The sequence below is a fragment of the Phascolarctos cinereus genome, unplaced genomic scaffold (assembly GCF_003287225.1).
Source record: "Phascolarctos cinereus isolate Bilbo 61053 unplaced genomic scaffold, phaCin_HiC Scaffold_7;HRSCAF=346, whole genome shotgun sequence".
In the NCBI taxonomy this organism is placed as follows: Eukaryota; Metazoa; Chordata; class Mammalia; order Diprotodontia; family Phascolarctidae; genus Phascolarctos; species Phascolarctos cinereus.
The window spans coordinates 123,079,005-123,151,093 of NW_027556180.1; the positions used below are offsets into that span (position 1 = coordinate 123,079,005).

The following is a 72,089-nucleotide window of genomic DNA, read 5'->3' on the forward strand; positions in this document are numbered from 1 at the left end:
CTAGTGACAAATGATGACACGGCAGGAAACTGATTCCTGGAGCCCTTGTGGAAGTAATTACTCTCTGAGAGGATTTTGGGGTTGGACAGTACACAGCTTTGTTTATTGTTTCATTGAGGAGAACAGACATAGAGACAAGATGTTTATGGAGTCATCCTCTAAAGAGATTTATTTTTCCCCCAGAAGCTACCTTTCTTTCACCACATGTTGTCCTTCTGTGAAGAAGGAAGGCTCATTGGAGATGGGATCTACCCAGACCTGGCCAAGGGGTACAGGACAAAATGAAAACTTACTCCATTGGATATTTCCTGCATTTGGGGTGCCTTGTGAAGCCAGGTTTTCTACCTCCATCTGTGCTTTGGAAGGGCTTCAGGTGATTACATAAACCTGACATTCACCTGTGATTTGTAGTGTGAACTTTGCCTAAGTTTGTGCAGCAAGATTGTTGCTTTAGTCTGTGAGGAGATTTTGAGCTTTTCTAAAGAAGGTCAAATGAAAAAAAAAATAATGATCTTGCTCGGCGTGTATGTCTCACTTGTTTTTTAGCCTGAAATAAGGGTGGAGCATTAGGAGCATTTGCACAGAGACAGCATACAGTACTCGTACTAGAAAAGAGTATATGTAGGGAGGGATAAAATCTACCAGCTTTGAAAAGTCTCTTCCTCCTCTGCTGCTATTATTTATAGAGAAACATCTGACATTAACCATTTGGACTTACCTGAGGGAATGCCAGCAGTCCAGATGGATTCCTGAATGTACGGTTGTGATTTGCAATGGAAAATTACTAGGTTTTCAGGACCAAATATTATTCAACTTGCAGGTGCGCGTTTAATTCATTTCAATCAGAGTTCCAGAGAAGATTCCTCTGAAAGAAGCAAGGAGTATTAGGAAGAAATACTTCCTCAATTGCTTTTCTTTTCTTTAATAACAGGCTGTGGACAAAAGGAAATATTTTGAATTTCTAGAGTTGCAGCATTTTTTTTTCCATGCAGTAAACTAGAGGTATGAGGCTTTTTGGCTTTTTTTTCTTCAGTTTTTATTTGAAAGCCAAATATGGAAGGAGTATTAGCTCCAGAGTCAGAGAACCAGGGTTTGAATTCAGCCTCTGGCTATTAATATTTATGACCTTGGGCAAGTCACTTAAAACTCTGTCTCAATTTCCTCATCTATAAAAGGAGGCTGTTGGACTACATGGCTCCCAAGATTCTTTCCAGTTCTGTGACTATGATCTTATGACCATTTTTAGTTTTCAATTTAGCCCTAGCTCATCAGAAATATTAAAATTCGGTTTGTTGTATGTACATCTCTCCCAAAAGTTTGGAAAACCAATCTTCCCAAGCAGGTCACAGACAGAGAGTGACTCTCTGAGTTGTCTTGGCCTGGGGAAGCTTAATGCCCAGGTTCTGTGTATGCCAGGATAGGAAAGGCTAAGGTTTTAGAGGAATATGTCAAAAGAATCTATCCCAAGGGTCACTCTGGCCACTATTTTTCCAGGAAAAACCAATGACAAACAAAGCATAAAATATCTAAACCCAGAAGCTGACAGTTATGTTTATCTCGCTGAAGCTTTCTCAAGTGCTAAGAGGGAACAGCAGCCCCTATGCCTGGTGACTTTTGTACTGATCTCCTATCTTGACTGTTCCTCATCTTCAGCTCTATATATTTTTTCTAAAATAAGAAATAAATGAGACTCATTGCTTTTATGCCAGGTTCTGTTTTCAGAATTTAGTGAGGGGAAACAGTACCTTTTTCTCATGAGCATATGAAATGAGAAGGTTGATGGAAGGAGCTCCATTGCTCAGGTACCCAACAGTACAGGTTATATAATCTCTTTGTTCTGATTTGGCCTTCACAATACTTCTGAGGAAACTATTTGAGTTGCACTTTGTTTGCACTTTCCTATGTAGTCCTGTAACTGGCATTAGGGGAAAAAAGTGAGAGCATGGTTCTTGCCTGTCCTTTCCATGCTGAGGTTAAAAACCTTTTGTCTTCTGGTGCCTGGAATATTCTGCCTTGCTATGGAATAGCAAGCCCCAGATGGGACGGTTCTCTACCAGGCAGGAGGCAAAGTACAATTATGGAATACACCAAAAGCAACATGTTCATACACAGAATGGTGAGCTCCAGGGTCATAACAAAGATGGGGGACAAATGAAGCAGAACATTTCCTGGGTATGTGAATATGCTTTTCCCCTGCAGTCATGCAGAGATTGCCGTCCCTGAACCTTGAGGACTCTCACTGACTAATAATGTGTTTTATTCCTTCACCTGACACTTGGCCAACATGCCCGAGGTCCAGTCTCTCTTGGTACCTGTTTCTGGACATCCTTGTTCCTTACAACCCACCATCTGGGGATGGGGCATTCTATCTCCCTTCAGGACTACATCCATGGTTGGACTGTTCTCTGGGACACAAACTCCCCTTCCCTCAACTGTTTTCCTCAGGGAAACAGTTCCTAATTTTGCCCTCCATGAGCATAGCCAAAGCAACTCCTTTACTTTATATGTGCCAGCCATTGGGAGGCAATTAAGTTAAAAGAACTATCAGATATAGTTTTAATGGTTAAAAAAAACTGCAAACAATAGAATGCCCTGATTAAATTAACTTTTAAAAACTATAGTAGTATGAAGGATGTAATACTGTAAGGTTGGTGGAGACAAGGTTGTGCTGTGCACGGTGGAAAGGGTACCCCACCTGAAGTCAGAAAGATTCATCCTCCTGAGTTCAAATCTGGCTTCAGGCACTTACTAGCTGTGTGACCCTGGGCAAGTCACTTAACCCTATCTGCCTCAGTTTCTTCATCTGTAAAATGAGCTGAAGAAGGAAATGACAAACCACTCCAGTATCTTTGTCAAGAAAACCCCAAATAAGGTCACAAAGAAATAGACAAAACTGAACAGCAACAATAAATCAGGATGTGATTTATTGTTTTGCTGATTGTCTATATTAAAGATATCAAACTCATAGCCAGAATTAGATTCAAATGTAATTGGGAAGTGTTTTACAAAATAAATAAAAATACAATACAACATAGATAATTTTAACCAAGTCAAGTCAATATCTGGTGGAACAGATTCAAACGTAATTGGGAAATGTTTTACAAAATAAATAAAAATATAACACAACATAGATAATTTTAGCCAAGTCAATATGTGGCTGACAGGAATCCATTTCTCTTTGAGTTTGATCTAATTGGTCTAGAGTTAAGACAGTGTTGGAAAAAAATGTTAAAGATATAGATCAAATCTAAAAGTTTGTTGTGGGCACTTTTTTTAAAGATCTAATTGTTAAACACCAGCACCCCATCTGCATGGAGGTATAGGGTAAATAAGACAGGGTTTCTGCTCTCAAGGAGTTTGCAAGTTAATATGAGAGCTGAGACACAAAGATAAATGGTAAGTATGTAAAACAGACACAAAAGTTTTCACAGGACGGCATGATGGAGAGGAGGTTTCATGAATAAGCTGGCTGTTAAACTGCACCTTGAAAGATAAGCAGGCCTTCAATAGGTAGAGGTAAGGCTGAAGGAATTACAGGCATAGGGATAACTGAAGCAAAGACCCAAAGACAGGAAAGCATTGGGTGATGTTTGGAGGATGGCATATATATAAAACAAACTTTCTCAATCTGCTTGTTACCTCTTTAGACCTTTATCAAATAGGTCTAAAGGATGAATGAGAATTCATCCCTAGAAAATTTAGACACTCATTCCTAGGAGGATCATTTAGTCCCACCCTCTTATTTTATAGATGAAGAAATTGGGATCCAGACAGGTAAAGTGATCTGCTCAAGGCCACCCAGGTATGTAAATGACTGAGCTGGAATTAGAACCCAGGACCTCTCTCTTGTTTTCTAGTGTGTTTCTCATCTGTACCACACTGCCCCTCACTACAATGCAGCTTGAAGTATATGTTTCCATCGCCCTGTGATTGCTTCTTGTTTCTTTTGTATGTGTTTCATCTTTCCAGTTGAACTATAAACTTCTGGAGGGAAGGAGTTGCATCAGGCTTCTTTTCTTCTCTACAACGTAGCACATCCAGCCAATACTTATTGATCCAGGGAGTGAGTAATGACACCAATTTCAGTCTTAGCTCTAAGTCCCTTTAGAGGTTGGCTCAAGAGATTCATTGACCTTTTTTAAGTCTGGAATTTGGAAGTAGGTAGCAATTCATAAAAATCATGAGATATTGCCATATCCCTTTCAAAGAATAAGCAACCTTTATCTCTTTGGGGTGGTAATACATTTCTTTCTCCATCAACTTTCTTCCTTCATGTTTCCTTCTTTCTGCTATATTTCTTGTCACACATCAGAACTAAATGGTGCATGTTTTCACCATTGCTGGCAAAATCTACCTTGGGTAATCTGTCTTTGTTCTCCATTGCTCACTTAAATAAGGTGAGGAGACCTTACCCTTCAATAGTCATTTGAAATGCTTTTCATCTTGGAAAGTCTGGAATACCAAATAAGAAAGTAGAGAGCTTGAAAGAAATGAAAAATAATAGTCAGGGCACAGGAGAGGTAAAATCCACAGGCCCTCCAAATTGCCTTGTTACTGTGGAATTTTGTTATAATAAATCTATTTCTAGAAATCACATTCTTAGTCTACAGGAGCCAGAGATGAAACAGTGTAGGTGCCTAGCCTTTCTGCAGAGAATCAAAAAGTGAAAAGAAGTCCTTTAAAAAGAAAAGAAAAGCGATGCTTTGAACACAGGAGGAGAAGGGAAGTGTCACGCATACATCTTTACCCTTGTCCTTTTCTTCTTACAAGTTGCTTGATATTTTTATGTGCTGTGCTATATTTTGGTAGGTTCTTTGGGAGTTTGTGTGTTTTCTGGATCAAGTTTTTTTTTCCTTGAAACATTTGAAGCATATGTAATGAAGTGCTTGAATCTTTAAGGAAAATTAGAGATCCTCTCATTTGAAAACTGAGGACCAGAGAGGGGAGACTGACCTGACCAAAGTTAAATAGGTGGTATATAGGAGGGTTAGGTGAAGCAAAATAACTGCCAACAGCTTTTCATGAACTGCTTGATTTATAAAAGGATCTTTTATTATTGTATGCAGTTACAAAAAATTGCCCTGTGTCTTTTCCAAAGACCAACCTAGCTAACAATGGAAAGACATATCCCCAGCAGTCTGACCATCTGATAATTATTATACTTACTGTTTTGCCACTATAATCCATGAAGTAAAGGAAAAAATGTTAAAAATGATCTTCAATCCCTGTGTGTCTCCTTTCCATTTCTGCAGTAGTAGTGGCAGAGTGAGGGTAGAGGGGCCAGAAGGTGCTTACAATCGGTTTTTCAACCATCAATGATCTTTAACATAGTAACAGAACTTCTGCAGCATCTGGGCACAGGATGCCAAGTGTACCCTCTTTCTCCCTCTAAGCTCTGGACATCAATATGTATGGACTGGAGTCAGTCCTGGAGGAGCTTGGCCTATGAGAAAAGGAATTTGGCTCCTTTTCTTATACTCACTGGTTCATTAAATTCTAACCCTACATTTGTTATATATTTGAAAAGAATAGTAAATTGTGTACAGTAGATTTGCAGTTTCATGTGCAATCATCTTTTTTATTGTACTGTTATAGAAAAAAAAGCTGTAAAGGACATATGAAGAAAAATGCTATCTACATCCAGAGAAAGAACTGATAAATAGAAGCATGTATAGAATAATTTTACATATATATACATATATACACATATATATGTATATATATATATACATATGTATGTGTATATAACCACACATATATGTGTATATATATATGCACATATACCTATTTGTATCTAATGGTAGCTGTCTTGGGGGGAGGGAAGAAAAAAAGGAAATTTACATGATAATTTTGTTTAATATTTGAATGGAATAGCAAGTGGTATATGGTAGATTTACAGTCTCATGTACAATCATCTTTTTTTCAATTGTACTATGTTACGGAAATGCTTGTTTTATTCCATAAATTAAACATAAAAGTTTTAAAAATGTAAAAGGAAAATTGTAACCCTAGAGCCATGGGGAAAAATGACAAACCTCCAGTTTGTTTCACGTCTAGGGTCTCCCCTAAGTGTTGCAGAGAGGGTAACAGGGTAACTGGAAAATATAAATAATGTTTAGATGATAACTATTCTCTCCATACGAAAGATATTAAGCAGAGAGACTCAGATATACTCATTGAAAAAATTGAAAAAAAGATATGGTAATTTACAGGTATTGTCCTATTCCCCTGGCAGGTGGATACTTAAAACATTGAGCTATGATGCAGTTTTCGATACTGCTGACACAAATTTTACAATTCACCCTGCTATATATTATCCAAATAATTCCCTCCTACTCTGTGTCTTCTGGCAAGTCTAGCCTGGGTTGAGCTCTTCCTTCTGTGGCTGGTCATCTTCTCGAATACAGAAACGCCACCTCTCCTGCTACCAGTTAGTTCCAACCACGGCACCTACTCATACTTACAAGGTTGCCTCCAAGGCTGCAAATGTTTATCTTGAGATTAACATTTTAATGCCTCTACTCAGTAAAGAAATAAGATAGAAATAGCAGCCAGGAGCCCAATGTTTACTTAAGCCTACCTATGTGCTTTAGCTTTCATGTGCTGGCATTTCACCATTTCTGCTCCAAAGAGAGTCTCTAAAACTCCTGCTCTGCTTGAAATATGGGAAGAGAAGTCCACTGAGTCAGCATTCTTTGTATTCAGAGACCAACACTCTAGCATTATTCCCCAAACATTCAAGTCCTTCAGCTCAAGCTGTTTCCTTAGAAACATGCTCAGGTTACAGGCTCAGGACTTCATGGGGGTGTACTCCAATCCAACTCCAGCTACATTTGCTTGACTATTGGTAGTCTAAATTTGAGATGCTTGTTCAATCAACAGTAAACAGTTATATTGCTGGTGGAACTGAATCATATAAATCTTTATATTCTTGCAATAAACAAAATGAAAAGAGAAAAATTTCATCTCAGTGGACAAATCGCTCACAGATACTCCTTGGAGAGGCAAATAATGGAGGTGGCAGCATGAGTTTTATAATATGTTTAGAGGTAACAGAAAAAAAATTATTTAATGAAATATTTTGTTGTCAAATGTTAAGTATTTGCGAAAAAAGGTCATCATGGAAACCATTGTAGTTTATATAACATAAGCTATTGGGGATGAAGTGGTAGAAAAATTCTAAGAAGACTCTCCAAATCAAATCAACATATATTTAAAAGTCACTTCAATACAAAGCTGAGAAAGAGTGAGGGAGAGCTATATGGGAAAGCAGGGTTCAAGAAGAATAAATAATTGATGCTAAAGACGTACAAGTTACACAAAGGCTTCATGCCTCTATTTCATAGATATTTTAAAAAAATAAGTTTTTATTGATATCTTCTATTTACTACTTCATTATGGTTACACAATTATCTCTTCCTCTCTCCCTTCCAGAGAGTGATCTCATACAATAAATAGCATTTTTTAAGGAGGGGAAAAATCAGCAAATTGATCAATATATTGAGAGAGTCCAAAAATATGTGCAATATATTAACACTTGTAGATCTCCTACCAACACAAAGGTGGGAGGAGTATTGGAATATCATCTCGTATAATTTCATTTGAGTTCTGTTTGATCTTTATAATTTTGTGATGTTTGCTTTTGATTTTTTTGATGTCTAGTTCTTTCCATTTACATTTTTGCAGTTACTGTGTATATTGTTTTCTTGGCTCTGCTTAACTTTACTCTGCATAAGTCCATATAGATCTCTCCAGGCCTCTGTATTTATCACACACATCATTTCTTATAGCGTAGTTACGTTCTATTAACTTCATGTGCCACAATTTGTTTAGTCATTCCCCAACTGAAGGATATCTACTTTATTTCCAACACTTAGCTATCACAGAAAGTGCTTCTGTAAATATTTTAGAGGATTTGGGGACTGTCTTCTTATCAATGGCTTCCTTGGGGGTGTAAGTCCAGTGAAGAAGCCTCTGGTTCAAAAGGAATGGGTATTTTATTCACCTTATTTGCATCATTCCAAAATGCTTTCCCAAATGGTTATACTATTTCACACCTCCACTAACAATGTATTAGTGTGCCTATTATTCTTAACCTCCCCACCATTGACTTTTGCCATTTTTTTAAATTCATTTTTGCTAATTATAGGGTATAAGGTAAAACTTCAGGGTTGCTTTGATTTGCATTTCTTTTATTACTAGTGATTTGGAGCATTCTTTCATGTAGTTGTTAATACTTTGCAATTTTTCTTTTGAGAAAAGTTTGTTTATATCCTCTGACCATTTATCTATTGAGGAATGGCTATCTATCTATCTATCTATCTATCTATCTATCTATCTATGGGTAGGTAGACAAATAGTTTATGTATCTTAGATAACAAATGTTTGTCAGAGACTTTTGATAGAAAGATTTTTCCCCCTTTTGACCACTTCTTTTCTTATACTGAGTTTATTAATTTTGTCTGTGAAGAATATTTTTGGTTTCAATTAATCAATGTTGACTCACAATTCCATTATCTCTTGTTTGGTTAAGGATACATGCCTTACCTGTAACTGTGAGAGGCATATGAACTGTTTCTCTTCTATTTGTTTTATATATGATCTGTAATATTAAGGCCACATATCCATTTCAAATTTATTGTGGAATATGGTGTAAGATGTTGGTCTAAACTTAAGTTCTGTCAGACTGCTTTCTAGTTTTCCCATTAGTTTTTTTCCTAGATAATTTATATTTTCTATTTTTTCAAACTCTATATTATTGAGTTCTATTATTTCTGCTTCTCTCTTGTTTAGCCTGTTCTATGGATTTATCTCTTTATTTTTTAACCAATATCATATGGTTTTGATGACTTTGGCTTTATAATGTAGTTTGAGGTCTATAAATGCTATTCTTTATCTGTCCCTTCTTTTCATCATTTTCCTTGATATTCCAGATCTTCTGTCTTTCCAAATGGATTTTGTTATAATTTTAAAGGTTCTATAAAGTATCACCTTGGTAATTTGATTGGTGTAGCCTTAAAAGTATAATTTAATTTTGGAAGTATTGTCATTTTATTATGTTGGCAAGACCTGGCCATGAGCACTGAATATTCTTCCTGTTATTTAAGTTGTTCTTTATTTCTTTAAGAAACCCTTTGTAACTGAATTTCTTCAAGTCTTTTGTGCACTTTAGTAGGTTCATCCCCAAACATTTTATAATTTTTGTATTAATTTAAAATGGGATTTCCTTTTCTTTTATTGGCATGAATGTTTTCTTTGAAAAAGAGGATTGATAGATAATAGACATAATGAACTCCCCCCAACACCATAAAGAATGAAATATTTTGTATTTTTATAGTCAAGAGAAGACTTATTATTGATAGACAACTTATTTTAGATTCAAGTGAAAGTCTAAGAAGCTGTAGCATATGCAGTGAGTTAGGAGGATGTCTACCCCATGCATGAGAAGATTTCTCCTGGCAGAATGGATAGATGAGAACAATTTGAAAGCAGCCAAAGCAGGTGTCATGGAGCACTTAGAGCTTGATCAGACATTGAAGATGCCAAAGTCATCTACTGCATCCCAGGCCACCACCAGTCATCTTAACTTTAGTGTGCCACTGGACTTTGATGACTCAGGAAGAAAGAGTGAGGCTGAAAAGTTTGAGCAACTTTGCCTCCCAGAAATCTAATTCACATGCAAATCAAGACATCTTCCATCAACCACTATTTCGCCCCAACATTGTGATGTCATTGGTGTTATAAAACAAAGGACAAACAATGAACAATTCTAGAGTCATATCTCTGTGTGAGGTTAGACCATCAAGATAACAGAGTGAAGATAAAAATAAAACAAGAAAAACAGAACATGTAGCACCAAGTAAACAATATGGTGTACAATGGAAACCACCTAACTGAAAAATTTAAGCAAGTAATAGGAAATTTTTAAAAGGAGGAAATGGACAATGTAAATGACTTTGATACCAATTATAATAATTTTATCCAGAAAGTAAGAGATGGGTAGGCCTCTAAACCCTCTGGAATTTTTAGGTTATTCTTAGTTTGGGAAGAAAGGAAACTAATTTGAAATCAGTCTGGGAGGAGAGAAGGTAGGTTTTTGTTCAAGGCAATGGCAGATTGTAGGGGACCTAAGGAGGGAGGGGAAGAGAAGAGCAGATTATAGTAGCACTGGAACTTTGGAAGCCAGGGACTAGAACACCTAGTTCCTTTCCTCCTTCCCTCCCCCTAGAGCCTTCAGAGGTGACCTCTTCATGAACAAGCAGAGAGATTTATGCCTGGGAACAAGGGGTGCTTTGGATGAGTGCTTATTCCAATAGTTGGTGTGCCAAAAAAAAAACCTGGCAGGAGGAAATGGTGGTCCCTACCTGGCCCCTGCCTTACTTCTACTTGACTGTGTGTGTTTTTTTAAGTCAAAATATTACATTTGCTGGACTTTTAATATTAATTTTATAAAAACTTGTGACTGATCTTGTCTTAAAGTTGCCTGATGTCTTTTGTTTGCAACAGGAGGGTGTGTGAAACAATGGGAGCTGTTCAATTAATTGACACAATAAGGAAACCAAAATAACCCAGAACATTTGAACAACCAAGAACTCAATCACATGTTGAATAGTGAGATATGGCAGCCAAAGGCAATACCAGAATATAATTTTATTTATAAAAAAAGTTGGATCATTATGAGTAGTATCATTTCATAAAGCAGAAAGAAACAATACATGGTATTTTTTTTTACAATAAAGTAAAACACAATGCTATATACTTTAATCACTTAAAATAGGATTATAGACTTTTGCACAGAGAATTATAGTAATCTACAAGAGCACTTCAATAGAAATCTGAATATCAATGTTCAAAATAAGGTTTTTTTTTAATAACCAAGAAGTATGAATATTAAGGCATTTAGGTCTCAGCAGAGGGCCACTGGATGCATCAGAAAATGGTCTCTCACTCTTCTGGCTGAGCACAGTCATAGCAGTAGATGACCTGGAAGCTCCTCTAAGTGGACTAATTTGACTAAGAGTAGACCTCATACACTTGGAGACAGAAGATGCATTTAGGTAGCCCATGTATCGATGATAGTCCATCAGTTGTTCTCTGCATTTCATACCAACTATTGAGTTTAGACTTTAAATCTTTTCAATAAAGCCAAGTTCTCTCTCTCAGTCCTTTGCCGTTCCTTCTGTCTGTTAAGAGCATTGTAGTACAATTTTGGTAGTGGAACGACAGTTTTCCTAGGAATAGTACTCTTAGCTCATGGTTTTTCAGCCTCTTTGGATAGTTCTTTTAACAATCTTTGATTTTCCTGGTCAATCTGACTTACATCCTCCTTTGTAAAAAAGTAGTTTTTCTTAGATGCTGGAGAAGGTCTATAAACACTGGTACCCTTACAATATCAGAAATAAAGGAAGGCCTCTGGCATGTTGGGTGGATGCCCTATGATAAACAACTTAGTCAGGGATATGGACAAGAATTGTATAAGATGGGTAGACAAAAACTGGTGATCTGCATTACTTGAGGGAACTCCTGAATTGATAGGATCACAGATTGCTGATACTTGAGTAGAAAATATTCTTACCTCATATTTATAAATTCAATAATGTAGACAATCCTATGTTTTCTATGTATAGTGCTTTATAAATTACAAAGCATTTACAAATACATTATCTCCTTTTACCCTCATAACAATCTTGTGGGAAAGATATATCAAGTTTTAAAGTCTCCATTTTATAGAATAAGAAACAGTGGTTCAGTTTTGGATAGGACCTCAGAAGTCACTTAGCCTGACTTGAGTCTGATCCAGAATCTTCATTACAACATACATTGCAAATGCAGTTATCCATTTCACATTGTAACTTTTCCCATCGAAGCTTTAATATGTTGTGGGTCAGCAAAAGAATCAAATGGGAACTTTTGGGGAATTTTGTGGAAGCTGCAGAAGATACACAAAGACTAACAGATGACAGAGAAAAAGTTTAGGAACTCAGAAATGCATTATGCATATGCATATGTATATGTATATGTATGTGTATGTATGTGTATGTGTATGTGTATGTGTATGTGTATGTGTATGTGTATGTGTATGTGTATGTGTATGTATATGTGTATGTATATGTATATGTATATGTATATGTATATGTATATGTATATGTATATGTATATGTATATGTATATGTATATGTATATGTATGGCATTGCATAGTACCAACATATTTTATCTTTTAATACCACAGTAATTCAGAATTCTTCTTTGGTAGGGAGGACCAGAAAATTTTATGTGGATTTTCCACATCACAGGGGTGCCATTGTCCCTAATCTGAGTGATGTGGAAGGGATAACTATAGTCATTCAGACTTTTAAGACCTCTAATGAAGAAGAATCTACTACCTCCTGAGGGAGCCCACTCTGCTTTTGAGAAGCTCTAATTGTCAAATTTTTTCCTTATGTCATATTTTAATTTATCTCTTTGCTATTATCATAATTTGATATTAGTTCTATCCTCTGGGGACAGCCACCATAAGCATAATCTCAATTCTGGTTCATTTCTCTTTAAGTAGTTGAAGATGGCTATTGTATTCATTGCCTTCTCTTCTTTAGGCTCAACAGCCCTAGTTCCATCAAATGAAACTCATATAACATAGACTCAAGGCTTTCAACTTGCCATTCTCTGGACACTTTCCAGGAAATGAATGTCCTTCCTTAAAAGTGATGCCCCAAATTGAATACAATACTCCAGATATGATCTGACCAAATCAGAATAAGCAGGGCTAGAATTCTGTAAGTCCCAAACAACTACCTTTCTTAATACCATCTCATTTTGCATTAGCTTTCTTTATTCCTATGTCACACTATTGACTCATATTGAGTTTGCAGTCCACTAAAACACTCAATTTTTTTTTAAAGGGCAAACTGCCATCTAGTCATGTTTCCCCTATCTCGAAGGTATGAAGTTAATTTTTGATACCAAGCACATTTAGCCCTATCAAATTCATTTATTTTAGATTTAGCACTGTACTTTTGCTTGTCAAGATTGTTTTGAATCCTCTGCCAATGAGTGTGTTTGCAATTCCATCCAGTTTGTAGAATTTGCAAACTTGACAAGCATGTCAAGCTACACCTTTATCCAAATTGCTGATAAAAATGTTAACAACCTAGGGCCAAGATAGAGCCCAGAGGCATCCTAGTATAAGTTTCCTTCCAAGCTAATCTTAAGCCATTATTGATTTTGCTTTGAGTCCAGTTGTTCATCCAGTTCCAAAAACATATCTTCGACTTTAACTTTTGATTCCTAGGACACAGCCAAGGGACCAACTAAAGAAGGGAGTAGGAACTTTTTCCTCTGTTAAGGACTATTGAACCATAGGGGTGGGGGTTGGGAAAGGAAATCAAACAAGGGTTACACAAGCAAAAAACAATTTACATTTTCAAAACAAAGATACATCATTTTGATTACTTTTTAAAAAAATACAGTATGCAAAACACTATCCAGTAAATACAATGGTCAATAAATTGAACAAATAATACAAATATTTTTCAGTTCTGTGTTATACCCAGTTAAGGAAAAAGCAGAAAGAAAGAAAAAAAAATGAAGGTTAGGGAAAAGCAAAAGAAAGCCTGTGAGACTGAGGAGGAAAAAGACCACAGGAGAAAAAGATATGAATTAATGAGAAAAAGAGAATCATTTATATGAGGGGTAGGGAACCTGTCGCCTCAAGGCCACAGGTGGCCTTCTAGGTCCTTGGGTGAGGCCTTTTGACTGAACAAAAGTTTTACAGAACAAATCCTTTCATTAAGGGGATTTCTTCTGTGAAGTTTGGATTAGTCAAAGGGCCACACTTGAGGACCTAGAGGCCACAGGTTCCCCACTCCTGATTTATACACTGTGAATGAGAGAGAGAGACTAAAAATAGACACACCTCTACAGCCTTACTCAGAGTAACATTTCCTGTCTTATTGCTGTTTAAGTTATTTTTTTATCCTAGAGATTTTTATAGTGGTTACATTTTTGCAACTATAGGCATGTGGGGGAATATTACCTCTTGGTATTTGTCTTATCTGAATGTAATTAAGCAGAGGGCTGGATCCTGAAGCCCAGAGGTTCTCTATAACTTAAACAAAGAAATATTCGTATTGCATAATAGATTGACTTAGAGAATTTTTTTAAAAGCAGATTTATAGCTCTGTTTAGAATCTTTCATTCTAATGGTATTTCTTGTAATGAAAATGAAACCTTAAAAAAAAAAAGAAAATGAAACCTTGAATAAGAATATGAAAGATATCTATCTCCAAAAATGTGAAACTTCCATCTATAGGTACTTAATTTTGTGACAGGTTTCTAGGTAGCTCATTAGATTTTGTTAGATCATGAGAAGTAAAATGGTGTAAGGAAAGGATCAATGGTCTAGAAATTGGGAAATCTGAGTTCCAATCTTGGCTCTGTGACTGTGTGATCTAGGGCAAATAATTTTGCTTTTCTAAGTCCCCATGCTGTTTTGTTTTAATCTGAAATGTAATATAATTTAATATAAATTTAAAATAAAATGAAGGAATTGGCCTTTCCATTTGAATCTGTGTATGTAAGAATGATAGATTATTATATCCATTTTACTGATGAAGAAAGTGAGTTAGAGGTTAAAAAACTTGCTAGCCAACATGCTTTATGAGATTATCTAAATTTTATGCCACCCCTTGAGCATTGCTATGCAAATATTAGGGACTTAGTAAGTCTTTGATTTCCTTGGCTACACAAGTATTATTATGTATATTTTATAGATAGGACACTAAGACCATAGAGGTTAGGTGAGTAGTTCCAGTTACACAGCTAGTAAATGTCCTAGTTAGGTTTAGAACCAGATTACCTGATTCAAGGGTTCTTGTGATGATCAAATAAAGGCTATTAATCTAACACAAATTGATAAAATATTGAAAAGAGATTATTTTATTTTATTTTTGAGCAGATCTATTTTGCCTTCTCATCACCCTGAGGACAAGAGAAGAATGGTTAGTTAGCTCTTAACACTCCACTTCTGAAAGTCAGTCTAACTTCTATCCTAGGCTGTGGAAGAAGAAAAGGTTCATCTCAGACCTGGGCTGACTCTCCCTTCTGCCTTCTTTCTAGGATCTTTTTCATTGATGTGCTTTAATAAACCTCAATACTTAATAGTCAGTAAACACTTATTAAGTGCCAACTATGTTCCAGGCTATGTACTAAGTACTGGGGGTGTGAATACGAAAAAGAAAAGATAGTCTCTGCTCTCAAGAACCTTACAATGTAAAGGCGGAAAGACAAAACACAAAGGAAAGGTGAAAAGTGAGGTGTGAGAGAAAGAGGAAAAGAAGATACTTGATGTGAGAACATGGTGAATTCAGTCAGAGAAATCCCAAAGTATTACAGCTGGGTTTGAAATGAGATGTTAAAGGGAGCACTCTCCTTAAATGGAGTTTGGAATTCAGGGCACCATCCTGCAGTTGCAGAGGCAGAGGGTAACGAGGTGGAGTTCCAGGTCTGATGAGATTTTACAGGATGATGAGATTATCCCAATAATGAGCTTGGTGGAGAAGTCATTTAGAGAAGGCTCAGTGTAGTGCAATCAGGTTAAGAAATGAGCCACTCAAACCCTTTTTAGGCCACTGAATGTATTAATAATCTACTAAAACTTTCTCCAGAGAAGCAACATCCATTTAAAATAGGATGAATTACATAAGAAGGGATAATCTTTGGTGTGTATTTTGGGGGTACAATTGCGCAGGAAATGGCAATGAAACACTAGTTAATTTAAGAACCAAACATCAGCCTCAAGGCTACTGAACTGTTCAGACTGGGCTTCCTCAGTGTGGGGAATGTGGTCTATTTAAACTAGGAATAGAGTGGATTTCATCAGATAAACTGTCAAATGGTTCATAGAACATGCCTTGCAGTATTAAGCTTCCACTGTTCATACTATTTTATCAGACACTAGGAGAGTAGATTTTCCAGTAAAACAGGAAATTGCCCTAAGGGCATGCTTTTGAACACTTATCCAAGATGTACTTTAAATGCTGTTTCAGCTGTCAGTTTTAGCTATCAGCAGGAATGGCTGGGCCTTTTTTGCAGATGAACCGTTCTCTCTAATCATGAAAATTAACAATTTCTGTAGTGTCACAATGGCCGCAAGAATGAGGGAATTTTTACCATAGAAGAACATATGAACTCATTTGGAATTACCATCCAATCCTGCATTAACTATATATTTATACACATACATACATGTAGATAGATAGCAGTATAAAGTTTTAAATGAAATATATATATACACACACACATACATATACATATACATAAAATCACTGAACTGATAAGATTTCCGATGCCTCTCAATGTTATTTTTCTTTATGTAACTATCATTTTCTGTGCAAATTATGTTTACTGTGTAAATAATGCTCTTGATTTTATTTCATGCCTCATAAGTACCCCAAAGTCTTCCCAAATCTTCTCTGAATTCTTTCTATTTGTTGTTCCTCGAAACACAATGATGTTCCTGGAAAATTGACAGTTGTAGGAAATAGTTTGTGATGTTTCACCACATTCATTATTTCAAAAAGTGGCCTTTCAAAACATGGCATCAACATAGAACAACTTTTACTTCTTAAAAAAATGGAGTAGTTGAATTACAGAGTCAGAAACTCAGAATATTGGAACTTGACAAGGCCTAGATCTCATTTTGCTTAAACTCCCTCATTTTATAAATAAGAACTTTGGAGTGATTGCATAACTGACACTCTACAATCTTTAATAAATAAAAGTAGTAAAATTCTGTATTACCACATTTCAGTAGAAAATAGCTTAAATGTAGATGCTAATTACAGATAGAAAGCATCAGTGTGTGGATATCCTTGCTGCAAACCATAAATGAAAAAGTACAGATTCTCCCCATTTTGTTTATGAAGCTAAACCAGTCTCAGGAAATGGCTGAGTAGATATCATGCGGCTAAATATTTTCTTCTCATTTGAGAATAGAAAAGCCATTAAAGGTTTTTTTTTTTTGCCTCAGGTCATCTTTGGGGAACATCTGTTCATTTCCTTAGTACAGTAGATGAAAATGAGGCTGCTTCTCAACTCTTGTCTGAAGAGACAACTTTTGAATTATATTAGGGTCTGAATGTCCAAACTTATTACTGTCAAGGAAGTGAAACTTGGGACTAGAGTCTATAGATAAGATCCCAGAATGTTGGGGTTGGAAGGGAACTTAGAAATCACCTGGTATAATCTTCTCATTTTACAGATGAGGAAACTGAGGCCTAGAGAGTACCCAAGGCATACATAGAGAAATAATTGTACAAATCATACTGAAAATACAAATTTAAAAAATACTATACAAGGTATTGTCTTGAGTGTTGCAGGTTCAAAGATGAAATCAAACACAAACCTGACTCTCAGTTTACAAACTCCTACGCAGAGGCAAGACATAAACACAAATTGTTCTAATGTCAATCAGAGTATTGCAAGTAAATGGGAAAGATTTAAAAAATATATTATGAAAGATTCAAGAAAAGAGAGATCCTTTCTTGCTGTTGGGGGTTGGGAAGAGGATCACTGACAGGAAAGATCAATGACACTTAAACTGGGGATGGAAGGAAAAGAAGGATTTCAACAGAGTTGACCATGGGGACTTGATTCTAGGTTATATGGGTGTAGCCCTAGAGAAGTAAAGAGGTAGGAGAATATACAAGGAGGGAATAAAAGTAATGATGGGGAGCATCTTCTTCCTTGTATTTGAGTTAGAGGCCTAGGACCTGGTCATATGAAAGTTACTGGGGGAGCAAAGAATCTAATTTGTTTGACTCATCTTTTTATAAATATCTAGGTTAAAACATTGTTGAAAACTTGTTCTCTTCACATGCCATCATGATGAATAGATTGAAAAGTACCCTCATTGATCTAAACAGTATCTGGAGGCAAGAGAATTACAATATGAAGTAACTAAAATTTTTATTGGACATATCAAAAAAGAATTTTGTCTTAGCTGAGATGACAGACTGGTAAATCAATTTATTTTATTTTATTTTATTTTACAGAGAACATGCTCTCTACTAAATCTAAACATCTAAAGGCAGGAAAATTAATCCAGTAACAACGATTAATAGTTATTGTAATTGCATTTCTATTTCTAAAGCTAACTGTTGAAGAGGAATTTTCTACTGTGGTTTCAGCCATTATCTAATTAAAATTTGAATTGGTTTAAATAATCTTAGTTTATCAGTAAGCTAGGATTGGTATTTTCATGTTAACACCTTCACTGAAGGGAGAGTGCATTACTTAAACAGATGAATAATATATCTTTAGTATAGAAGTATAAAAAGAAGCTCATTCTGCAATTCACCAGTTGTTCTTCCCAACTATGGATTAGGGCTTTCTAGCATTGGGGCTTTTGAGTACTTTAAGAGAAAAGAACAAGCGTGTTGTTTTTTGTGTCTATTTTTCTATCAGACTACTGTATCTTCTAGCTATCTTTCTTAAACTTTATTAAAAGCTATAGAAACTTGAGATAAAATGGAAATGTATTTAGACTTATCACCAGTAATATTATAATGCTGTTTTCTCCACAGTTTGGCCTATTTTAGTGTTGGAGAATTTTTTTTTTCTTTCCAGGAACAGCTGGGTATTGCTGTGCATAAACAAGTTAATTAGAATTGATTTGGCTTTAACCAGGCCTCTCTGGACTTTAACATTTCAAGTGGAAGAGCAGACTTTTGCACAACTACTAAACTTCCAGATACTATTTTGTCACTGATTCCTGGCCTTTGAAACCTAATGATTATGCTGCAAGAGTTTGTAAGAAATAAAAATGCCCTATATTTCATTGGAACAATTTCCATCTTCAGAATACTCTAGAATCATTATCTCATTTTTGAAAAAAAAAATTTATTTTTCCCAATTATATGTAAAAACAATTTTTAACAATCATTTTTTAAAAAATGAGCTCCAAATTTCCCCCCTCCCTCTCTCCTGTCCTCCCTCCCTGAGATGGCAACCATTTTGATATAAGTTATACATGTGCAATATACAAAACATATTTCCATATTGGTCATGCTATGAAAGAAAATACAGGACTTTGCCTCCCTCCCAAAAAAAGCCTCACAAATAATAGAGAAAGTGAAAAATCATTGCTTCAATATGTATTCAGATTCCATCAGTTCTTTCTCTGGATGTGGACAGCAGTTTTCATCCTGAGTACTTTGGATTGTCTTGGATTATTGTGTTGCTGAGAATAGCTAAGTCAAGCACAGTTGATCTCCATACAATAGTGCTGTTACTGTGTACAATGTTCTCCTGGCTCTGTTCACTTTAATTAGCATTAGTTCCTATAAGTCTTTCCAGGTTTTTCTGAGAGCATCCTGTTCACCATTTCTTATAGCATAATAGTATTCCATTACAATCATTTAACACAACTTGTTCGCCCATTCCCTAATTGATGGGCATCACCTCAATTTTCAATTCTTTGCCACAACAAAAAGAGCTGCTAAAAATATTCTTATACAAATAGGTGCTTTTCCTTAAAAAAAAAATCTCTTTGGGATGCAGTGGTATCACTAGGTCAAAGGATATGCATGGTTTTATAGCCTGTTGGGCATAATTCCAAATTAGTCTACAAAGTGGCTAAATCACCAATTTCACCAACAGTGTATGAGTGTCTCAATTTTCTCACATCCTCTCAAATATTAGTCATTTTCCTTTTCTGTCACATTAGCCAATCTGATAAATATGAGGTGGTACCTCAGAGTGTTTTAATGTGTATTTCTCTAATCAACAGTGTTTTAGAGCATTTTATATGCTCTATATGACATTAGAGCATTTTATATGACTATAGATAGCTATGATTACTTTATCTGAAAACTCCCTGTTCATATCATTTGACCATTTATAAATTGGGGAGTGACTCTTATTTTTATAAATTTTGACTCAATTCTCTATATATTTGAGAAATGAGGCCTTTATTAGGCTGAAAATTTTTTCACAGTTAGGTTTACTGTGTATTTCCCTTCTTTCTATTCACCCCGATTTATCCTACTCTCTCTCCTTTTACCCTGTCCACCCTTAAAAGCGTTTTTCTTTCTTTCTTTTTTTTTTGTTCAAACATCTTAATGTGACTGAGCAAAGACCCTACAAATGGACTGGAAGGTTAAAAAAGTAGAAAGCAAAACAGCACAGGTTTGGGGAAGGGTACAGAAATACTCCGTCATCCCATTTCCCTCTGGTAGAGTCCCTCTGTTCTCTCTCTTTTGGGAGTTTAAAGCAATAGGGAGGCCAGTAAAAGGTTATGTCCTCACTTGCTCAGTCCTGAAGAATGGAGATACATGAGAGGACTCCCATGCCTCTGGGATTGGCCCATCAGCAGGTAGAAGGCAGTGAGCCCATGTCTGACACCTTCATGCCTTTGCTCAGGAGGATGGCATCTTGCTTTGGCTCCTGGCTGAAGAACTGCAGCATGCTGATAGCACTGACAGAGCCATGAGGCTTCAGGATGCAGGTCTTGTAGTCCATGCCAACCTTACAGTTGAGGATCCCTTCCATTTTGAAGCATGAATGGAACATATCCATGGAGTACACTTCACTCCTTGAGGTAGCCATAGTACCGGGCATCATAGCCTCCTGTCAGGTGACCAAAAGTGTCTGGCATGTTAGTACCTAGAGTGTCTGGAATACCTAAGATCTCCTGGCACAGCCAGGTGTACTACTTAGCTGGGTCTGCTTTTGTCTGTGTATACAGGGCTGGGTCCACCATGGTGAGGACAATTTGACACAGGTTGAATTGACCTGTATTTGCCTAACGGGACTTGTTGAGTTTCTCCAGCTATCTTGTCTTATAGTGTTGGGACATGTACTTCAGACCCTCCTCTCCCACACCCAATTTTCCAGCATCTATGATGGTACTTCTATAAAGTCTCTTTCCTCATGGGTCCCACTAAACATGGCAAACTCTGCCTGAGAACAAAGTTGGTGCTTCATGTGCCCAAACTTATGGATGTATGTCTCCACCTCATCGTGTTGCAGCAGGGAGGGGGCATCCAGTGGAGGTTTGGTGAAGTTGGCCACCATGTCTCAGATGGAGATCTGCTGGCTGCCATCCTTGAGGAGGCAGCCAGGTTGTAAGCCAAAGAAGATTGCATGATGGTACTTCTCTTCCTGGGGGTACAAGTCCAGGGAGAATTTCCCTATCACTTTGCCTGAATCACATTCCTCATGGAATACAATTTCATATCCTCATGCCATATCTTGGCATTCTCTTCCAGTTCAAAGGTCAGCCCCAGGAGTTCTTGGTATATGCCCAGAAGGCCCTAGGTCTGCATCCCCAGAAGAAGAAGTGACCACCTGCATAGGGAAGTACTCCTTTAGCAGGTTTTGGTCCACATTATAGCAGGTCTCCTCCACCTAGTTCACAGAGTAGCACATGTCCCAGGCATTGATCTGGTTGTTGAAATCCAGGGTCCACTTACCACATTCTTTTTTTTTTCAACTCCAAAATGATGGCTTGCTCTTTTTCCCCAAGAGGCTTCAGTTTCTGGGCCAGTTCATCTAGGAATGTGGTAAAGTCTTGATTTGTTTTGGCCATATTTATCTCTAGGACATAGTCAACATGAGTGCTAAATCCTAGCAAGCTGGACTTCTGAGCTGGGAGATCCACTAGCTCCTGGAGAATAGCACAGTCCTCTTCCTTGCATCTACAGTTGAAAGCCTCTTCAACCTTACTCCTGGTCTCAGGAACATAATACTTCTTTAGGAGAGGAAAGTAATGAGGGTACTTGAGATTTGCATTCAACTTAATGTCCTTGGTCTTTTCCAATCAGTTCAGAAAGTCCTTGGGAGGGTCTGCCAGCTCCTCTCCAGTGAACTACAGGAAGGTAGTGTCCTCGTTCAGGTTCTTATTGAAGTTGATACAGAGGAGACTTAGCTTCTTTTTAATGTTTTTTTTTCCTTGAGTTTCTTCTGGGAGGTACAATCCATTCCATTTTCCCAGCTTAACTAACTGATCTAGGTATCTCTTGGCTTCCAGCCTCAGTGAGGCTGCTGAAACTTTCTCCTGCAGTCAGAAAATCATCTGGTACACATCCTGTCTCATGCTCATCTTGACATCAAACTCAGAGAGCTTTTTGTCAGCCTCAATACTGGCCATTGGGATATCTTTGGAGGGGGAAGGTGTGCTGTGGAAAACCCAGAAATGTTTCTCTGAACTGTGTATTCCACTTCCACATCAACCAACCCCTTGAGAGTACTCTCATAGGATACTTCTTCAAACTCCTGCAATCCCACTTGATCATACACATGCTTGGTTTTTTTCAATGAGTTTATGAGTAAGATTTTCAATCTGCCTTGCTGTCAAGTCCCACCATAAGTAGTTTGTCACAGAGCATGGAGACACATTATCCAGGTCATCTCCTGTGGGGTGGGGGCAGGGACTAGGCTGCAGTAGCACTCTACATGCAGGTGGCACATCCTCTGATGGCTGCTGCTGCAAGGGCTCCTCCTTTGCAGACTCTCAAAAGTGTTTTTCTTTTGACTACTGTCCACCCTCCCTTCTGTCAGCAACCCCCCCTTTCTCTTATCCACTTCTGCTCCTAGTTTCATATATGATAAAAATAGATTTCTATACTCCCCTTCACCTCCCCATCTTCCCCTCTGCTGTAAAAGCCCTTTCATGCCCCTTTTATGTGAGCTCTAATTTACTCTATTCTCCTTCTTTCTTTACCTTTCTCCCAGTGCATTCCTCTTTATCACACTTACATTTTTTTTTAGATTATCACTCCATCATATTTAAGTCACAACTATGACCTCTGTCACTGTATATTCCTTCTAACTACCTTAATAATGAGAAAGTTCTCAGGTGCTACAAATATCATATTTCCATGTAGGAACACAAACAGTTCAATGTTATTGAATTCTTTATGATTTCTCTTTCTTGTTTACCTTTTTATGCTTCTCTTGAGCCTTATATTTGAAAGTCAAATTTTCTATTAAGCTCTCATCTTTTCATCAGGAATGCTTGAAAGTCCTTTATTTCATTGAATATCCATTTTTCCCCCCGAAGGGGTGAAATTTTGTTGTGTAGATGATTATTGGTTGTAATCCTAGCTCCTTTGCCCTCTGGAATATCATATTCCAAGCCCTCTGATCCTTTAATGTAGAAGCTGCTAAATCTTGTGTTATCTTTATATATATATATATATATATATATATATATATGTATATCTGTGTGTGTGTGTGTGTGTATCTGTGAACCAATAAAAATTGCTCCCAAATATTTGAATTCTTTCTTTCTGGCTGCTTGCAATATCTTCTTGATCTGGGAGCTCTGAAATTTGGCTGTAATAGTTTTGGGAGTTTTCATTTTGGTATTTCTTTCAGGAGGTGATTAATAGAGTCTTTCAATTTTTATTTTACCCTCTGGTTCTAGAATATCAGGGTAGTTTTCCTTGAAAAATTCTTGAAAGATGGTGTTTAGGCTCTTTTGTTAAAATCATGACTTTCAGATAGTACAATAATTTTTTAAGCTATCTCTCCTTGATCTATTTTCTAGATCAGTTGTTTTTTCCAATGAAATAGTTCATATTTTTTCTTTTCTTCATTTTTTTTCATTTGGTTTTATTGTTTCTTGATGTCTTATAAAGTCATTAGCTTTTACTTGCCCAATTCTACTTTTTAAGGAATTATTTTCTTCAGTCAGTTTTTGTACCTCCTTTTCCATTTAGCGAATTCTACTTTTCAAGTAGTTCTTTTCTTCAATGAATTTTTGTGCATCTTTTCCCACATGACCAATTTTGCTTTTTAAGGAATTCTTCTCTTCACTGAATTTTTGTCTTTTTCAATTTAGTCAATTCTGCTTTTTAAGGCATTTTTCTCTTCATTGGATTTTTGTGTCTCTTTTACCATTTGGCCTATTCTGTTTTGTAAGGTGTTATTTTCTTCAGTATTTTTTTTTTGTTTGTGTTTCCTTTACTAAGTGGTTGACCCTTTCCCCCCACCCCATGATTTTCTTGTATTATTCTCATTTCTTTTCCCTCAATTTCCCCCCTCTCTCTTATTTGATTTTTAAAATCTCTTTTGACCTCTTCCATTAATTCCTTTTGGGCCTATGATCAATTCACATTTTTTCTTTGAGGCTTTGGATATAGCAGTTTTGACTTAGTTGTCTTCCTATGAGTTTATGCTTTGATTTTCCTTGTCACCATAGTAACATTCCATGGTCAGGATCTTTTTTTTTTCTTTTTTCTCATTTTCCAGTCTATTTTTGGACTAACTTTATGTAAAAGTTGTGCTCTGCTCCTGGGGTGGAGGAGGCACTATACCAAGCTTTATTTAAAAAAAAATTTTTTTTTGGTGCAACTGTCTTTAGAGCTAGTTCTGGAGGGTCTGTAAGTTTTCAGTTCTTCCAAGATCTAAGGAGAGGTGTGCTTACTACTCTTCTGGCCTGTGATTTGTTCTGTAAGAGACCACAAACACTATTTGCCACCCTGGAACTACGACCAGGGTCCCCTCTCCCCTGTGGTTAGAAGCTCTGGTATGCTAGTGCTCTCCCTTGCCCTGGGACTGCTACCTAGGAATGTGACCAGGATCTAAGTATGAACAATGCAACAGAGTCCCAACCCCAGTGCCAGCAAAGGGACTCCTGCAATCTCCTTCTGACCAATTGTCCTACACTCTTACCACCTGTGGGCTGAGAGCTCTAGAAGCTGCTGTCGCTGGCACTCCTGATTCAGTTGCCCCCAAGTCCTGCTGCTGGTTTGCTGGGGTGTGGCCTATGGTAGTGAGGCCTGTAGTGGTGTATCCTGTAGTGGACTGTACTCCACTCTCACCCTGGTGTGAAAGACCTTTTCTGCTGACCTTCTAAATGATCTTGGGCTGGAAAATTGTTTTGCCTTATTCTTTTATGGGTTCTGCCACTCCAGAATTTGTGTTGAGGTATTATTTGAAGTTGTTTGGAGAGGAATTTGGGAAAGCTCAGGGGAGCCACTGTCTTTTCTCTGCCATCTTGGTTCTTTCTCTTCTCATTATTTCATTTTCACATGATCTCTATGATTCCCATTTTATAGATTGATAAATAAAAGCAAAGAATAAAGACTGGTCTTAATTATGTTAAGAAAAGAGATCACAAACTATATTTCTGGCTCTTAACTGTTCCATTTCAGTATGTGTCTTCTCTGGAAATGGCACAGAGCTTGTCTAGATACAAACTCATGTCTAAATCATTGAAATCTCTCTCTCTGCAAATTACACTACTCTTTGATTTAGCTTGGAATTCTAACCTAAAATTTACAAGACTTTTCTATACCTTGTCTTTAAGTTCCTTCCTATGGATGGTATACCAGAAGCAGCAACTCTAGATATTGAACAAGTAGCCCCATCCCAATTAGAGGTGATCTCAAAGGCAGACCCAGAGAATGAGCAGGGAGTCACAGAAAATAAATGGAGTCACACTATGAGTCATTTTCTGTCTACTTATGCACTTACTAAGCTTGGAGATTAGAATTATATGGATTTGGATCAATTGAGATGATACTTGAAAACCTTAAAAACTATGTAATGTAAGTTATTAATTTTTTTTATTAATATTTGGCTATTATTAAATGGCTAGGAGGCTCAGTGGAAATGAGGATAGCAATGACAAGTGCCTTATAGGATTGTTGAGAAGATTAAAGGAGATAAGAGATATAAAATACTTTGCAAATGTTAAGGCACTATACAAATGCTAATATCATTACTATTGTTCTTTCCTTTGCTCTTTTCTAAGCTCCATGAGTGCAGAGACAGAGGTCTTAAACTTTACATCTCCCCAGCACTCAGAACAAGACATACACTTTATCCATGGAATGTTGAATAAATTAATAAAGACATTGATATATCAGTACAAATGAGTTTTGTTGTCTATTTATAAAGCAATAAATAAAATATGGGGTTTCAGCCATCTCAAAGCGTATATCTTAAGAAAAAAAGAAATTGGAGAATCAAGCCAATTGTTTGAATATTATAAAGAAAAACCAAAACAAACAAAAATGAGAGTAATGTATTATAGTAGAGGAATGCACACTTGGTTGTGAACTATAAGCCTTATACTCTGTTCCCGACTCTTGTGTAATCTTGCTAACTCCTTGAACCTCTCTGGCAATCAGTTTACTTACTGGTAGAATGAGAAGGTTGGATTAAGTGAATGATCTTGAATACCCCTTCTAGATCTTGAGCCTAGATTGACTATCCAGAAAATTATTCAACTATATAATTGCCCTGAGCACTGAGTTGCACTTGGGTAATTGAGCAATTGAGCCTGAGCACTCAACCACTTCTTTAGTTCAGGTTTCTTATTTATAAAATGTCTTACTTACTTGACAATGCTCTTGTAGGGATCAATTGAAATTATGCAAATAAAGAGCTGACCATAAAGTGCTATATAAGTGAGAACTATTATTCTGACTAAAAATAGGCTTATAACAGTGCAGAGAGCATAATTATAATGAAAAATGATTGAAGTATATTTTCTATAGTATTTGAATAGAATAAATTAGTCTGTAAGCATGAGGAAACAGTTTACCATGCAAAAAAACCCCTTTTCTAGACTGAGAACAGGCAAGGACAACCTTAGTCCAAACAGTCAAGTAGCTAGTAAATTCCTGAGGCAGGACTCAAATCCAGTTCTCCTCCAGCCCTCTATCTATTGTCTCATGTTTCCTCTCACTACCTTTCTGAGCCTCATTTTCCTTAATTGTAAAATGAAGGATTTGGCCTTGATGACCTCTGTTCAATCAAATCCAGTGGCTTCTTATTGCCCTTCTAAGGTTAAATATAAAATCCTCTGGTTTCTAAAGCCCTTTGTAGCCTGGCCCTTTCCCTACTTTTGCAGTCTTTTTACACCTTACACTCCATCCTGATTCTGGGTATTTCCACTACCTGTCCTTCATGCCTAGAACTCTCTCTTTCCTCATCTCTACATGCTGGCTTCCTTGGCTTCCTTCAAGTCTCAGCTAATTTGTAAAGCAGCCATCTCCAGTCCTCCTGATCTATCTCTTGCCACTGGACCCAGCTGTCTCCAGAAGAGAGAGCGAAGTTGATGATTTTGCACAGCTTTCCTAACTTAAATCCAATTAACTTGCAACTCATCATATCACCTTTCCGATGTCATGGTCCTCGTCAAAAAGAAAGGACAAATAACAACAATTTATAAAGCGCTTAGCAAGGTGCTTAATAAATGTCTCTCTTTTAAGGGAGGGAGCATGCTGTCCTGGAAAATATCCCAGATTTGTTGTCAAAGAGCCAGGATTTGAATCTGGTCCTGGCCACATTTGGGAGTCCTGGGCCTTGAATTTGACTCTTCTGACCTTAGCCCATGACCTCACTGATGAGTTTGAAGCCTTCCAACATGAACCTCCTCATATTCCCTAATATATTCTTCAAAACCTCTCAAAAGCGTTACCCTTTCCTCCTGTCTTCTCTTCAGTCAGAAATGAGATAACTTTACTACTTGCTAAGTTTAACATGAACCAATAACTCATTTCCTCCCAACTTATTTAGGACCTCTTTTTATTAAACGTTTATTCCCCCCCCATGCATCTTAAATTTCACCTTTACCATTGGCTCTATATGCTTGAAAACATTCTTAGGTCTTCCCAGTCCTTAAAAAAAAAAAAACACTTTTCCTTGGCCATATTACCCAGTCAATTGCTTTTTGAGCCCTCTTTCCTCTTCTGCTCATGCAGTCTGGGCATAATGATGTGGCACCTGTACCTCCCTTTTCTCTCTCTGAACTTGCTTATTCACCTGCATGCATTCTGGAGGATCTGGGAAAGGGAAGCTGATTTTAAGAGTAGCTGGGCAACCATCCACAGGTATGACCACATTGCTGCTACTCAACTCTGAGTGTCCTTGGGTATATTGGGGAGCAATATACTCTTAATACTCACCACTTTAACTCATGAGTCCCCTTTGGTGTGTTTTTCATTTATATAAAATCAGTCACAGTAACACCATTTACATAAGACATGAAACATTAGAGAAAATATGATGAAATGAGAATTATAACATTCAACAGAAGGCAAAAGTACGAATAATTAAAATGTAATAGTTCACTTGTAAATAGGTGTTACACTCTCCCACAAATGCACATCGTGTTTGTGGGGTAGAGAAGGAACACACAAACCTAGCATGAAGTTTATGAATAGGGAAACCCAGTTGCCTAGGGCACTTTATCATTCCCGTCTATACGCTTGGATGACAGTGGTCTCTGTAGAGAAGGCTATCTCTCATGCTTCACCTGTTTCTTTTATATGCCTTATATGCCTTTCTAGACTTTTGCTGGACAAAACCACTTCTGTGCCACTTTTGGGCAGTCAAAATAGTGTGAACCTCTAGGATCATATGCGAAATGTTCTGTTCAGCTTCAAAGACCTTCCTAAGCTTGCCACCTCCTACTTTTTCGGTCTTCTTATGCCTTACTATGCTGTCACTTACTTTTTGGTCCAGTGACATGGGCCTCCTGGCTTTTCCATGAACAAGCTCCATCTCTCAGCTCTAGGAGTTTTCTCTAGCTGTTTTTCTCTAGCTGTCCTCCATGCCTGAAACACTCTCCCTCCTCAGCTCTACCTACTGGCTTCCTTGAAGCCCCAACTAAAATCCTATCTTTTTCAGGAATCCAATCTTTTTCTAGTGCCTTCCACCTGTTAATTATTTTTTATTTATCTTGTGGAATATATGGGGTGTTCAAGAGGACTGGCATCTCTGGTCCTAGGGCTTGCTGAGCCCTTTTCAGGGCTGCTCATCCATCTTTGGTGACCCTGATTCACCTCTCACCTATGGCTTTATAAATGGTAGCATATGCAAAGGCCGCAACCACAGTAAACCACCTCAGCAGACAAGGCTAAACCAGACTGAGGGTGACCACAAGCCTCAAACCTGTCAGTGAGTTAGGGAGTGCATGTGAATGGGCAGATGAAAACAATTTGTTCCAACAGCCATGAAGCATGAGCTGTGGAACACTTAGAGCTTGGTCAGACATCAAAGATACCAAGGTCATCCTGGGCCATCACCAGTCATCCTGACTTTTGTCTGGCACTGGACTTAAGTGACTCAGGAAGAGAGAGTGAGGCTGATGACTTGGGACAACTCTGCCTCACTTAAATCCAATTCATGGGCAAGTTAAGACATCACCCTGCGATGTCATTGGACTTCTTTGAAAACCAAGGACAAACTACAACATTTATCTTGTAGATAGCTTTTTGTATATATTTATTTACATGTTTAGAGTATAAGCTTCTTGAGGGCAGGGACTATCTTTTGCCTCTTTTTGTATTCCTTGTGCTTAGTGCAGAACCTGGTATTTAATAAATTGTTATTTAATAAATAAATGTTTATTGTTCAATTGGTTATGCTTTTTTGTTGTTGTTACTGTTGTTGTTGTAAAGTAGCAACATTAAACTCTTTCAGTAAAAGAGCAGCCCTGTGCTTGGGGTCTGTCAGTTTCCAGGGCTGCTCACTTGATGGAGAGCTGAAGTTCTGTTAAGCTATTTCTGTGACAAGTAGTTTACCCCAAAACTATGCACTCTGAGGCTTAAGTCTGAGAACAGCAAAGCTCCTCATATTTATACTGTGGGGCTCTGAAAAATTTCTTCATCTCAAGTCAGAGAGGCCTATAGAAGGTAATCAAATGCCAAAGGGTTTTCTTCTCTCCCTGACTGTAAATGGTGCTGAAGGACATTAAGTCCAGCTAGCCCTTCTCCAACGAGCTCCCTCCTGCCACAGAGCCTACCTGGCTTCATTTAGCTCTCTCAGCTGACTCAGCTCAAGGTATCTGTTCTTTTCCGATTTTTTTCGACTCTGCTTAGTTCAAGCAACAGGGGGCAATCTTCATGATGAGCTTCTCTCTTCAGGTGACCAGCTGCTATACTTTCTCATTTTTCTGATCTCTAGATTCTTGGCATCTCATCTCTTCATCTGGCCTATGGGCTCCAGTGACTCAAATCAGGGCCTTTCATGAACAGAGACAAAAAAAAAATCCTAAAACAAAAAAACAAAACAAAACAAAACAATTAGAAATCAATCAGGAATAACAAATAATATATATGCAGCATTTCCATAATCTTTGATTTGTAATTTCTGTTAAATGCTTCAAAACCCAGAAAACAGTTGTATGAATGCCCTGCAGTCTTCTCCAAATTAGTACTTGTGCCTTTGAGCTACTTTCAAACAGGTCCTCTCCAAACATTTATCTGAGGTAGTTTTCTGTCAGGTCCTCAGAACTCTCTGAATCTGCTTTGTTACACAAATGTCTTTTTTTTTTGCCTCTTCCAACAAATGAAATGCCCATATATGAAAGGTGCAGTTCTATAACTCACAAACTTTTGGAAAATGTTATTGACAGCTGAGGTCTCTCAGTAACTCAGTAACTATTCTGACCAGCTGCCATCAGTGGGACAAGCAAGCAGGTCTACCTGAAACAGTAATGCACTCTGAAGAAGGTATAGGGAGTGGTGTGTGTCAGGTGAACAAAACCACTTTCTCCACATAAGTTACCACCTCAACTCAAATCCTAGTGGAGATAGCCCAGGACCAACTACTGTACTGCAATAACCTTTCCTCCCTCTCCCTATAACCTATCTTCCCCAGGCCACCTGCTTCTTCCTGCCACCATTGTTGGGGGATCAGCCTCTACTGAGACCCAACCTGACAAATGCCTCTTTAGGTGCCATAGCCTCCATCTCCTCAGCAGTCACAGCAACTGGAGACCAGAAAAAAGAAGGTTCTGGCTGCCAATGTCTGATCACTTGACATCAGAAATCAATATGGTTTTATCAGTAGAAATGACATTAGAGAATATGCATTATCACGTACCATTCCATAACATTCTTTTAAAAAATTATTTTTAGTTTTCAACATTGACTTTTATAAGAATTTGAGTTCCAAATTTTCCCTCCTCCCTCCTTTCCTCCTCCCCAAGATAGAATGCAATCTGATATAGGCTATACATGTACCATCATATTCAATGTATTTCTACCTTAGTCATATTGTGAAAGAAGAATCAGAACAAAAGTGAAAAACCACAAGAAAGAAAAAACAAAACAACAACAAAGAGAGAAAATAGCATACTTTTTTTTCTGGATTCAGATTCTATAATTCTGTCTCTGGTTGATAGCATTTTCCATCAGAATGATGAGGTCTAGAGGTTTAGGGGTGTTGGGACTCTGAGATCACAACATACAGATCCTGCCCAAAAGAATTCCACCCAAGCCTTCTTTCAGCCAAAGACAAGGTTCATTTAAGATCTTCAATATTAGCCAGACCCTTAAGGAATCTGAGCATCTGTGAGCTATTGGCTAGATTATAAAAGTCAGAGCAGTGGCTAGATTATAAGAATATGAGCAGCTTAATGGAGACAAGATGGACCTTATATGCAGAAAAATTGTTGGACGGATCTAGGAAGGATCTTGATGAGAGTGACTGGAATGGGGTCTAGATAGGGTCAAGGGTGGGAAGTAGCCAGGGACCATAGGGAGGTAAGACAATGGAGGGCTAAGCTAGGTTAAGGGTAACTGAGTCAGGAGATTGGGTATAGGCCATAACAAAAGGTCAGTTGATGAGCCTATAGCCTCAGGCTAACGCCAGAGATTTGGCCATGTGGGAAAGACTAGGGTTTTTCCTTTTGGGGTCCAGATCCCATCCTCATCAAGAAGTTTTTGGGAATTATCTTATATCATTGTATTGTTGAGGAGAGCTAAGTCTATCAAACTTCTTCCATAATATTCTAAGGACTACTGGATCTTTCCATCTATTCATTCTCTCTTCAATTCTTTACCATCAGTCTTCTTTCTACTTAATTCCATTGAAACTGTGCTCTCTAATATTACCAACAAATGAATTACTAAATCCAGTGACCTTTGCAAGTTTTAACACTGTTGATCACCTTCTCTTATTGCTCTCTGACCTTCAAAGTCACCAAACTGTGTTGGTTCTCTTCCTGTGCCTGTAATCTCTTCATTGTTGTCTTTGCATCTGGCTTCACATTTTCTTTTTGATCTCTTAAAGTGGATATTCCCCAAAAGCAAGTCTGTTCTTGCAATCTCATTTACTTTCAGGCCTCAACCATCCTCTTTATGCATATTACTTCCATACCTACATCTCCAAGCCTAACTTCTCTCTAAGCTCCAGTCCCACATTTCCAATTATTTTCAGGGCATCTCCGTCTAGCTATCTCCCCAACACTTCAAATGCAGCACATTCCTAACCAATCTTATCTTCCTATCTAAATCTGGCCATCCTTTTTTCTTCATTATTTCGGTGGTTTTTGGCTGCTCTACATTCATATTATTGGAGTTATCTTTGACTCTTCCCTCACCTTCTATTTGCCTATCTAGTTATCAGACAGAATCAATCTCATGACTATAGCATCCATTAATCCAACTCATTCCTCTGTATTTTCACTCCCATCACTCTAGGATATGATCCCATTGTCACTCACCTAGACTGTCACAATAGCCCTCAACAGAAGCTACCAAGATGCAGAGATAAGGATTAATTGACAAAGGTAAAAGTTTCCTGGGCAGAAAGGCTGGAGATAAGGGCCATGTCATAAGCATGAGCCAGCAACTGTAAGTCACACAATTTGAAGGATAGGCAAAGAGGTAAGATCTGGGTCAATCAAAAGACTCAGATGCCAGGGAATGAAGACATCTTTAAAAGAGCCCAAAGACAATCTGCCACGATTAGTGCTTCAAAAAAGGAGGCTAAGAAGAAGCAGTAAGGCAGGAAGGAGAACAATGTCATGGAATTTGAGGGTTGAGATAATTTCTAGGAGAACAATATGGTCAGCAGAATCAGAAGCTACAGAGAGGTCAGAGAAGATGAGGACTTATTTAGTAGCTAAGAGGTCACTGAGCACCTTAAAGAAGTTCTAGTAGTTTAATTCTGATAAAATGTGCAAACTCAGTCCTAGAGAACTTATAAAGAAATACTCCACTCCTCTTCTTAGAGAGGTGGGGAAAGTAAATGGGGAATGCAGTATATACACTGTCAGATGCTGTGGCTACATCCATTGGCTTTACTTAAATGTTTTTTCTTTGTTAATAGGAAAAATTTAATGGGAAAGTAAGGAGTGGCAGCCATGAGGCAGAAACTGTTTTGTCATGATGAGAAAATTCGGTGGTAAAACTATAAAAACATAGTGAAGAAAGTAATTCTTTCTGGAAGCTTGTCAAGGAAAAGGATAAGAGGCTTAATGGATAACTTGGCAACTAGGTGGCTCAATAGATAGAGTGCTGGGCCTGGAATCATCAGACACTTACTAGTTGTATGAACTGGGCAAGATGCTTAACCTCTGTTTGCCTTAATCTGCTGAAGAAAGAAATTGCAAATCACTCTAGTATCTTTGTAAAGAAAACCCCATGGACAGTACTTGCATGATATGGTCCATGGGGTCATGAAGAGTTGGACATGACTGAACAACAAATGATAATGCAAGAAGATGACCAGGAAAGGAGGAGATTAATTCATTTTAGTATGGGAGAGATTTGAGCATATTTGAAAGCATCAGGGAAAGAATATGACTCACGAATGGAGACATTTTGGGTCACAAGAGTATGTAAGGGTACAGTGCCTCAGAATATTATGTCCTACATAAACCTTCCATAAGTTTTCTTTTGTCAAAATATTATGACAATCCCCACCCTTCAAGACCTCCCCAAGCAGAGATTAGATCATCTGATTAGATCATTGGCATCAGAAGATCAATCAGATTGATATCACTTGAGTCTAAATGGGCTAGATAGAAGGGGTGGGAGGAGTGATGATCATCTCTGATGGTTATGATGATTAGTCAGATTCACCTGGATCCCTAGAAAGGCACTCATTCTAGCTTGATCCATGCCTGTGTTGCTGAGCCCCCATCTATATAGGGGAGACCATTTGGTTCAATGGAAAGAGTAGTGGATTTGGAATTAGAAGACCACAGTTCAAATCTATCCCTTACCAGCTCTGGGCCTTTGTTTCTCCCAGGTGAGAGTGATTTGTCCAAGGTCACACAGGTGGTCAGTAGCAGGCATAGAATTTGAGCCCATATCTCCTGAATCTAAATTCAGCACTCCATACTGAAGAATGGATGATCGCTAAAGTCCTTTAAACCTCTAAATCTAAGATCCTTTGCTCTCATGTCCTTGAAAGGCCCTAATCTACTGGCAGTTGTATTTGGTTCAGGGAGTTACAGCTGAGCCTCAGGATAGGTTGTTCATAGACCTTTGCTATAGATTCTTACTAGAGGCTCTACTTTGGAGATGTCTTTGTTGACAGTCTCCAAAATCAAACCCTGCTGGAAAAAAAAAGAAATAAAAAAGAAGGTGAAGGAAGACCCTGTCCAAATGAAAACTGGAGTGAAATTCAAGGTCAATGCCTCAGAAAAATCTATGGATAATTTCTGCCATATCAGAGAGTTATTGCAATGACAACAAAAGTTAGTCTCTCTCTCTTCTCTCTCTCTCACTCACTCACTCATCAGCCCACAAATCCTGTGATCTTGCTTTTGTGGGTTTCATAGGGTTTTTGAGCTAGAAAGGACATTAGAGAGCATGTGATCCAACCTTTGATTTTATATATGAGGAAACTGAAAAAGTACTTGGCTCAACAAGTTACAGAGCTGGGATTTGAACACAGGTCTTTTGATTCCAAACCTTACGGTATTTTTCTTATTTATTATCTAAAAATAGAACTCTGGCCTACTCTGCAGCCACTGGTTGGTAAGTATGAAAAGAAGAAGGTAGATCTGGTGGTTTCTAAACCTTTTCAAAAGGGAAAAAAATTAGTTTGAAGATGACTACCTGACACACAGAGAGGTATTAGATTGTCTAGATTGTCTTCAAAGTTCTTCTTCTTCTTCTCTAATAGGGCTTAAGCTATTTTCCCACCTTTCTCCCCTTTGTTTACTTCAAGTTTGGAAATGCAACATATTTCATCTGTTGAAGTGTTTTGATGTAGTGACATTTTAGTGAGACAAAATTTGAATTCAATTTTAATCTTCTTCAAATACTCTTTCATCCACTTCTTTGGATGTGATTACTTAAATAATGTAAAATCTACCTTCAGTCTTTTCAGTCTTCTTGCATCTCTGTCAGTCAGCTCTGCCTTCATGTTTCAAATCTGCATCACGTCATGTCATGTTAGTATGTATTAACAAGAAAAATAAAGCCATCTTTTGAGCCACCGAAAAGCTCATCCCAGCTGTCCCCTTGTCCTCCCATGTTAACATGAAATGGGCTAATGTTAATGGGTGTGTGTGGGGGAAACCACTAACTGTCAATTTTCTTAACTCTTTTTTGAAAGCACAGTCAGATTGAGAAAAAAAGAAAGTCATGATGAAGGAAAATGAATTATCTTAATAATCACAGTTTCAAGAGAAAGTGGCTTGTTCATGGAAGAACTCAACAAATGTTTTTGAGTTATATGAGTTGAGAAAAGGAGAATCTGTCTTCTCAAATTTAGAAGTTGTATGGCTCAGTGGATCAAACAATTTTAATTCAGGTCAAAAGCATATGATTAAAAAAGCATCGGATTCAGAGGCGGAAGTCTGAGTTCTGACTTTATTAGCTATGTGACAATGGGCAAATCATTTAACTTCTCTGAATCTTAGTTTCTACATATATAAAATGGCTCTTTTTGCATTATCAAAGACAAAAGGTTGTCTTGAGGTTGAAAGATGATAGTGAGTGTAAAATATTTTACAATGATAAAGTGCTATAGAAATTTAAGTTATTATAGTTGTTATTGTGATTTTTATTTTATTTAAAAAATTTTTACATTAGACTCGTGGATTCTTTGGTATAGGGAACTCCTGGTGAGATTTTATTTGACCTACATGGAACGGTCTGGGAATGTTGTACCCTGGAGGTCTGAATCCAATTATTGATCCTGGTCTTGGGAATCTTGAGCAATTCAGTCATGTATGACTGGACCAAATGGTGGTATCTTTCTGTTGGGCACAAGAGGCAAAAAAGTGAAATCTATTTATGCTTACCATATTCACTTATTTGTTACCAATCTGCCTATCTTACAGTAATAACCAGGCTATGAAGTATAGGAGTAGACTGGCTGAAAGCCTTATTAGAGATGAACAAGGCTCTCTCTTTCTTGCTCATTTACATTGCTGAGAGAGTTAATGTTTTGAGTCTGAAGGACACTATGACTGTTATCAGTTTTATTGGACAAGTGAAAATAAAGGTAATTAAATAGACCATACCTAATAACCCAACTCTTACAATTTAAATGTAAGAAAGAGGCCTGATAGGGTACTAGGGATATACTCATCATCCTAATTAAGTGCTAACAAGACAGTTGTCCTCACTTTGGTAACTTCAGTGTATTCCCTATGTTAACCATTTTCATCCGGTGGTCTCATCTACAATACTTAATTCTTCTCCATTCATTACAAAGTCTTCCCCCTCACTACACAACCACCATTTCTACAGCCTTTGGTCTTTAGGCAATTGTCTCCCTGAAGTACTTCCCACAATTGCCTATCTAGTTTATTCATCCATCCACCTTTTCGCACCTTCCCTACACAGTACAGATTTGGTCAAATTGCTACACAGCTTGAACTTGTCAGGTCTCCTAGTGTTTCCACTTTATAAAGCAAGCACAGCCCATCAGTGAAAGCAAGAGGAGGTGTGCTGCAAGCCCATTCTCTTTTTACTTAAAAATTGAAATCAATGGGGCCAATATTCATTGGCTTCAGTAAAGTCTGTTAGAAAAAAATTGGACATTTAAAAGTATCAGTAGGGGTTTGACAGGTGAACACACAGAACCTAGTGATAATTTTTTAAGGCTTTGAGGAGCCTGTGGCTTAAGCCACATTCTGACTTCATTGTGTTGCATGGGAGTGGCCCTGAAGGGAAGGGAAACTGTTTTTGGAGATCCAGGCCCAAAGTTCTGAAAGAAACTTCCCTTAGTAGAGTTCCTTGCATCTATAAGTCTCAGAATAAGTGTTGATTTGAATTTACTTTGGAATTTGTTTAGCTTCTTTATTCTTTAAGGAATTTGAATTTCATTCATGTGAGTGAGAATCTGAATAGACTTCTCCTCTCCCATCTGTATTGTAAATTTAGAAGAAGAAAACATCAGTATCTTTTTCCTAGTCATCATTTACTGACTCATCTTTATGAGAAAAGGACTGGACCAGGGCCCAGTTGCTCCAGTTGTTTGTGTATATAAAATCATGGTCACAAATTTAGGAATTCTAAGGAGGAAAAGAGATAGAGACAGAAGGAAAGAACCTTCAAGATCATCTTGTCCATTCCTTTAATTTCAATAGTTGAAGAAACTGAGTCTCAGAGAAGTTAAATGAATTGCTCAGGATCACACACACAGTAAATGGCAGAGCCAGGATTTGTACCTTGGACTTCTAATTAAAAAAAAACCAAACAGCACTCATTCCACTGTAGCTGACTGCCAGCATTCATAAAAATGGATGAAAAAGTAAAGCTATCATGCTTCAGCAATACTGCTAGGTTCTGGTAGACAGTGTTCTTCGGGCTTAATTTTACACTGCAAAAAAATCATTTCATCTCAGTGCTCTAGGTAATTTACTAAGACTCATCTGGGTATTCTCTATATCAGCAGTTTTCAAAATGTGGTTTGAGACCCCTCAAGGTTCCTGTGACCCTTTTAGGGTTTCCACTGGGTCAAAACTATTTCCAAAATATTACTTGGACATCTAAATTCCTAATGCCATAAGTATCAATAGAAATGACCCACATAAGTTCTTTGGCATCCTTAATCATTTTTAAGAATGTAAAGGGGTCTTAAGAACAAAAAGTTTGAGGGGCAGCAAGGTGGCAAAGTGGATAGAGCACTGACCCTGGAGTCAGGAGGCCCTGAGTTCATATCTGGCCTCAGACACATAACACTAACTACCTGGGTGACTCTGGGCAAGTCACTTAACCCCAATTGCCTCCTCCCCACCAAAAAAAAGAAAGAAAGAAAAGAAAAAAAAGAACAAAAAGTTTGAGAATAGCTTCTTGATACTAATGAAATCATAGTTGTAAACTCTATGAGTGTAAATGATACTGTAACCAATAGGAGTGAACTGAAATTCCCAATGGAGAGTATGTAGAGAAAAGACTCCTAGACATTGCCTTCAGGGACAGCCACATCAAAGAGATGGGCAATGATGTTCTAACAAAGGAGACTGAAAAGGAGGGGGCAGACAAGCAGAGGAAGGAGCAAAGTACAGTGTCTCAGAAACCTAGTAAGGAAAGCATATCCAGAAGGAAATGTTGGTGGCTGTATCAGAAGCTATGGAAAGAACAAGGATGATGAGGATTGGGGGGGGGAAAAAACCACCTTTGGAGTTAGCAGTTAGGTAATTTGTGACTGTGGAAAAAACCTGTTTGGAGTTATGGGGCCAGAAGCTGGAATGTAAGAGCTTGAGAAATAAGTGGGTGGTGAAGAAATAAAGGCAATATAGACAATTATTCAATTATTTCTAGGATTTTGGCAATTAAACATACTTTTTTTTGGTCATGTGGGATAGATAGCTTGAGAAAAGGTCTGAAGAAAGAGGGTACAACAGAGAAATGATGGATATTGAGTAGTCCCCTTTGACTGGACCACAAGGTTGATAGAGAGGAGTAGTACGAGATAAGTTTGAGGAAAAAGGAGCCAAATTGTGGAGACACTTGAATACCAGAGAAGAAATTTATGTTGTATCCCTTAGGCATCAGGAAACCACCGAAGGTTGAGTAACCAGGCACATATTTCACAGAATAATAATTTCTAATTATTAGAAGATATTCTTTGGGGAATACCTGTGAAAATGAGAATAAGGAAACAGCCATTTTAAAAGGAGAAAATTAGAGGGTGAATTATAATAAGATGTGCTACAGACCAATTTTACCTACACAAGCAAAAGACATTAGTTAATTAATATTTATTAAATGCCTAATAAATACTAGGCACTGGGGATCCTAAGAGAAAAACAAAATAGTCCTGTCCTCAAGAAGCTTGCTTTCTATTGGGAGAAACATATACCCAAATAAGTAATATTTAATCACAAATTAGTTACAAATATTTAACATTTCAATATTTAAATTTGCTTAATTGCAAATAAGCAACATTTACTTAATAAAATATTTACACAGTAAACACAAAAGTAGCTTCCCAGGGAAGGAGGACATAAGCACCTAAGGTGGACAGGAAGGGCCTTATGTAAAAGGTGATACTTGAACTGAATTTGGGAGGGAGAAAGGGATTCTAAGAAGTAGAGGCGAGGAAGGAATGCTTTCTGGGATCAGTCTGGGGTCAGCCTGTTTACAAAGGCAAGTCAGTCAATAAGCATTTATTAAGCTCTCAATATGGGCCAAACACTAAAGTGTTTGGAGTATACAACAAAGTAAAAACCAGGTCTCCAAGCTAAATAAGTTCTCATTCTAATGGAAGAGAGAACATGTGATAGTTTTATATATATATACACATACATACATACATACATACATACATACATACATATATGTGTGTGTATATATATACACACATATACACACACACACACACACACACACACACACAACATATATACAGAATGGATAGATGGAGTGCACGAGCAACGGAAAAACTACAAAAAAGCTTCCTGCAGAAGGTAATATTTGAACTGAGTCTTGAAGGAAGCCAGGGAACATAGGAAGTGAAGGGTGAGTATTATAAGCCTCAGGGACAGTCAGCTAAAGGCATAGAATGGAGTGTCTTGTTTCAGGAGCAGCAGGAAGCCAGTGTTACTGGATCATAGAGTACATGGCGGGGAGTAAGTATGGGAAGTCTGAAAAGGTAGGAAGAGTTTTTAAAGCTAGAGATTTTATAATTGATCCAGGAGGAAATAAGGAGTCACTGGGTTTATTGAGTAGAAGAGACATAGTTAGAGCTGTGCCTTAGGAAAATCACTTTGGCAGCTGAGTGGAGGTTGGATTTGAGGGTAGAGAGACTTATGGCAGGGATTCCAACCTGAAGGCTATTGCAATAGTTCAAGAAGGTGGTGCTAAGGGCCACAACTAGGGTAGCTGCTGTGCCAGTGGAGGGAGGAAACGTATATGAGGGGTGTGAAAATAAGAATAAGAAGATTTAGCTAACAGATTGGCTCTTTAGAGTATATGTGAGGAGCTGAGGGTGAAGGAAGAGATAACGGAAGAAGACATCTGAGTGATACAAGATAAAGAAGAGAAAAATAGAATGTTGTTTAGCAATACAGCAAGTAAGCTGGTTTAGCTGAATGTGGAATGCATGAAGAGGAGAAACATCTGATAAGCCTGGAAAGGTAGGCTAGAGGCAAAAGTGAAGGGTTACAAATTTCAAATAGAAAAAATTATATTTTGTCCTTGGGGCAAGAAGGAGCCACTGGAGGTTTTGGAGGAGGGGAGTGACATAGTGAGAAATATGGTTTAGGAATATCACTTTGGCAGCTGTGCAAAGGATGGATTGGAGAGGGGACAGACTTGGGTCTCAAAACTATCAATTACTCGCTTTTGTCAAAGTATGGTATTTATGGAGTTAATTAGGGCTAATTTCATCACTTAATAAATCTTTATGTACCACTCTGTGTTCTAATTGATAGTGGTTCATAGCTGTTGCCAGTTCTGAACAAGGCCTTTATTTTTCCTTTTCTTCTGTCATTCTTTTCATCCATTGGGCAAATCCTGCACCTGTCCTCTGCCAGCATGGTATGGAAAAACCATGTGACCAGCAGCCTCAGTAACAACTCATGTTTTCTTAACCTGGAAATGATGTTTGCTAAAATCCTTTAGCTGAAGGAAAAAATATTTTTATTCTATCATACTGAATAATAATTCCCATATGTTAGAGCCACATACATAATGTTAGGAATTTTTGAAATTATAGTTATTATTATTATTTTTCTGTGGCTATAGTTACACAGGATGCAGGAAAATAGTTCAACCCTTGACCTTATAAAGTAATACTCAAGAAACTAGAGGAGAAGTTTATTATTAGAGAGGCATTTCTGAGTAGTAGAAAGACCTCTGGTTCTGGAATCAGAAAAAACTGGGTTCAAATCTCACCTCTGACATTTACTTCTTGTGTGATCTCCAGAAAATCACTTAAGCTCTCTGAACCTCCCGTTCCTCATCTTTAAAATGAAGGGATTGTATACAATGGTCTTCAAGCCCCCTTGTATCGATGGATCTATAACCATATAATCTTAAAGGTACTGGGTTTGGCATCAGAGGAATTTAATTCATTTCTCATCTGTGCCATTTACCATATGACCTTGAAAAAAAATTTTTGCTCCTGGCCTCAGTTTCCACATCTGTAAAGTGGACTATTGGACTAGAAGATCTCTAAGATACTTTTCAGCTATAAATCTCTCTTCAATAAGTGAAGGTATTGAAATTATATCTGCGTCATACCAGTGCAGGCATACTTCATTTTATTGCACTTTGCTTTACTATACTTTGCAGATATATTGTTGTTTTTGTTGTTGTTGTTTTTAACAAATAGAAATTTTGTGGCAATCCTGTGTTGAGCAAGTCTATTGGTGCCATTTTTCCAGTAGCATGTGCTCACATCATGTCTCTGTGTCACAATTTGGTAATTCTCATAATATTTCAAACTTTTTCATTATTATTATTTCATTATTATTATGTTATGGTTGTTATGGTGATCCATGATCAGTGATCTTTAATATTACTATTGCAATTGTTTTGGGGCACCATGAATCATGCCATCTTATATAGATGGCGAACTTAATTGATAAAAGTTGCATGTGTTCTGCCTGCTCCACTAACCCACAGTTCCCTTATCTCTCTCCCTCTCCTCAGGCCTCTCTATTCCCCAAGACACAGCAATATTGAAATTAGGTCAATTAATAACCCTACAATGGCCTCTAAGTGTTCAAGTGAAAGGAAAAGCCAATCGATACAGCAAATGTCATCATTGTCTCATTTTAAGAAATTGCCACAGCCACCTCCAACCTTTAGCAACCTTCATGCTTATCAGTCAGCAGCCATCAACATCAAGGCAGGACTCTCCACAAACAAAAAGATTACTCACTGAAGGCTAAGATGGTGGTTACCATATTTTTTTTTAGCAATAAAATATTTTTAATTAAGGTATATACATTTTTTTGCTCATTGGTTTTTATTGCACATTGAACAGACTGTAGTATATTATAAACAACTTTTATATGCAATAGGAAACCAAAAAATTCATGTGACTCATTTTATTGCAATAATCACTTTATTGTAGCAGTCTAGAATTGAACCCAAAATATCTCTAAGGTCTTCCTGTACTTGGGTCTTTGTTCATATTCATTTCTTGGTTTAGTGTTTTCATTCTGTTACCTGTCTGTAAGACCCTCATTGATTCCATAGATATCATACTTTGTAAGAAAAGAGAAAATGCATGTTAGATAGTCTCAACCAGGTTTAGATTGCCACAGTGGTAATGCTTTCTGCTCTTCCTTGAATCTTACATAATGTTTCCTGCCGAGGTTGTTCCACACTTTCTCCTCTCTCTTCAAGCATGCCATGCTACCACCCCTTTTATTAGTAGATGATCTCACTTCCTCCTTTACCAAGACAACCAAGGCACAGATCCATTGTGAGCTCATTCCTCTCCATTATTCAAAGGATAGGAATATAAATTCAGAGTCAGAAGGGAGCTTAAAAGTCATGATGTAAAGGGGCAGCTAGATGGTACAGTGGATAGAGCACTGGCCCTGAAATCAGGAGGACCTGAATTCAAATCCAGCCTCACACCAAACACTTAACACTTACTAGCTGTGTGACCCTGGGCAAGTCATTTACCCCCAATTGCCTAAAAGCAAAAACAAAAAACAAACAAAAAAATAAAAGTCATGATGTACAACTTATTTTACAGAAAATGAAACTGAGGCACCTAGAAGTGAAATGATTTCCCTGATGTTACATAGTGAAAAAATGTCAAAAGTAGGATTTGAACTCAGATCTTCCTGACTCTCAAGTTCCAGGCTACATCCCTCAACACATCTTTAGTAATACTTTGCTCCTTTGCTACCCTTTGAAGAAGAGCTGGCCATTCCCCTTTTGAAGGTCAACCCATCTTTGTGTACCCTTGATCCCCTTTCAAGAGAGCAACACACAGAAAGCTAATAGAATGGAAATGCTAAACCATGATATGAATGGCAATAATGAACCAAGCGCTGATATAACAGAGATAACTAATACTTTTACTTGTAGGATCATAGAATTAAAGCTTGAAAGTACCTTAGACATGATCAAGTCCCAAATTTCATTTTATGGTTGGGGAAACCAAGGACTTTAAAGTAGCTTTCTAAAGTCACATGACTACAGCAGGGTAGAATTTGAACCCAAATCCTTTGACTCCTTAGCCATTGTTCTTTCCATATATTCCAATGATATGATTTCATCAGGGTGGGGAGTGCCCTGGTATGAAAACTCCTTTCACTGATACCTACTGATGACTATAAATTATAGTCTTAAAGAGTGGCTAGGTAGGCACTGAGCAATTAAGTGACTTGCCTGTGGTTACACAGCTAGTATATGCCAGAGGTAGATTTGAACTCATTTCTTCCTGACTTCAGATCTAGTGCTCAGTCAGGAAAAACTGAGTTTAAAAATCACATAAGATACTAGCTATGTGACCCTGGGCAAGTGACTTAATCTGTGTCCACTCCAGTTTCCTCATCTGTACAATACAGATAATAACAACAATGTCCACCTTGCAGGGTTATTGTGAGGATCAAATGAGATGTTTGGAAAGCACTTAAAGGCACTGTGCCTGGCACATAGTAGATGTTTAATAAATGTTTCCTACCTTCCTTCCTTCCTTCCTTCTTTCCTTCCTTCCTTCCTTCCTTCCTTCCTTCCTTCCTTCCTTCCTTCCTTCCTTCCTTTTTTCTTTCCTCTTGTTGGGATTATTCATTAGTTGATTCATAAATATTTATTAAGTGCCTGTTATGTGCAAAATATTTGTGCTCGCCATTGCAGGAAATACAAATTTAACATAGCCCAGTTCCTAAATTCATGGAACTATGGTCTAGTTGGTGGGATAGAATACAAATATAAATAAGTAATGTACAATAGAATATATGTATATTAGAGAGTTGCAAGCAGAATGCTGTGTGAGGTCTGAAAGGAAAGATCATAACTAACCAGGTGATCAGGTATTAGATTACAAATTGCTAGAGATAGGGCTTCTTCTTCTTCTTCTTCTTCTTCTTTCTTCTTCTTCTTCTTCTTCTTCTTCTTCTTTCTTCTTCTTCTTCTTCTTCTTCTTCTTCTTCTTCTTCTCTTCTTCTTCTTCTTCTTCTTCTTCTTCTTCTTCTTCTCCTTCTCCTTCTTCTCCTCCTTCTCTTCCTCCTCCTTTTCTTCCTCTTCCTCTTCTCTAAAAAAATGAATACCTCAGAATAAAATAAACATTTCCATATCAAAGTAGAGCAGATAATGAAGATTATAAAAGAAATTGTAAATCTCATTTTTGTATCTATCCTACTCATTTGATACATTCTTAACTTCCTTGTTTTTTTTCTGTGCCTTTATCCTTTTTTCTTTTCCTTTCTTTCTTAACAATATTATTGCTAGCCCACTACTCCCTCCCAAAGAAAAAAGAAAAAAAAACTTTACAACCAATATGCATGGTCAAGCAAAAAAAAAATTCTTACGTTGGACACATTCATTCTGTGTCTCTCATTCAGTACCTCTCTGTTAGGAGGTGTGTAGGACACTTTATGAATGAGTAATTTCCTCAAGTCTTTCAGAGTTATTTTTGTATACAATATTGTTGATGTATAAATCTCTTGAATCTTCTCCCTTTACTCTGAATTATTTATACGTCTTGTTTTCCTGAAATGATATTTTTCATAATTTCATGTGATAATAATATTGTATTACATTCACATGCCATAATTTATTCAGCCATTCCATCATTAGTGGGCATCCCTATTGTTTCTTGCTCTTTGCTTCAATAAGAAGAGCTGTTGTAAATATTTGTGTATCTATGGATCTGTTCTCTCCTTCTTTGATCTCTTTTGGTTATTAACCTAGTAGCAGTATCACTGAATCAAAAGGCGTACAGAGAATAATAAGTTCTAGGGTGGTTCCAAATCACTTTCCAGTAAGACTAACCAGTTCACAGTACCACCAAAAGTGCACTGATGTGCCTGCCTTCCCACAGCCTCTCCTACAACTGTTATTTTTCCTTTTTGTTTTATAATGGGCATCAGTTTAAACTTCATGGTTGTTTAATCTGCATTTCTCTAATTATTTGTGAAATGAAGCAATTTTTCATATGGCTGTTGATAGCTTAAATTTCTTCTTTTGAGAATTGCCTGCTTATATCCTTTAACCATTTAATCTTTTGGGGAAGTACTCTAGTTAAATTCTCAATAAAGCTACTCAATTGACATCTTGTGATGTGTCTAATTTAAACTCTGGTTTTAGTCTGCTCCACAGTATACGTAAATCTATATCAATATTGACATCAATATAGATAATACATATATATATATATATATATATATAGGTATATGTGTATATCTACATCAATATGGATGTTGATATACACACATGCATGTGTGCGAATGTATAAATGATTTGTATATGTACATACATGCACAAGTATATGTACTACATTCATACATATATGTATGTGTGTGTACACAAATCTTTCAACTGCAAAGTAGGAAAAAATAATCAGTATGAATTATTATTATTATAATCAGTAAGTATTATTATTGCCTATTTTAACTTGTATTGTGTGACAGTTGTTTATGAAACATCCAGTACATTCAACACTGTAAGGCACTCCCAGCCTACTTAGGAATAATGCACTGTATTATTGGTGCTTTATTTTGTTATACCTTTCATTCTACCTTGGAAAGATTAGCTCTTTGACCACTAGAAAGTCACTTAACTTCTAAAAACCTCAATTTCCTATAGTTGTGCTACCTGGTATCAAAGGGTTATCGTGAGGTTAAAATAAGATATTAGAACGGTTTGTTTCATTCTTTGTACATGTATCTTTAGTGCCTAGCCCTAGCCCATATTAGGTGCTTAATAAATGCTTTTGATTTATTGCTAGTCTTGGAAAAATGTCTGATAATTGTCAAGTCATAAGGTCATAATCTATTGATTTAGAGGTAGAAGGGACCTTAGAGAACATCGAGTATACCCTCTTCCTTACTTTATAGAGGAGGAAAATAAGGCTCAGAAAGGTTATACGACTTGCCCAAGAACAGGTAGTAAACATGACAGAAGCATTCAAACCCATGCCCTCTGTATCAGAAATCAGTATTTTTTTGCAAAGTACCACTTCTGTTTCCTATAAAGTCACCCTCCTAAGTGATCTTAAGCTTATTTGATTACATGGTTTTAAGATGAGTGCATTCAAAATTTGTTCTGAGGTTACTAATATCCTGTGAGGATATTGGAGGTGTCCTGTAGTGTTGACAAAGAGCTAGGAATCTTCACTGCAGAGAATATTCACACAGTGTTTCTAGTTCAATGTGGATGTCCTGTCATGAATTACTAGCTGTGACAGGTAGGCTTGTAATCAGAGAGGTGCCTAATGCTAAAGTACTCAAAGAATACTGTGCACACTGACTAAGGGACCTTGAAATCCATTAGGATGTCAAGACTCTGCTGGATTACTCAAGAGAGTGGGTACATGGGGGGATTTTCTCCACCTCACAATTATCTCTGGATCCTATTCAAAATCCAGATGATTTAGAATCAAAACAGAGGAACTAATGAAGTGTTCCTGGACAAAGTAACTACCAGTTTTTTAGGATATTAAATAAACTGAGAAGCTCAGATTCAACTTTTTAAAAAAATAATATTTTCCTTTTTTTCCCTAATTACATGTTACAACAATTTTAAATTCAACTATTGAAAATACTACTTGAAATAATCATGGATTAATGAAGAAAAGGCTGCCAGTACAGCTTATATTAAGAGAGGATTGCTTAAACACCCACAAAGAGGTGAGCTTTGCCTGTTATTGTTAGTGGTAAGACCCATGATGCTGTGACCATCTATATGACTGAGGCCAATGCAACTTTTCAGGTGAAATAGACCCTTCTGGAAAGTGAGAAGGTTTTATTGGATAGACACCAAATCACAAAGCCATTTTGTTTATTTCTTAGGCCTAACCTACATAAGTTGTGTTGTAGCTTTGAATTCGGGGTTCCAGCCTGATCCACAGAGATGCTACTATGTCCTCTTTGCAATCACTGTAGATATGTTTTCCCTACTTTTCACCCAATATTGTTCCAGGCTTGAGAAACATTATTTTCAACATTAAAACAAAACAAAACAATTGATCACACCTCTGCTTTATGCTGACCTAGTCTTTGACCTGTGGCTGTGGGTCTACCCTTAGCTCAGCTGTTTGGTAGAACTGGGAATCCCATTCCAAAGGAGATTTCTTTCTGCCCATTCCATTCTGGTTTTCCTCTCTGCTTGCAAGCCAAAGTGACACAATGAATAGAGACTGTCTTTATTAAGCTTTGAAGATCTTGCCTGCTTTCTGTCTGACTTTTCTTTCATCTGTTGTTTTTGAATTTTAGAAGTCCTTTGTGCTGTTTCAACAACCATTTTCCCAAACAGTTGAATACACTGGCACAGCATTTTGACACAGACATAGAAAACTCCCCGCTGAATTCATTATCAACTGCCGAGCTGGCTAGCTTCCACTTTGCTTCCTCCATTCTTCAGGGGCAAGTTGCTAGATTAATGGAGTTTCACATTTATATGTAAGAAGTTGGTGGTTTCAAGCTAAATTACTTCAGGCATATCCTGTAAATATCAGAACACACAAGTTCTAGAATCATTTTGTAAGCAAGACAAGCTAAAGAACATAACGCAAGGAGGCAAATAACCTCATAAATGTAATTGAGACTTGGAAAGATGAGGCACATGCCTGGAATATGGTGCTGGAAGGGTGTGCTTTGTTCCCAAATGAACAGGAAAAGTAAAGGGAGGAGGGAAGTGAGTAGCATCGTATATTGAGAAGACAACCTCATATGAGGAAACCCAGGAACAAGAGGGCAAAACATGATGGGGCATTTGGTTCATGACCAATGGAGACAGACCTAGAGATGATATTATAATTATGGACCACCAGGTCAGAAACAGGAAACAGATCACAAGCCTGAGATAGAGGCATGGTAGTATAGTAATGAGGGACACAAATTACCTAGATCTCCTTCTCTGGAAAAGAACAGGGCAGTTGATAATTTATTGACTTTCTTTAATGTTAATTTAAACTTCAAATGATGGTGGAATCACCGATGGAAAATTCAATTCTAGATCTTCTTCTCACCAAGAAAGATTTAGTTGTCATATTGGAAATGATGAAAAACTTGTGAGGAAGTGGCCCCTCCTTAGAACTTGTGATACTGAAGGAGAGAAAAGTTGGAAATATTCTGACATGTTCCCTAGTTTTTGAAAGAGCAGATTGTAAGAGGTTTAGGGAAAGGAAAAGTAGGACCCTATGACCTAAATTCTACAGGGAAAGTTAATGGGAATGGGATAGATGTGTTCAAGAATGAAATACTGCTGGTCAAGTCACTTAACCCCAATTGCCTAAAAAAAAAAAAGAATGAAATTGTAAAGGCACAAAGAATGTCAGAAAGGAGAAAAAGGGGTGTTGCATTAAAAGGAGTCATGTGGATTCACAGAAAATTTACCAACTATGATTTTAAAGACACAAAGAAAAAGATAGGAAGGAAAAACAGAAGGTCAGATGAATACAAAATCCATATTGTAGTCCTTGTAACAACCATGTTGAGATTTCTAAATCTATCAACATTCCCCTGCCACCACCCTGTTTCTTCTTACCATGAACAGTGGTCTTTAAATCTGAAGATTCAGAGACCGTGTTCGCTGCACCAACCCTCCTACACTAAAGTTAGTCCTTTCATTATTAGGACTCTGTCCTGGGGCTGAGTGGTTCTAATTACTAGGTATGTGAAAACACTCCTCAAAATACCATCAAGGTCAAGATCATGCTTTATATTTCATTCAGCTATCCATCAGGACACCAGGGTCTATCTTGCATGGATACCTTGGCTAATTCTCCTTGGCCACTAATACCCCCCATATATATTGTATCTCCCTATTAAATTCCTTAAACATAGGAACCATCTTTGTTTTAGTATTTATATCCCCAACACATAGTGCAGTACTTGGGAGGTAGTAAATAAATGCTTTTTCATTCATTCATATTCATTTGTTTCTTTGACTCCATTCACAATTATTCTGACTGCCTGTAGCAAAATTGCCTTCTAAGGTCACCACTCTCTCGTATGTGTGTGTGTGTGTGTGTGTGTGTGTGTGTGTGTGTGTGTGTGTATGTGTGTAAGCTCCCAGTGGGCAGGAACTGTTTCATCTTTACAGTTTTATCTCCACAGTGCATGGAACATAGTAACTGCTTAATATGTATTTGTTGATCAATCACATGAGCTGAGGCTGACAGGGAAAGCTAAATAGGGAAAAGGAGGTTTTGGAGGGCATTGAAGGCCCTTTACAATCTGGCTCCAACCTATCTTTGTAGACAGAGTTCCTATCACTCCCCCTCACATACTTTGTGTTCCATCCAAATTGACTTACATAATGTTTCCCATCTCCTGTCCCTGGAACACTCTACCTCTTCACCCCCATCTCTTGGAATTTCTGACTCCCTTCAAGGCTCAGATTAAGTGCTACCTCTTAAAAAAAAAAAGACTTTCTTCACTGGCCCAGTTATTGGTGCTTACCCTTTAATTACTTTGTATTTATTTTGTTTATACTTTGTATTTTCTTGTCCACATAACTTTTTTTTCTCAGTAAAATACAAGCTCTTTGAGGACAGGATTATTTTTTTTCTAGGTCTTCCTGCTGTATCCCCACTCCTAAGCTTAGTGCCTGGCGCAGGGTCAATGTTTAATTAAATCTTGTTGAACTCAACTGATTTGGTTGTTGTTATCTTGGGGGGAAAGACAATGACTAATAAGGGATAGGACCACTTCTTGGGCAGATGAAGTGGTAGATGATGATAGAGAGAAAGAATTGTTCAACTCCGATTTTGTTTCTCCTTTATCTACCAAGGAGAAGGATTGTACTAGAATGAGCAGAACAAAAATAACTAAAAGATTCATGCCCAAGATTAGTAAGGAAAGAAGAAAATATTAAGCTGACTTTGAGGAATTCAAGTTTCCTGGCCAGGATAAACTACATCCTGGAATGCTGAAATAAGTGGCAGGTGTACTTATTGAACTATTGCTGGTGATCTTTGAAAGAACTTGGCAGGGCAGCTAAGTGACACAATGGGTAGAGCTCTGGCCTTGGAGTCAGGAGAACCTGAGTTCAAATCTGGCCTCAGACACTTGACACTTACTAGCTGTGTGACCCTGGACAAGTCACTTAACCCCATTGTTGTGAGATTAAATTCGTAAGACTTGGTAACTCATTAAAAACAGCAGGAATTGGGAAGATGGAGAGGGAAAAAAGTAGGGGTAAGGTTCAGGTTGAAAATCTATTTGACTTAGAAAACTGTGAGAAGGAACAGTGAAGTTTGTAAGTTTAGGGGAGAAGTTTGAGTTCTATTTGGGAAATACTACATTTGAGATGTTGAAGGTATCTGTGCTTTTTACAAATGAAGATGCTTCTTCTAAAGCTTATGAATTAATTCTATTGGGGAAAACCCATTAGAAGGAAGCTCTCCTGCTATAATGGGCTTGGATTTCTGGTGTATGCCAGGAGAATGTGGGTTTCATTGGTGGGGAACATATTTCCTGTGACTGTCCTATGTTTTTTTTTTAACTGTTTTTTTCTTCTTTGAATTGTCCAAAGCACTCAATTGTCCAAACCAATGTTTCGGGCATTGTATATATTTAGGCATTGTATATATAATAGTTCTCTGATTATTCAGGCATCTTTAGTAGGGAGATAAATTATATTGAACATCTTGGGTGACAGAATATTAATTTAAAAGGATTATGACAGGCTGGAACATAGGATATAGTTTTCAGAACAAAAAAAAGTGATTAGTGCTTCAATATTCCTTACATTGAGGCCCAATCTGCTCTTCAACATTTATCCATTGCCCTTCCTTCTGCCTACTGGGGCTGAGATGAATCAATTCCTCAAATGTTTAAGATGGCTATTACCTTTCTCCTAAGTCTTCTTTTCTACACTTTCAACACCCCCAGTTCTTTCAAATGATTCTTAAATGGAATGATTGAGTCCCCTTACCATCCTGGCCTTCCTTCATATTCTTAGTTATGTATCTTCTTCTAGCAGAATAAAATGTTAAGACTTAGAAGAAGGTTGTTATTGCTAGATTAGGAGAGTAAGGCTTGTGAAATTGGGAGGGAGTGGCAGGTATCATCTTGTTCAGAGTGCTCAAGAGTTCATGGGATATGTCCTGTGTAGTGCTGTTGAAATGTTGTTACATTATTGGAGTCAATATTCATCACTTCTACCAGGGTCTATGAATAGTTACCATATTTAGGTGATCATAGTAGGAGAGGACTGGTATATCATTACTCAGAGAATATATAGCTTATTATATACAATTCCCTTTTCATATGATCTATGGTTTGATCAAACCATCTTTCTTGCTGTTGCTCACGTGTTATTCCACTTCCTATTTCTGTGTCTCTTCACAAGCTGTCTTCCTCCTCCCCCAAAGTTTCTGGATAGCACTCCCTTTTCACCTTTACCTTTTAGGATTCCTCATATGTGAGACCGCTCCTAAACCCCTTAACTCAGAAGTTCTTAACCCTTTTATGTCACGGATTGCTTTGACAATCTGGTGAACCCTATGGACACATTCTCACAATGATGTTTTTAAATGCCTGAAATAAAATGCAAAGGATTACAAAGGAAATCAATTATATTGAAATAGTTATCATTTTTTTTTAAAACCAGGTTAATGGGCCCCAGGGTTAAGAACTACTGCTCTACCTACTACCACCCCCTCCCTTTATCTTCTATTTATCTTGTATATATGATGTTAATATGTTGTTTTCCTTAATAGAATGTAAGCTCCTTGAGCCCATTGCATTTGTGTGTGTGTGTTTGTGTTAGTATCTCCAGTGCCTATGCAGTGCTGGGCATATAATGGTGAATGCCTGTTAATTGATTAATAGTATTGAGCAGAGTGTGATGAGCTTCAGAGTAAAGGTGGAAAAGCCAATAGAGGCTAGGATGAATTGCGTAGCAGTGGCTACCAGGGTTTCAACTCCCTGAATTTTTCTCCTCTTGTGCCTTCATCATGGTGAATAAGGGGAATTTATAAATGCCTCTGTGGTTTCAGGTCCCAAACTAAGATACAGAAGAATGAGTAAATGAATAATAATGAATCTGTCTTCTACATACAGTTTAAGGCTGTCTATTTTATTTCTATTGGCTGAGCTTATTCACAATCTTCTGTCCTTATAGAAAAGGAATATCTGGCAGGAGACTCTGGGACGTGACAACCATTTTTGTTTTAACAAAAGCAGGATTTTGGCGAAAGCTTGCTGTGAAACAAACTATGCAGGATTCAGCCAGGCTTCTGCAAGTCCTTAAATCACATGGCTGATATACGTGTGAACTTTCTTTCAAAACCATGTGTCATACATTTCCTTGTAGCATCATGCTGTTCTAAGTCATATGGTTCCCTTGCATTTGTAATTTGCAAGTGAAGAAGTTGGATTTTCATTCTCACATACGGTTCCCAGATGCAACGATTTTCTTGTTCTTTCTATAAACTTAAACTTTAGTATCATTGCCATATCAGTCTGTCTTCTACATTTGTGTTCCCAGTACTAACCAGTGTAGGCACCTAATAAATACTTGTTTGATCAACCCAACTCAAATTTACATGACATTTTACAGTTTACAAATCCTTTTATTTATAACTCTATGAAGTAGGTAAAATATTGTTAGCTCCATTTTACAAATGAGGAAATAGAGGCTTAGAGGGGTGAAATTTCAGCGTCAGATAGCCACCTATGAGTATAGTTCCTAGGTCTTCATAGCTACCAGTTAGAAAGGTAGCCAGGGAATACTGACTCAAGACTCTTTGCTGTCATTTTCAGCTGACCTGCTCACTGCCCCATTGGCCTCTCTGGTAGGTAAGAATTGCTCACTAAGCAACTAGAAAAATGAGTAACTTGCCCCTAGGAAGAATGAGTAAATAAATAATAATGAAACTGTCTTCCACATACAGTTCAAGACTGCCTATTTTATTTATGTTGACTGAACTTTCTCCCAGTCTTCTGTCCTTGTAGAAAAGGAGGAGACACTGACATTTGGATTGGGACCCTCATGTGAATAGCCATCTAGAAGAGAGAAGTCTCTCCAATAAGTATATAATGGGACTATCTACCTGCTTCTTCAGATCTCCTCAGGCACAGAATTAATTTCTAGTTCCCTGCTATAGTAGAGGAAGCATCAGCTGATGTATATGGAAAGACAATCACACAAAGATGGCAGCAACTTCAGGGATCATGGCACTGATGACTGAGAGAAGTCTTCCACTATGGCCACTCCAGTGTAGACTGCTACTAACTTTTGGTGGACTGTTATTGATTTTGTTTGGCAGTGGGAACTCTGATGGCTGAGAGGGTCAACTTGACACTCCTATCTCAGAATCCTCATTCACCTAAAATTAGGAAAGAATAAATTCAAAGGAAAGAGGTGCCATGAGTGCCAGACATATGTCCTCCAGAAGGGAGGTAGGGCAGCCACTATTGCACCCACTCAGTTGGCCAGAGCAGTTCTTGCCTCACTCCCTGCCCAGAAAGAAAAGGCAGTGAGAGATCAGAGTCATCTCTTTCATAGTAGAGCTCTGTTTCAGCTCAGGACCTACTTGAGTCTTTGTTTTTTTCCAGCTGCACAGGCAATTATAAGAATTTTCACAATCACAAATTATCAGCCCCTCAGTTACACATTGCTGGTAACAACAGCCTTTCAAAATTCCTCATGTTGGATTAGAACCAGGCAAATGGTTGGAAAATTTATGCATGTTCTGCATAACAAGCCAGTAAGGCCAATTTGAGCGTACTCTTAGGACAGTGTACTCATTGGCCAGTTCCCTGCATTACATAAAGCTATATAGTAATGGAAAGTAATTCACCTGTCAAGGAGCAGTGATGGGAAATGGGATTTACAAGAATTGAGAGCAGCCCCAGATGGGGAGAAATAGAGATGGCTTTGTTGTCACTGTATTTGCTCTTTCCATCCCAACCTTCCTTCTGGAAGTCGGTTGCTGCGGCAGCAATCTTATATTTTCTGAAATCACCCAGCCTGGCAAATGCCTGAGGGATCAGTTCATCAATATGCACTTATTAGGGACGTAAAATATGTTTTGTGCTGTGAGGTGCTAGAAAGGATATTTTTTTAAATGTAAAATATAATTTCTTTCATCAATCAAACAAATTTATTAAGGACTTACTATGTACTAAACACTATGCTAGACACTAAAGATGCCAAAGAAAAAAAAATTCAATCCCTGCCTTTAAAGAGTTTACATTCCATTAGAAAAAATGTACACATCTAAGTACATACAAATCATATTCAAATTATATCCATGATAATTTGGAGGTCGGAGTGGAAAGCTGAGGGACTGAGGAAAGGACTCATGTGGGAGAGGATGCAATCAAAGGCTAGTTGAAGAAGCTAGAATAACATCTATGCAACAACCCGAGTAGCATATTGAGGCCCAAGATAAGAGGAAGGATAGGGCACTTTGGGGAGTGCTGAATGAGCGGGAATCCCCTTTACAAAGTTTTGTAGCAGATCTAAGATGTAAATGTATTCCACTCACAGCAACCATTGATTTGTGGATAGAACATTGTTAAATTTTCAGTGTGAGCATCTACACTGTGGAAACACTACATCAGGGCTTGATTGGTTTGTTGATTATCTAGACTGAAGATAATGATGGAGAAAATGTTACTACTGCTCATTGAAAACGTACTGTGAATATATTTATTTTTTCCATAAAATCACTAACCATTTACCAGCAAGTCAGTTGTTATATATTACACAACTGGATTGAGGTAATAAATATTCAGTATTTTTTCAATATTTACTCTCTTGTTTTCTGAAAGCACCCAGATCTGATGCTGATGAAGATCTGTTCACATTAGATTTTTTTGATGTGACATTTTTTTTATCAATCTGAAAACTTCTTGGTGTTTTTTTTTTAGTTTATAGGAAGGCAGAATATTCAGAATACAATTGAACTGGGAAGTTAATTAATGAAATAAGAAATTCATCAAGTAGCATTGAGGTATTGGAACCTTAGAATCATATATTTAAAGTTGAAAGTGACCTTATAGGCCATTGAGTCCAAATCCTTCATTTTACAGATGGGGAAATAGACCCAGAGAGGCAAGACGACTTACCCAGATTCTTACAGATAGTAGGTAAGTATCTGAAGAGGGTTTTGAACCTCAGTCTTTTAGACTCCAAGTCCACCACCTAGCCACTTCAAACCAGAGGGATAAGGGCAAGGATTGGACTTGTGATTTCATTGGTAATTGAACCTCCCAGGTGAGGTAACTCCCTTTCCCAGTGCAGGTGAGCACTTTCTTTCTCTGCAACATCGACACTAAGCAAGTTGGACTACAACACTAAATAGACTAAGTGGCTTCCTCAGGGTCTCACAGATTATAGGATTGAACCCTGATCTTCCTGATTTCAAGACCCAGCCTATAGGTCAAAATCCAGCTCTGCTATTTTACTTCCCTTTGTAAAAGCTCTGCTACTTTACTTAACCTTTGGATAAATCAGTCTTAGTCTGAGTGTGTTCTTTGTAAAAATAAATGCATTCAAGTGGTGACCCCTAATAGTTCCTTCCAGTCCTAAATCTAGAACTAGCCAGGTATTGGAGAGTTGTTTCAGTAGACAGATTGCAAATATAAGACAACAGATTCTGTAAATACAGACAAACTTAGCTTTCTTGGCTTGCAATCTCATCCCTTCCGTGAGTTCTGGCATCACAGGAAAATATTTTTGATTTGATTTACAAATCTCTCTTCTAGGAATTTCATCCTACATGTCTCATGATCAGCTCCCTCCCCCACCTCCACCCTACATCATTCTACCTGCTCCCCTCTCTTATCCTTCTCTGATTTTGTTATATGTATTTATTTCTGTTAATAAAGAGGCTAGAGTGATGATTCCATTGGTGAAATCACAGATCCCGTAACCTCTGCTCTGGAGATACACACACACACACACACACACACACACACACACATATAGTATATGTGTACATGTATGTACACATACATATATGTATGCTTTTATATTTGATTCTTATAAATACATTGCCTCAGTTTTAATGGTCCCAAAAGACTTATCACTAATCATTATCAACTAACTAGATCATCAGGTCTTTGCAATGATCTTACAGAAAAAAAACTAATCATACAAGGAATTCTTTACTTTGAGAAGCTTTCTATACAATGCATTCTCTTTTTTAAAAAAATCCACATTTTATCATGTTTTGATTCATATTATTTTTTATTTTATTTTATTTTTGAGATTGAGTTTCTCTATTTTGCCTAAGCTAGACATGCATTGGCCACTCACAGATCCAAACCCTCTACTGATTAGTGCAGCAGCTCTGACCTACTTCATTTCTGACCTCTTCCTCAAACATCTTCTGGCCTCCGCTCCCAGGGGCTCGCCATAATGGTGCCAGACTTAATATAGACATCTGATTGGCTTAGCTCACTATAGCTCAAAACTTCCTGGCTCAAGAGACCCACCAGCCTTAGCCTCCCTAATAACAGAGATTATAAGCATGCACCACTACACCCAACCACACTTCATTTTAACATTAAGAATTATGTACTATAAATCATACATAGGACAGAATTGTATACAACAGACTAAGGAGAGCTGAAATTTGACTGTTATCTGTTTAGATTCCATCAATGTAGATACAATTCAGATATCTTAAGTGCTAGGCAAATTTATTTTACCTCGAATCATCAAGTTTGGTTGTCAACCTTAGTTAATTAGTTATTACAAACTATCTTTTGACTATAAATATAGCCTGAGGATGTGGGTGTATATCCTCCCTTCCCTCTATCCTCACTTTACCCTGTTAAAGGTTTCCAATTTGTTGAAGGAAGAATTTTATTTTTCTAGATATATAACAGAGTTTCCCCCCCAGAAGTCCTTCTTAAATGCCTCATCTTGGCATAGAGAAAGCTCTGGGTCCTAGAAGGAGATCCCAGGAGAGCACATACCAAAGCAGAAAAGGCTTTGATTTACTGATTCTGTCTGTCACCAGAGGATGAGATTAGTTAAGTCCCAAGAGGCTTTTCACACACCAACAATGGAAGGATTGTGATCTGTAATCTTTGCCTATATGCAGAGTGTAAAGTGAAATGTCAGAGGTGCATACACAGAGATGTATTTATTTTACTGTTAGTCACTTTTTCTTTCTTTTTTTTTTCTTTGCTAGGCAATGGGGTTGAGTGACTTGTCCAGGGTCACACAGCTAGTCTGAGGCTGGATTTGAACTCAGGTCCTCCTGAATCCAGGGCTGGTACTCTATCCACTGTGCCACCAATTTGCCCCAATTAGTCCCTTTTTCTCCACTCATACCACAACCACTTTAGTCCTCATCACCTCTTCCAAGTGGTATCCCTACATCTAGCCACTTCCTTCTCTCTATCCATCCTGTACACTGCTGTCCAATTGATATTACTAAAGTACAAATTTGGCTATGTTACTCCCTCACCCCAGAAGTTTTAGTGATTCTCTATCATCTCTAAGCTCAAATACGAACTCCTTTGGCTATCATTCATAATTGGGCGATCTTTCCAGACTGACTAAACATTTCCTCCCCTCATATACTGTATATTTCAGCCAAACTTTCCTACTTACTGTTGCCCAGATACCATTCTTCTATCTTTCCACAGTCTATTCACCATGCCAGGAGTGTTCTTTCTTCACACCTTCATCTCTGAGAACCCATAACTCCTTCCTTCAAGTCTTACCTCAAATGCCCCATCCTACAGGAGGGCTTTTCTTATTTTAGAAACATGTTGTGTGACTAAAACTGACAACCTTGTTCTTTTCTGTGAGAAGGGCTTTCCAGCTACATTAAGAGTCTTGTTGAACAGGCAAATTCTACAACAAACCATTGAGCCCCTTGTTACTGGATGTCCAAGTAATCAGTAGAACAATATCCCATTGGTCCAGTTTAATGGTGCAGAATGCTGTTGATTGTCTGTGGACCCTGAGAAGACCTGAAAAGCCATATAAACTCAATTTGAGACTAAGAAGAGGAAGGGGGGTAGAATGGGTGTCTTCCAGCAGGTGATCTCCCTTTGTTAATTAGTAGATTTATTTTCTTTTTTGTTTGACTTCTCACTTTATTTGCCTGAAGTCTAGAGGATAATTTAGAGTTGAAATTTTCCCTGGGCCCTATCAGAACCCAAGCTAAGAAATTCCCAACACTGGCTTTTTCAGGCAGGAAGAGCTACCAGCAGAGTTCCTTCTCCCCAACTTTGCCATTTTTCTTCCCCATTCTTTACTAGGCATTAACTCTCCCCAACCCTACTTCTGTTGGAGGAAACTCAAAATCTTTCATTCATTTTGTCTCTCAGGTCTGCTCCCCACTTACCAGTGCTGGTGGACTGGACCCATCTTGTTCTTTGTCTCCCTCTAGAGCAGGCATGGCACTCATGCAGATCAGATGAGTTTCAAGTCATTAAATATCATTTGTCTAGTAAGATAGTGCCCTGCCACTGCCTGTTAAGATCCTTCATGCTTTACCATCTAGCCTCCAGATCCCCCCAGTTTTATGGTCTGTAGATATGGGGGCTTTTTTTTGTACCTTGATTCTGTTACCCAATGTGTTATCTATCTCTCCCAATTTTTAATTTTCTGAAAATTGATAAGTCCACATACAATCCATGCCTTTCTCTAGGTAGTTAATAAAAATGTTAAAAAACGCAGGATCAAAACAGATCCCTGGAGCATATTGATAGAGACAATTTTCCAAATGGTCAATGAACTTATTACCATTTTTTGAGACTGGCTATTCAATGAGTTCCAAATGCTTTTACTTATATAATAGTCAAGCCAACATCTTTCCACTTCTTCCCCATAAGGATATCATGAGATATTTTATTAAATGTTTTCCTAAAATCTATTTTAACTCCATCTATAGCATTTCCTTGATCTCACATTTTAGTAACCTGTCAGAAAAGGAACTGAAGTTCATAGGATCATAGATTTAGAGCTAGAAGAAACCTTAGAAAAGTCAAGTTCATCTCCTCTCATTTTATAGATGAAAAAACTGAGGGCCAGAAAGATTAAGTTAATTGCCCAAGGTCACTCAGCTGGTGAATATCTGAGATAGAATTTAAACTCAGGTTTTTCAGACTCTGAGTTTAATACGCTATCTACTGTAGCAGGCTGGCCTTGCGTGATCTTTTCTAAATTGGAAAATTCATCTTTCTCTAGTCTTATAGAATTTCTTGCTTTATTCATGATCTTTCAAATATCACTGACAGAGGCTCCACAATTGGATCTCCCACTTCCATTATTACCCCAGAATTGAATTCATCTGCTCCAACTTACTTGAATTAATCAATGTGCTCTTTTACTACCACCTCAATTATTTTGGGCGTACCCTTCCTGTTTACAATGTCTGTTTTGTGCTCTCCAGTGCAACAGACTGAGTTTTATTTTGTTTGGCAGAGAAAACCTAAGCAAAATAACAATTGAGCAGCAATATCTTCTTTCTGTAGTTAGTTATCATTGTAACGGTAAGATAGTCTTTTCCTTTCTTTGATCTTCCTCTTTTCCCTTCCTTTATCCTACTTCCCTTCCCCACCCCCTCAAAACACAAAACCCCAAAACCAACAACCTCCTTTTGGTTGACCGTTGATTTTTTTTTTAACCAGCCTCAGCTCATTCTCAGCTTTAACATTTCTGACAGTACTCATAGGATCAGCCACCTTTTTGTTTCCATCATCTTTTACCTGTCCTTGCTTCTATCTTATCTTTTAAAATATCTCAGCTGATCAGCATGTTCTTGTATTCAGAGTTTACATTTCTGTAAATGTACTAAAACATAAATTTAGTAGAAAATGAAGGTACAAGAGTGATTCATGTAAAATACACAATGGGGGAGGTGAGGAGAAAAGAATTTTAATTCAATACAGAAAGGTTACTTGAACTACATAAATGTATGCACGTATAAAATATGTGTATGTTTATAAACTTGTACAAAAAGTAGTGTGGCTTATCACCCAATCATGTCACTTTTTGGAGGCCCTTGGTAACTCTCTAGGAAGTTGAGAAGACATTATTATCTGTGTCATTGAAGACACTTTCTATACGCAATCAGTTATAGAATTATGGGATCTGAAACTTAGAGTTATAAGGGAACTTTAAAATCCTTTTTCCTCCTTTCATGATACAGATGAGGGAATGAGTCTCGGAGAGTTTATGAAACTTATCCATATTCACACAGATTATAAATGAATTTAAGTCAAGTTCTCATGATTCCAAATCTGTAGCCTTTTCAACTTCACTGTGTTACAGATTAAAAAAAACACTTTTATACACACACATGTTATATATCTATAACTTCAACATTTGAATATATCCATGATCTCACTGATGTCAGTACTCCCTCTACTGGCCCAGATTACAACTTGTCCTATGATCCTATTTTCTATGATTTTGTCATTTCTTTCTCTATCTTTCCATAAATTATTCACAAAGGCCCCATTCAGCCTGATGGATACCAGAGCATTACTTGAACCATCCCTCTGTCATGCCTTATTATTACCATATTACCTGCTAACCTCTTTTCTAAGCCAAAAGTGCATTTGCTTTTTTAATCTTTTTTTTTTGCACATATGCCATTATTTAATGCTTTTATTAAGTACTATGCATCAAACACTGTGCTAAATACTGGGGATATAAATAGAAAAGCAAAACAATCCCTGCTACTAAGAAGCTCATATTCTAATAAGGGGAAATAGCATATATATGAGGTTTAAGCTTCGAGTCGGAAGGAAATGTCCAGGGGTCTTTAGGCTGTAACAGCAAAGCAGATGGTCATTTCTATTGGAAAAAAAAATTATATCTGTTTCTATTGTTGAACCATTTGACAGTACCAAGAACTTTGGTAGTAAGAAGATTCTTTTCATGGTCTTTAGGAACTGTAGTTGCTGAGGAAATGTGCTGTAGCTTACTTAAACCATTTTCCTATTGGCACCCTACAATTTTGATTCTTTTGAAATCATACATTCAAAAGTGTATAACATCTCCAGGAAAATATTGGTGTTTAAAAATGGTCTTTTAAGGCAATGAGTAGTTTTGGAATATTGAAAATGCAATTTCCTTTATGCGATGCATCCTGTTCTCTTTTACCTGTTTCTGGTCGTAGATTGTTTCCTCTGTCCACAAGAGAAGTACTGATTAAAGAACTCAGCTACTTATGCATCTACAAATCACAATCTGGATAATATGCATTTTTTATCTACTTCTTTTTTCCTGTATGGATTGCTAAACCAAGTTCTAGTAGTAGTTGTAGTAGTAGTAGTAGTAGTAGTAGTAGTAGTAACTAATGTCCTCTTCATCACCTATTATTGGCAGTAATATCAACTGGGATTTTTTAAAAAAAATTTTCTTTTGTAGTTGGTCTTTATGGTATCTTAAAAAGCAATCCCTTAGTACTTTTAAATTTGGATTGTCTTTAGGAGTTATTTCTTCTGCATGTCAGGTCAACTACTTTTCTTAACTTCATTTACTTAATTGCCATCTCTCCTCCCTCATATATATCATCAGGTAATGGGGTGGTAAAGTCCATATATGATGGTTCCATTGATGATGATGGTGAAAAACAGAACTACATAAATACTAGTGGATTAGTTCCATTTCATATCTATTTATTATCCCAGTTTTATCAAGATATGCTCTCATTATAACCTGATTTAAATTATCTTGCCATTTTTTTGTAGGTTGTTTTTCTTTCTAACTGTTTTTTGCTGTTTTCTGAAGTGGCACTGCTTGATATTCTTAAGTCATTCTCTTTCTCCATTATTTTTTGCAAAAAAAAATCATACTTGAAATGGGTGTTGATTTTTTCCCACAAGAAAGAGAAAACCTTGAAAGGTGATACAGTGTTTATTTGACTGAAATGGTTCACAGGCTTTTTTTAGCCTACTTGTTGTGTTGACTGTTTTGCATTGATTAAATTTCCCAAAACATAACAATAACCAGATTAAAGTAGACATGCTTTTATTAATTTCCCATTTAGTCCAATGTAAAAGAAAATATTCAAATAATTAGAACTGTTCAAACGTGGAATGACCTCAGGTGGTCATGAGTATCGCTGAGAACTTCCACGTAGAGATTGTATTACTACTGGTCAAAGATATCATAGGGACTCTTTCTGTAAACATATAGGTTGAACTAGATAAAAGCTGAGGTGCTATTTTGTTTTACCAGTTTTGAGGGTCTGTGATTCAGTTATTCTGAGGAGGGTTTTTTCCCAAAGAAGCTTTAGCAATAGTCTCCACCACAGTCCTGCTTCCTCTACTTACTGGTTGTGTGTTTATGAACAAGTTAGTCTCAGAGCTTTAATTTCTTTAGCTGTAAAATGGAGATAATAATAATAATAATACATCACAGGCATTGTTGTGAGGAACAAAGGCAGTAATATGTGCAAAATGCTTTGCAAAAAATTAAAGCACTATGCAAATAGCATGATTATTAATGAGTATAACTCTTGGCTAAAAAGACCATTTGCATGGGACTGTCCTCATTGGTGGAAACTGATTACTCAGTGTTCCATGCCTGCTTTAGGGGTGGAATTGATAAAAGCTAGAGAGAAGAGATATGGTGGTCTTCTGGCTTCCAGCCTTAAGAGAAATGACATGCAGTTCCATATTTTTTTCAGGTCCCTGAAGTGAAAGAAAGATTTTTTGGGAAAAATCAACATGAAGAGAAGCCAGCAAATTTGATGATGTCCCTATCCCCAGCTTATCACACTAGAGACTTTAGAGTATTCTCCTTGGGTGAGATCTGAAACTTTCTTGGTCTAATTGTGTTATTAGACTCCAAATGACAAACTTTGTTTACTCTGTGCATTATCTGGTTTGTATTTTCCTTTACAAATAGTGCTCACTTTATACAAGTAGACCATTCAGCAGACCTCTGTGGTAAAGCCATTTTTATATAATGCAAATTTGCCCATGGATTAAGGGAAGGCAGGGAGGATGGAAGGAAGGGAACCCCTTGCCTGTGGAGGCAGGGGGCCCCCACACATGGTTCAAGGACATGTGGGGGCCTGGCCAGAACCACAAGGAAGACCATGTTGGGGGCAGACACATAGGGGCTGGACATGCTGGGGCCCAGGTCAGACACATGGCAGCAAAGCACAGATAGAGGGAACACAGTCATGTGGTAGCAGTCTCCTCTCTCAGGGGCAGAGGTCTTAAGCCAAGTGAGCCGTGTCTGTTCCTTAGCTTTCACTTAAAAGGTTTTTTTTGTTTTCTTTTGTTTTTGTTTTTAGTGGTGGAGGCTGTGAAGCACATAGCCAAAAAGAAGCAGAGAAAGCGAGAACACAGTAGTACTGCACAGTAAAGTTAACATAGGTGTTTTTTTTAAGGAAAGTGGATTTCTTTCAGAATTCTTTAAGTAGAATTTGCATAATGCAAATTTATGTAAAGTAAAAAGCTGTATATACTTTCTGTGATTTCTGTTTTGCTATCAACTTGGATAAATGGGTTATTTGCTATTTGCTAGTATTCACTGTTGAACTGGCTTTTGGTGGGGAAGGGTCAAATCTTCTATATATAGCTTAGGACAAGAGTACAGTTTGAACCTAAAAGTTATTTCTCCTATACTAACAATATTTAAAGGCACATATAGATGTATTTCTAGCCCAGTACTCCTCTCTGAGAACAGCAGAGTGAACAGCCTCTGTTCTTAACTTCCTCAATCCCTCTTGGCAGGATTCACCTGCTGGGAGAAGGGGTGGGGCACTCTAGAGATCTCTATTTTTGCCTCCCTTTGAGCCATATCTTGACTGACCCAGGTGTACACACATAATAAACATGGGAAAACACAGCAGGACACCCTTACATACATTCTCCATGGGCAAATAGTGAAATGAGAGAGAATTGAAAATTTCAGACATTCCTACTGGCTGTTACTTTGATTCAGGAAAATCTATGTTTAAGTCCTGCTCCTATCACATACTAGCTTTGTGACTATGAGCAAGATGAACTTCTCAGTGAATCTAGGTAACTCTTTAAGACTATAAATTGTAGCTAGTTTGACAATCAATCAATACAGGGAATTCCTTAAACTAATGAAACCACAGGTTTGGCCAAAAAACTAAAAGCCTGCAATTCAATTCTACTGCACATATATAGACACAGCCATAAAATATTTGTCTAAATTTCTAATGTTTAATTTGTACTGAATGCACTGGAATAATGACAATTGTAAAATACAAGTTATCACTCAGCCAGAGTGAACATTTAATATTGAATCTAATTACTGGATGCATGAGTCTGTATTTTTTGAAATGATCAGAAAGTAATCCTTTTTACCATTTACTTTGTTTCTAATTTTAAATAAGATGATGAATATGTGTTGAAACAAAACAACTCCCTGTTAAAAAGCAAATTAAGACATTATCTCTGGGTAAGAGAATTTACTTGGGTGATATTTGGAAAGAGATTGGGGAAGAAAAAAGACAAATAAAATAGCTCTCTTAAGATGGGATATTTAAAGATTAAGGTCAATTTTACTTTGAAGAAAGACAGTCAAGCAAATGTAAAAAAAAATTAACAAAGAGTAGTAATTATTAAGTGGAAAGATTTGGCTCAGGAATTCAGTCTCTCAGGATTAGCCTAGTGTGTGTGCAAATATTCATCATGGGCCAGCCTCCCATCCTCTTTAGCTTTGTGAATTCTTTTCTTGGCAGGAACTTGGCTATAGGTTTTGCAGTAGGTGTGCCACAGTTCAATCGTTTTGAAAGAACCACTATGCCAGTTGACTTCTTTCAAAATAATTAGAATCAAGTCATTAATTTCCTTATAAACAGATTAATCTATGGACTCAATATGATAAAGATGGGAAATAATTGTCGAAAAAGGACAAATTACTGAGGACTTGGAACAGCCTGCTTTCTCAGCTGAATCTCTATTAGTAATGTGTGAAGAAGCAACAACAAAGGGCTTCTGTGTTCCTTTTAAAGGACCCTTAAGGGCAGAGAGAGTTTGTAAGAAGCCTTTCTTTTGCTAATGTAGGCTGAATTAGTTACAAAGCCCAGCTTTAATAGTCTGTGGCTAGGATCTAAACCATGGAAGGGAAGCATTTTCTTGGATGGTTTAGTAATGCTCCTGTCAAACATTTTAAGCCATCAACAAAAAGAGGCATTGTAGGGAGAAGACACAACACAACCAATTCTTGGGATACATCTGCTGTTAGGGTAATGGGATGAACCATCAGGGCTCCAGCAATTCATAAAATCAATGGAAGACTTTGCTTTCTGGTACACATCTTTGCTCTCTTCTGATGCCTTACTTGTTTAATAAGTTGACTGGCCTTATTGGTCAAAGATTATGCTTATACTAATATACGATGATGCTGGTAACAATAATGGGTGCCTTACTAATCTTCTCCCTTACTTATCCCTAGTCAATTTTTCTTTTGGTTAGCCTTGAGCTTCTTTTGGAATATGAATAAAATCATACTGAAACATGTGAGAATTTTTGCCATATGCAAATGGCCAGGAGACACAGAAGAGGATGGAATCTCCCCTTTTTTTTCCAGTTGCAGATTTTTTGCAACCACTTCTTCCCAATGCCAGGAAACAGGGGACAGCCTGTCAAATTCCATCCAGCTTAAGTACTAAATCTAATATTCATTTATTCGAAGGATTAATGTACCTATTGTTCGGACTCAACAATGCCACCATCTATTTCTGCCAAGTATTACTGCACCAAACTGTCCCAAATATACTGTCTAAGATGGCAGGACTCAGACATGTGGCTTACTTCATAGACTAGTTCATGCATCAAAGCACTAAGCGTTTTCCTCCAATAAGGTAAGGAAAAGGACAAGGGTCTTATAATACCATAGCATTTTTTTTAAGCAATGGAACTGAAGACATTTTTGTTTCTTTTATATCATTTATTCTCATCTTCCAAAAGGAAGAGGGAGCACATAACACAATTCCGAAGAACTAAGATCAAAAGCAAAGAACCTCTGGCATTACAGGGAGTGAATGTCATTGGTGGGAAATGTTGGTAGTACTATCTCCTTTTTACTTTCCATGACAAGTCACCTATCCTTCCGCGGCCCAAATTTTTTCATCTTATAAATAAGGAAGTTGGACTAGATCATTTCTGAAGTCTCTTCTAGCTCTAAATCTATGATTCTTCACTAACTCCTCCTGTGTTCACTTTTCTTCCTGCCTATTCTCTCCCATTGATGGTTATATGATACCAAACAAAGAGATCGAATTTTCAATGGTGACCAAAAAAATGATCCTTTTACAATTTACCTTGTTTCTAAATTGGAATGTGGTGATAAACATCTGTTAAGAAGAAACAACTTTCCAGGAGGTTCCCACCAGGTTCCATGGTTCCATGTATGAGAGAGGTTTCTTGTGAATTTTAAGTTCAGTGTGAAAATTTTCCATGGCAATGTCCTTAAAACTCAGAGTTTTCTCAGTTAGCAAGAAGTAAGGATGAAAAACAAATTACCATCCACAGTGGACCTTATGCATGATGGACATGGAAAAATTGAATAGGAAGGAGTTACAAAATCTTCTATTCCCATCAGGAAACAAGTGTACAAATAATAGTGTACAAATGACTCAAATGCAATAGCAAAGCTTCCCAAAGAAACTCCTTTCCACTTCCACATTGTTTATTTTAGCACCATCTGCTAAATTGAAGATTAGGAGTACAAACCAGGAAGTTTATACTACTGCTTTGGTGTACCTAGATTTTCTTTCCTATGAGTACTACACTTTTATAAACGTTCATTGGCCTGTTGTCAGGAAAATAATTCTTTATGTTTGGGACTTCTTTTCAAGGGTACCTCATTATATTTTCTATTCATGATTACAGAGCGTACTCGGTTATACTTTAGTTCAATTCAAGAAATATTTATCCGTGGAGGACCTGCTACCTAAAAGGGACTAGGTTAATTCTATGGCTATACAAAGATGAACGAAAGTTTCCCAGCTTTGAAGGAGACCATGATTGAGTAGAGTGGGATGAATAAAGTACACACATAGTTAAAGTATAAGGCAGAAGCTGAAGTGTCATTAGAGAGGTAAAAATAAATTTTATACTAATCAATAGGAAGAAGAGTTCATATACAGCTGGAAGAATAAGGGAAGGCATTTGGGGGTAAGGTTTCAATGGGTAAATATTGGCAATAGGAATAAGGAAAATATTTTTTTAAAGGGGAAGAGTTAAAGCAAAGGTAAAAATCCTCTGTACATATTGCAGAATCATGAAACAAGCTAGTTTGTGTCAACCACGAACCCTACTATCCCCAATTTGAAACAATCTGCTCTAAAACAGAGACAAACAAAATTGGTAATGTTCCCTGATTTTATTTCTCTCAAGGTGGCTTGACATGCATTGCATGGGAGTTCAGTCCAAAATTGGGCACCCCTAAATGGGCCAGTTCAGAACTGGCTCGGTTTGGGATTTTGGGATATAGTGTTATATACCCTTTCAACAGGGGCTCATTGCAACCTGCCACCATTACAGACCACTCCTAGCCTCTGTCTATATGGACAGTAGTATTAGTCTCCATTCAAGCCTGAGTAGGATAAAATCAATTCAGGTTTGGGTTGGGTTTGACCGAAATAAGAAGATTCAATGCAATCTCATTATCAGAGATGTCCTTCTGAAGAACTTTGGTCAGAATGCTGTCAGAGGGGAAGCTCTGAGTCTCCAAAACACAAAGAGAAATCATTTTTAACGTTTATTATAGTCAAACAGATAGGTGGTCAATGGATATGAACAGTTTTCAAAAGAAGAATTGCAAATGAGTAACAACCATATGAAAATGTTTTCAATTCTTTGGTAAAAGAAATTCAAATAAAAAAAAACAGCACTGAGATTTCACTTCATACCCAGAAAGTTGGCAGATATAAAAACATGGTAATGATCAATATTGGAGAGACTGTGGAAAGGAAGTATAGTAATATACTTTTGATGGAGCTGTGAATTATTCCAACCATTCTGAAAAATAATTTGGAATTGGGTAAAAAAAAGTGATTTTAATGTCCTTACTCTTTAACTCTGAGATTCTTTGCTGGAAATATGCCCCAAGCAGGTCAATGCCCAAAAAAGGCCTTCTACATACCAAAATTTTGATAGCAGTATTTTTTTTTGTGCTAGCAAAAACTGGAAATAAGGTAGATACCCATTGACTGGCGAAGGGCTAAACAAATTGTGGCATGTGAATATAATAAAATATCACTATACTTTAAGAAATGATGGATATGATCAATACAGAGAAGAATAAAAAGAGTTCTATTATCTGATACAAAGTATAGTAAATAGGAGCAGGAAAACTATATACAATGATTATAAAAATGTGGATGGAAAGATCATCAGCAACAAAACAAATAAAACTGAGTGCTGTAAAATTTTAATGATCAAAGTTGGCTCCAAAGAAGAAATAAAAGAGGATACCATACCCTACTTCTTTGCACACTTGTGGGACTATGGTTTGGACATTGCATATAACTCTAACTTTCATGACATGTCAGTTATTTTCCTTAACTTTTCTCCCCTTCTGTTTAATCTTTGTTATAAGGGTTCATTTTATGAAAGAGAAACATTGGGAAATGTAGGTACACATACAAAAACAAAATACGTCAATAAAAATTTATTTTTAAAAAAGCCCAGTTTAGCTGGAAGAGGGTACCTGTTGTTTGTCCTTTGTTTCAAAGAGGACCAATGACATCACAAGGTGATGTCTTGACTTATGGGTGAAATAGATTTAAATGAGGCTGAGCTGTGCAAAGTTGTCAGCTTCAATTTCTTACAGAACCATCAAAGTCTAGTGGCAATACAAAGTCAGAACGATTGGGTAAGGGCCTGGAATGCAGTGGATGACCTTGGTGTCTTTGATGTCTGACCAAGTTCTAGTGCTCCACATGCTGCTTCAGCTGCCTTCATGACTGTTGGAACAAATTATTCTCATCTGCCCATTCTGCAGAGGAAAGTTTCACATGCCTGGGGTAGATACCCCCCTAACTCCCCAAGGGATTTGAGATCTACCAGTGACCTTCAACCTGGTTTAGCCTATCTGCCAAGATGGCTTTACTAGGGTGGGGCCACTGCACATATGACAACTTCTTGGAGTCACAGGTGAGAGTTAGGTGAAGGTAGACACCAAAGGTGAATGAGTAGCTCTGAACAGGGCTCAGCAGGCCCCCTAACAGTTCCCCCTGAACACCACATACACCCTGAGTGCATTGTAGGGAAGTAATGGGATGTTATAAGGTGGTAAAAAAAAAACTCCAAGGGTACTCTTGTAGAGGAGAAATGGGATACAAGTTCATAAAATAAAAACAGATTGGTGTCACATTGTGAAAGGCCTTGAATAGACAGTTCTATATAGGACCTCAGTGATCATCTAGTCAAACTTTACCTGAACAGAGACAATGTTTACAAAATCCCTCTCTATTTGTTATCTATCCCCTGCTCAAAGAACTTCAGTGATGAGAAATATACTAATCCCTGAGACTAATTCCATTTTTTTTAACCTGTCTTAATTTTTAGGAAATTAAACAATATATCAAGCTGAAATCTGTCTTCCTAGAACTTTGACCTATTAATTTAATTCTTCCATCTGGGGCCAAGAAAAACAAGTCTAATCCCCTTCGTATGTGAGTTCTTTAAGTATTGGAAGATGGCTATCACACTTGTCTTCTCATACTTCTCCAGCCGATCTCACCCAATAACTTTTCCTCCACCCCATGCTAACTATCTATGATTTAGATTTTGTTCAGTAGGCAATATGGAATCAGCAAAAGATTTTGAGCAGGTGAAGGATATGATCAGGACTATGCTTTAGGAAGATTCTATTGGCAGCAGTGTAAAGGATAAATTGGATAGGAAGAGATTGGAACAGAGAAACTAGTCAGTCAATTACAATAGTTGAAATGAGAGATAAGGAGGGCTATGATGAAAAATGGTGGTAGAGGGGATGGTAATAATAGCTAACATTTATATAGTGCTTTAAGATGAGCAGAGACCTTTATATGCATTATCTCATTTGTTCTTTAATGTTATCTTAGGTGGTAGGTGTTATTGTTATTTCCACTTTACACATGAGGAAATTGAAGCAGACAAGTTTGGTGACTTGCCCAAGGTTACATATATCAGTTTCAATTTCTAATATACCACATATCAATAGATATAACCCATATAAACAATAGCTCTTTGGCATCCTCAATAATTCTTAAGAGTGTAAAGTTGTCCAGAGACCAAAAATATTTGAGAACCACTAAGAGATAGGATAATTGACAGATTGAGATTCCCAAGAAAGTAGGATGATTAAGGTTGAGGTGAAGGGCTTTGACTTGGCAAGAAGGTAGAAAACAGAAACAAAAGAAGATACACATAAAGGCATTTTCAAGAATTCATTAATTAATCATTCAATAAATATTTATTGAACATTGCTTTTAAAACAATGTGCTAGAAACTACAGAGAAGGCATAAAGATGTGTGAGTCATGACCTGGCCATCCGGAGCATAACATATAGTAGGGAGTTAAGACAGGCACACAAACAAATACAATACTATCGAAGAAAAATATGACAATAATCTGCCTTTTAGGCAGAAAATCCAACAGAATTTTTAAAATTTAATTTAACATTATTCTGAATTCATCTTTTTAGTTTAGAGAGAAAAATGTCCTCCCCATGCCTTGAGCATGTCTCTACTTCAAGAGATTTTGAAGTAATATTTAAAGGAAAGTTAAAGAAAGAAAACATCACGTATGATAAAATACAGTTTTGGTTTAATGGTCTAGAACAATAGTTACTATTCCGTTCCTTCCAGAATTAATCCACTCTAAGATGGAAAGGGTCTTCTCCATGTGATCAATATCTTAATCTCTTCTGACTGTAGAAGGGTAGATCAAAGCACTATTGTTTCTGAAGAATGGAGAAAAAAATAGAGATTTTTCAGCTTCTACCATAGACTTCGGCCTTGACTTCTAACACGTTTTTGTAGAAAGAAAATTCTGGAAAAGGTTTTTTGCTGAAGAAAATATTTTTCCTTATTGTTTTCAGTTGAACTAAAAAAGGATTTTAATATGCTTCCCCAATACAAAGAGTGTGATAAAGTGTTATGAGAGTTCAGAGGTAAGCAAGAAGTCATATTACTGCAATCTCAGTAAGATTGAAAATGAAGTTATTCACTGAAAGTAAGGGGAATGACATCGGTTTCAGGATATCAGAAGTGGAAAAGGGTTTCAACAATACCTGTGGGGAATTTTATAAAGAGTCAATAAGAATGAGTGATAGTCAGAGGCCAGCTTTTCCTATAGAACTCTGGCTTTTGTAGCAGAATAACATATCAGTATGTGATAACTGGCTTCAGGCAAGATTCTTAACCTCTCTGGGCATCACTTTCTTCAGTTTTAAAATGATGGATTTGGACTAAATGACTTCTGAACTCTTTTCCAACTCTAGATCTACATATGATCCTATTATCCTATTTGGATGACATTAGTAAATTTAAGTCCTTTCATTAACTTGTTTGTTTGTTTGTTTGCTTTTTTGGTTAGGTAATGGCATTAAGTGACTCACCCAGGGTCACACAGCTAGTAAGTGTTATATGTCTGAGGTCAGATTTGAACTCAGGTCCTCCTGAATCCAGGGCTGGTGCTCTATCCACTGTACAATCTAGTTGCACCCATTAATGTTTTCTTTAAAAGATCTAACCCTATTTTCCCACCCCAACCTGATTCTCATAGAGCTTTGGATGCTTGACGTATTGGTAAATATCAAAGATGTGGGCTAAGGAAATGTGCTTTTATTTAGGGGATGTGTGATAGATCACTAAGGCAATATT

At 37.3% G+C, this 72,089-nt stretch overlaps 1 pseudogene; it reads right to left on the reverse strand.

Annotated features, from left to right (window-relative positions):
* Positions 1 to 20,365: 20,365 nt before the first annotated feature.
* On the reverse strand, positions 20,366 to 28,519 carry LOC110198814 (thimet oligopeptidase-like; annotated as a pseudogene).
* Positions 28,520 to 72,089: the final 43,570 nt, after the last annotated feature.